Below are 72,089 nucleotides of genomic sequence, written 5' to 3'. Positions count from 1 at the left end.
TCTACTTAAAACTGTAATTATTGAATAGATTAATGTCTTTGAAATGCTTCATTAACTGGGCAGTTTCCATGTTTGGAAATGTTTTTATTTTGATTGCTGATTGCTAGATACTGTATGTTTAATAGGCATGCTGTTAATATTTTCTACAAGAGCCAAATAAGACAGTTATGCTGTAGTAAGTTCTATATAAGTTATATAACATAAGTTATATTTTGTTCTGAGGTCAATTTGAATCTCATACTAGATAACTGGTGTCCTTTTATCTGAGAAACACTACCTGATTGATCACCTGATGCCTAGAAATTAGCATGCACAGTAGCCCAGCGTTTAGCATTGCTAGCTCACAGTGCTGAGGCCCTGGGTACACTTCTGGACCTGGGGTGCTATCTGTATGGAGCTTGTATGTTCTCCCCATGTTTGCATGAGTTTGCTTTGGGTGCTCCGGCTTCCTCCCACAGTTCAAAGAACTACTGGTAGGTTAATTGGCTTCTGGGATAATTGGTGAGTGTCTGTGTCTTCCCTGCATTGGACTACCATCCAGTCCCAGGTATCTCCTGCTTATTACTTTCTGAGGCTCTGGCTCCCCCGTGCCCCGCGACCCCCTGACCCCCTGACCCTGAATTGGATGAAGCGGTTAGAAAATGGGTGGTTTCTGTTATGCTCTGGTCATGCTCTGCCATAGCAACAACTTGTAAAAAATGCAGATGCTAGGATTTAACTCAAAGAAGGAGCTCAGAGCACTGTGTTGGCATCACTGTACAGGTGTCCGGTTTGTTTTAGAACATGTGCTAAAATCTTATTTACTAACTTCTAGACTTTTTACCCCCCATATCAGTCTGCAGGTGCACAGTGGTCTGTGGACACCCTCCTTGCTCTGTCGTAAAACAGGAAATAAAAAGCAACTGGTTTTGACTTTAATGCACTGAGACTGTGGAACTCACAGAACTCTCTTGTCAGAAAGGCAGCTTCTAACAGCTTTTAAGTGAAGACTAAGAACACTTTTCTATTTTATTAAAATAGATTATATATGTTTTGTTTAAATATATGTTATAAATGTTAAAACGACAGCTCGTATAAGCTTGTATTTTTACCTTTCGATCATTTTTAGAATTGCTTTGAGTTGCTTTTACCATGATAAACAGTACAAAATATGAGGTGTTGAACTTGTCAAAAGTTTTAAAGCGCTTTATGACGTAAAGTGTGATGACAGTCCTTGGCGGTCTATGTAACAATTCTTCTTGAAGTAGGTCATCGGGCCAACAGTATATAAACATTACAGCTCAAGTGCTTTTGTATCTGAACGCTTTTAGGTAAGTAATTTAGCAGCTGCGGTATTAATCGTGATTTTAATGGCAAATTCAATTGCAGGTAAAATAAAAATGGCGGATAACTTTCTTTCTAGCTTCGTGAAGCGGTCGCGCCACATTATACATATATACCATAATAAGAAACATAATATGTACAGTAGAATTTTTCACTTTAAGCTGGCATTATCCAGAACCGGGTCAGGGCCCGGACCCGGACCGTGCAGTGTGGTCCGTCGGCCTTCTAAAGATGTTTAGGAGATCGGGGCGCCCTTGGATTTGATTAGAAACTTGCATAATTTCTTAACTTGACCCCATTATCTTAAAAAAAACGGCCAGGCCAAGACCAAAGCATGAAGGCTGCGAGGATCGGGGGACTCTCATTTTTGGTCACAGCGTACAGTAGTAGATCAGTAACCTCTGTTTATCGTGATAACCTTTAATTATTTTCCAGTACTTTTTTAAATGATAAAACACATTGTCTCGCCAGTTTTGCTAAAGATACGGTTTTAGTGTTTACGCATAAATTTGTAAGCCGTAGGTTTAAATCTCGTGGTCTTATTTTCTGCATTTTCATCGTAAGGGAAGGCGCTCGTTTGCGATTTACGCGCTGAATATTGTAAGCAGAGGAGCCTTAAGGCACAGCCTCGCCTTAACACCATCGTTTGCATTGTCATTGTCATCCAGAAAAGCAGTCGTAAAAAAATGAATCTGTGGCGGCTCCGAACATTAAAAAAACTATATCTAGACTGCAAATACATCCCAATCTTACTATCAACACGTTTTAAGACCCCTCTCCTTTCCACCGGTATACAAGCTAAGAGAGAAATATTGGAAATCCCATCTGAAGTAGCCCTCGTCTCACCTTCGGAGCTGTGAGCGATGGGGATCATAATTAAAAGGGGTCCAGTTACTTTGAAAATGTGTATGTGATACTTAAATTTAAATAAAATAAAAAGATAAATTATATAACACAGACTGCTATCTATGTCCATGTGTTTAAGACGTATGAATCGGTTTTAAAACAGGCACACCCCTTCTCACAAATCCAAATGGAGTCTCAGTCCGTCGTCGCGATGAATTAGGAGCTCAGATGTAGGCTAAGTGATTGCAATTTACTTATTTAAAAGAACCACTTCAAATCAAAAGGGAGACATTTTGTAATGGTAGTTATCGTATTATAGTATACGATAACTGTATACGTAGTATACGTAATTGTAGATATACAGTACATAAAGGGTATGAATAGGTGTGAGCTTTTACTGTATATTTAATATTTTATCTGACCCACTTGTAGAAACCGCCTACTCAGATTTATTTAAGTGGTCTGCCACCATAAAGACAGAAAAATATAATGACACCCTGTTACATTAACTGTCAAATAAACGCCGTAACTGCGGCCATATGAAAATTTGGATAAAGATTATACAAACATCCTAAGGAGCTCTATGACATATGAGCGTCGTAATAATGGTTGGTGACCTGACGTAACAGTGCTCCCTGAATTACGTGATCTGTATATACCCAAATACAGATATATCACATAGGGAGATGCAGTCAAACATTGCATTGCTATCGTCGTGGTGAACTATTTCTCCGCTGTTTAAAACTTGTTTGGTAAGTGTCATCAAATATGCTTGTCAATTTGTAGCGAAATCGATATACTGTATCATAATCCTTCAGCTATCTATAATGTAGTGAAACGGCTAATTAATATTGATCAATTCCCTTATTCACAGTGACTTTTGCTCAAATCCCTGTTGCATAATGGGTTAATTTTATATAAAAAAACATTTATATCATAGATATAATACAAGCTTTGAAATGAAATAGCACATTTCCAGGTTTCAGTTAAACATTTTTAAAAAAGCTCATGACTTTAAGCATTCTGAACATTGAGAATGTTATTTGGGAAACAAATGTTTATTATAATGTTTATGTTTAGGATCTGTCTCCTACTGAGTCAGCATGCAGCATTCAACACCATGAGGTTTAATATTAAAAAGTTGTGTATTTCCTGAATTGTTTTTTTTTATTCTTTTCTATTAGACCATACTAGACTGTGCAGGATATCATTTATTTGCCATTTTTGCCTTTTCCAGATACCTGGGAAACAAAGCTCATATCTCATTTGCCAATGGAGCCCAGTCCTAAGCCTGGTGCTCTGTCCCCCTCCCCGAAGGACACAGACTCGAATCGACCCGCGCCCTTAAGGCAACAGGATCTGATCTCCACGTACTGCCCGCCTCCCAAGATACAGCTTCTGAAGGACACCTTCCAAGAGAAACTGATGCAGGAAAAGGAGAAAAAAATGATCGCCATGTACAATCGGCGGCAGGAGGCAGCTCTACAGAAGATGAGAAAATGTTTCCAATATGTCAAATACGCTGCGGAGAAGAAGATGGGGAACAGCTATCGCTTCCAAGCCCAACAGGGCCCCGAGAAGAACATTGTGGGGTATGATCGGTCTTACCCCCTGAAGCCTATGGGTAACAGGAAAGTCTCCGGCCCTGGTGAGGTTCGGGCTGTGGACCGACCGGACGCACAGAGTGATTCCTTGTTTGCCCCCACCCCGCCTCAGGATGGTCATGAGAGGCCCTGCGAGAGGCCGGGCAGGAGGGGCTCAAGAGTACGCAAACCTAAGGACAGGACTGTCCTCCCCATGGTGGCGACCCCTCCAGGGCAATGCCCTTCTCATGCCAATGGGAAGGAGCACTTTCAGTTGCAAGAGGAGCTACGAAAAGTGGCCGAGGCAGAGGCCGCGCTGAAGGAGGAGCATCGCCGGAGGGAGACCAGCCTGCAGGATGAGATGCGCCGGAAGGAGGCCATGATGAAGGACGAGATTCGCCAGAAGGAGGCCATGATGCAGGCGAAGCTCTTCAGAGCTCAGGAGGAGCTGAGGATGGTTCCGAGAGAGATGGAAGACTCCAGAGAGGTGGCCGGAAGGGAAAATAGAGGCGAGGACCATGGGCCAACCACCGCTCTAAGGCCGTGCCTCTTCTGACCTGCAGAATGGAGAAGCAAAAAGCCTTCACTCCAAGGAAAGCCCTTCCTATCAGAGGAGACAACCTTGATTATGGTTCTCCAATGGAAGATGGCGGATGCGCAGAATCGCACTTTCCCTCTGCGCTTTCCCATCAGGAGAGACGTCAAGTGAGCCCTTGCAGCCGTGGGCTAGAAGACGTCCCCTGTGGAAGGAGAAAGTATCTCAAGAAAGCAAGGCTCCCTGAAAGCGACGTGTCAGCGGCACAGGCCGCGCAGGGCCACTTCAGAAATAACACCACATGTCTGGATGAACAAACTCTGTCAGTGGAAAACAGATATTTGTCCCCTACAAGTCTGATGTGCCCTACCGCTGAGCAATTTCCATATGAGAATAGCCAGAGTATAAACCCTCAGCTGGTGCCCTGTGAACTGTGTCACGGGAAGTTTGCTGTAGAGAGGCTGGAGAAACACAGCAAGATCTGCAAGAAGCTTCAGAATTCAAAGAGGAAGGTTTTTGACTCTTTCAAGCACAGGGCCAAGGGAACAGAAATGGAGACATACATCCATAAGAAGAAGGTTAAACCGCCAATCGTGGTAAGGGCTATCCTTAAACTCTTTCCAAGCTTCCCTTTTTTTCTCCTAGAGTCAGACTCAGCTTATAAATCAATGTAAACAATAAATAAGTGTTTTATGAAGTACTCTTCTGAAATACTGCCGCAAAGGCACATTTGCCAGACAGAATAAATGTGTCTTAGTGACTTCTGAATTCTGTTGTAAAAATCTACATATCAAGCAAATAGCACTCACAGGAAACAAAACCATAACTACGTAAATTGTACTCTCTACCCAGTAACCTGAAAGGTGGCCCCAGAAAGCTACGTTATTACTGTATTGATATTTTCTTGCCTTGTGAATGGTTTGCGACCAGACTGTGTACGCAGTGCTAGTCTGGACTTTTTCTGGAAGCTGTTTTATTGGTTTCATTTCCTGTTCCCAGCTGAGAAAGAACAACTGGAGGCAGAAGCACGAGGATTTCATTCGGAGCATCAAACAGGCCAGGGAGGTGCAGCAGGTGATCACGCAAGGAGGGAAAGTTGTGAACCTGCCCCAGCCCCCCGCGAATCCAAACCCCGACTACGTGCCCTGCCCTCACTGCGGCCGGCGCTTTGCCCCCAGGCCGGCACAGAGGCACATCCCCAAGTGTCAGCACATCAGGAGCCGCCCTCCTCCTCCTCCTCGCAGATGAAAACTGATGTGAAGAAGAGCAAAAGAGTCATGATCTTGGCTCACGACTCACGTCCTGCTTTTTCTTTTTAGAAACACATTTAGCACAGTTCATCAGTATGATGATGAAAAAAAAATGTTACCTTATTTTAATTAAATGATTTTTTTTTTGGTGGAGTGGTGTTTGCGTAGCTGTGGTTATTTCAGTTTTTCTCTTATCATTCATACACCTTGACCTCCTAAAAATAATTTTTCAACCTGGAACGTACAATTGGCAGGCAATAGAACAGGTCACATTGGTCTTGGAACCATCAAAAAGTAGTATTCACACATTCTCGGCATCAATTTTCCTTAAAAACAACTGAAAAAGCAAGGTAAAGAGTGATTGATTTTTTTAATGAAAGTTATTTGATTTAATTTATTTAATTTTCATAATATTTGAAATATGTTGGGATTAATGTGACTCAATATTATCTGCAGCTCTTACACTCCAGGCACCTGATAAAGTGGAACGCAGTGTCTTTGCCTTACATGGCGCTCAGCTCTTCCTCAATCCCAGCAGAAGCACCAGCAGAAGCAGCAGCCTCCGGGTCCTGCCTCATGCACAGCTTAAAATGCAACACCAAGTAATACAACAAACAACAGGGAAAACCATTCACGATCAGACACATCCGTTGATTGCTGGCTCTCAGTAAAGGGACATTGCATCATTACATCACAAAATAGACTACATTTCAAGGTTAAAGAATTACCATGTTCTGTGATTCAGAACGAGGCAGCAAAACTTCCTGTAATCTGATGTGGCCCTGTGTCATTGTAAAGGAGCAGGCTTGTGAATACATCTCGTTTAATCCAATGGAAATATTGCTCTCAACTTTTTTACGTTTTTGCCAATAAATAATATTACATTGTTAACTCTGCATAAAGAACCTTGGAATGGAACGTTTTTTGCAGTGAAATGTTTGCTGCATAACCTATACCTTTTCTCTCCTACATCACATTGCATTAGTCATTACAGTGATTAGTGAGCAGGAAGGGCTGCATCACATCGCAATTTGTGTGGAACTTGAATGCGAATTTGTTACAACATGGCATAACTTACAGTCCTTTCACAAAATTCATGATTTTGTGCTCAATTTTGAGTATGTAAAGTTTTTCTATAATGTCAATTATTTTATTTTGTGACTGAAATTAAATACTTTTGTGTCTGCAAAATTGGGACTGTAGTTCCACCTTAACCTACTAGTACTGTATGTCTTTGGACTGTGGGAAGAAACTGGAGCACCTGGAAGAAATCCACACAAATGAAGGGAGAACATACAATTCCATCCAGACTGCACCCCAGGAATTGAACCCAGGACCCCAGCTCTGTGAACCACAGTGCCACCTCATTGCTATAGTCACTTTAATTAATGTCAAAACTCATTTGCAAATGAGCAGCCTGGGATCCAAAAGGATCAAGACAAGGATCCAAACAAAGCACTATCCCAAAGCTTGGCTTTGTACAGTATATCATACAGGGCTTGATGCAGAAGGCAGATAATCTAAGTCCATGCAATAATTGCTAAGGGAAAGTGACTTTGTGTTTTTGGAGGGAAGTCACTCAACATGGAGCTGTGTTAGTGAAATGATTGTTCTGATGTACGGCTGATGTCCAAACACTGAAAACATGATTGTGTATGCAATCGCACTCCCGAGCTCCATTGGGTATGGTTAAAATAACTTTTTCTAGTTCATCACATTCAAAGTGTGTGTACCTGATGAAAGTGTAACACGCATTTGGAGGAGTTATTCAGGATTTTCTTTCATTCAACTATTTCAAGACCGATTATTTTCAGATGTTGTAGTATACGTGAATAATGAAAGGCCTTCATATTACACAATGAAGGAATGACTTCGCAGGTGTGAAGAATAAAAGATTAATTCAGCTCACTTTGGGGAGTTTCACAATGGCCCTCCTTAAAGAAATGTGGGTTTGATTAAAGGAGTGAAGAAAAAGCACTGAATAATATTTGCTTCTGTAAACGTAATCATCTCAAAATATGGTTAAAGAAATTGAAGAAGGTTAAACATAATAAGGTATAAAACGTATAAGGTCAATTTAAGTACAACCAGAATTCTAGTGTTTATGCAATGCATCTGTGGGTTGATATGAAATACGGCCGTTCTTAAACTAAACGAGGTTATCGAGAGCATATTCCGAGTACGGCTGTGGCCAGTTGTACTGTGAACTGCGAGGACCGTATCTTATCCTGAACTGGCTGTGCGAATACCGTCCTATGCTGGCAGAAGGAATAGATTACAACGGCACTGTATTGGCGATTAGTCCTATTGCTAGAATATTGAAACAACAAGGAGTCCGCGGAGTCAAGCAATGCTGAATGAACAAGTACCTGAAATTCAATAGGATTTTGTGTATTGATTACAAATAGGTGTGAAATTCTCATGTACAGTGGTATTCATGGATTCCTTACACAAGCAGCCGTTGTTATGATACTTTCGTAATCTGAATATAAATCTGTTATCTACTTGAAACTGTAATTATTGAATAGATTAATGTCTTTGAAATGCTTCATTAACTGGGCAGTTTCCATGTTTGGAAATGTTTTTATTTTGATTGCTGATTGCTAGATACTGTATGTTTAATAGGCATGCTGTTAATATTTTCTACAAGAGCCAAATAAGACAGTTATGCTGTAGTAAGTTCTATATAAGTTATATAACATAAGTTATATTTTGTTCTGAGGTCAATTTGAATCTCATACTAAATAACTGGTGTCCTTTTATCTGAGAAACACTACCTGATTGATCACCTGATGCCTAGAAATTAGCATGCACAGTAGCCCAGTGTTTAGCATTGCTAGCTCACAGTGCTGAGGCCCTGGGTACACTTCTGGACCTGGGGTGCTATCTGTATGGTGCTTGTATGTTCTCCCCATGTTTGCATGAGTTTGCTTTGGGTGCTCCGGCTTCCTCCCACACTTCAAAGAACTACTGGTAGGTTAATTGGCTTCTGGGATAATTAATAATAATAATAATAATAATTGCTTACACTTATATAGCGCTTTTCTGGACACTCCACTCAAAGCGCTTTACAGGTAATGGGGACTCCCCTCCACCACCACCAATGTGCAGCATCCACCTGGATGATGCGACGGCAGCCATAGTGCGCCAGAACGCTCACCACACATCAGCTATCAGTGGGGAGGAGAGCAGAGTAATGTAGCCAATTCATAGAGAGCCAATTCATAATTGGTGAGTGTCTGTGTCTTCCCTGCATTGGACTACCATCCAGTCCCAGGTATCTCCTGCTTATTACTTTCTGAGGCTCTGGCTCCCCCGTGACCCCCCGACCCCCTGACCACCTGACCCTGAATTGGATGAAGCGGTTAGAAAATGGGTGGTTTCTGTTATGCTCTGGTCATGCTCTGCCATAGCAACAACTTGTAAAAAATGCAGATGCTAGGATTTAACTCAAAGAAGGAGCTCAGATCACTGTGTTGGCATCACTGTACAGGTGTCCGGTGTGTTTTAGAACATATGTTAAAATCTTATTTACTAACTTCTAGACTTTTAACCCCCCATATCAGTCTGCAGGTGCACAGTGGTCTGTGGACACCCTCCTTGCTCTGTCGTAAAACAGGAAATAAAAAGCAACTGGTTTTGACTTTAATGCACTGAGACTGTGGAACTCACAGAACTCTCTTGTCAGAAAGGCAGCTTCTAACAGCTTTTAAGTGAAGACTAAGAACACTTTTCTATTTTATTAAAATAGATTATATATGTTTTGTTTAAATATATGTTATAAATGTTAAAACGACAGCTCGTATAAGCTTGTATTTTTACCTTTCGATCATTTTTAGAATTGCTTTGAGTTGCTTTTACCATGATAAACAGTACAAAATATGAGGTGTTGAACTTGTCTAAAGTTTTAAAGCGCTTTATGACGTAAAGTGTGATGACAGTCCTTGGCGGTCTATGTAACAATTCTTCTTGAAGTAGGTCATCGGGCCAACAGTATACAAACATTACAGCTCAAGTGCTTTTGTATCTGAACGCTTTTAGGTAAGTTATTTAGCAGCTGCGGTATTAATAATGATTTTAATGGCAAATTCAATTGCAGGTAAAATAAAAATGGCGGATAACTTTCTTTCTAGCTTCGTGAAGCGGTCGCGCTATATTATACATATATACCATAATATGTACAGTAGAATTTTTCACTTTAAGCTGGCATTATCCAGAACCGGGTCAGGGAACGGACCCGGACCGTGCAGTGTGGTCCGTCGGCCTTCTAAAGATGTTTAGGAGATCGGGGCGCCCTTGGATTTGATTAGAAACTTGCATAATTTCTTAACTTGACCCCATTATCTTAAAAAAAAACGGCCAGGCCAAGACCAAAGCATGAAGGCTGCGAGGATCGGGGGACTCTCATTTTTGGTCACAGCGTACAGTAGTAGATCAGTAACCTCTGTTTATCGTGATAACCTTTAATTATTTTCCAGTACTTTTTTAAATGATAAAACACATTGTCTCGCCAGTTTTGCTAAAGATACGGTTTTAGTGTTTACGCATAAATTTGTAAGCCGTAGGTTTAAATCTCGTGGTCTTATTTTCTGCATTTTCATCGTAAGGGAAGGCGCTCGTTTGCGATTTACGCGCTGAATATTGTAAGCAGAGGAGCCTTAAGGCACAGCCTCGCCTTAACACCATCGTTTGCATTGTCATTGTCATCCAGAAAAGCAGTCGTAAGAAAATGAATCTGTGGCGGCTCCGAACATTAAAAAAACTATATCTAGACTGCAAATACATCCCAATCTTACTATCAACACGTTTTAAGACCCCTCTCCTTTCCACCAGTATACAAGCTAAGAGAGAAATATTGGAAATCCCATCTGAAGTAGCCCTCGTCTCACCTTCGGAGCTGTGAGCGATGGGGATCATAATTAAAAAGGGTACAGTTACTTTGAAAATGTGTATGTGATACTTAAATTTAAATAAAATAAAAAGATAAATTATATAACACAGACTGCTATCTATGTCCATGTGTTTAAGACGTATGAATCGGTTTTAAAACAGGCACACCCCTTCTCACAAATCCGACTGGAGTCTCAGTCCGTCGTCGCGATGAATTAGGAGCTCAGATGTAGGCTAAGTGATTGCAATTTACTTATTTAAAAGAACCACTTCAAATCAAAAGGGAGACATTTTGTAATGGTAGTTATCGTATTATAGTATACGATAACTGTATACGTAGTATACGTAATTGTAGATATTGTAACGCAACGGGGGCTCAGGCGGGCGCCCTTGCCGCATTTGGTCGGCCCCTGCACCCTCCGGGGCTCGAACCCGGGACTTCCGCGTCTCTCTGCAGCGACCCAGCCCCGTGAGCTAAAGAGAGATCTCTCCACAGCCCACTAGCTGTGGTCCTGCTATCACAGGGAAGGGCGGTGACGTCACCCGCTCTGGTACGCCGGCTCTTACACGCAGTGCTTGTCGGCCGTAAGCGTTACACTCTCCCCCGCTTAAATCGCCGTCCCCGGCGAAGGGCTATCCCGCCCCGCTTCTGACACCAATGTAACGCAACGGGGGCTCAGGCGGGCGCCCTTGCCGCATCTGGTCGGCCCCATCCCGACTGGAGGCTCGAACCCGGGACTTCCGCGTCTCTCTGCAGCGACCTAGCCCCGTGAGCTAAAGAGAGATCTCTCTTTAGCTCACGGGGCTGGGTCGCTGCAGAGAGACGCGGAAGTCCCGGGTTCGAGCCCCGGAGGGTCCAGGGGCCGACCAAATGCGGCAAGGGCGCCCGCCTGAGCCCCCGTTGCGTTACATTGGTGTCAGAAGCGGGCAGAATGAACAACTTGTGGCAGACACTACCCAATTCCATAAAGCGCCGGCTGACGCTGGAAGACGCAGAACCCATCGGCGGCGCACATAGGGAGCCTGAGCAACTCCTGGGTGCGACAGGTGGCCACAGCCCTTACCAGGGCTACCCAGTAGTGGTCCCGCCAGTAGAATTGGGGCGGCCGCCCCGGAGAGAGGATGCCCTCCCTGCCGGATCCGATCAGCGATTCCCACACCCATCGGCGCGGGTGCGACCAGGTCGCTACGATGGTGAGGCGCCTTGGGAGACCTATGAGGCGCAGTTCCAGCTCGCGGCCCGGACGAATGGCTGGTGCCGGGCGGAGATGGCCGGCCACCTGGCGGCGGCGCTGGAAGGAGCGGCCTGCCAGGTGCTCCTGGACGTCCCGGAGGAGGACAGAGGCGACTACACGGCGCTGGCAGCAGCCCTCCAGCTGCGCTTCGGTGTAGAGGAGGCGCCGGACTTGATGCGGGAGAGGCTGGCCCTGCGGCGGCGCCGACCAGGAGAGCGACTGGGCCCGGTCGCCGCGGATGTCATGTTCCTCGCCCGCCGAGGATACCCAACTTTCCCCCGGGAGGCGCAGCGGGAGATGGCTCTCCAGGCCTTTCTCAAGGCCCTCTCGCCCGAGGAGCTGCGGCGCCACGTGCAGCTGGCCGCGCCAACATCGCTGGAGCAGGCCTTGGCCCTTGCTACACGGGCTGAGGTAGTGTTCGGGGTGACTGGCAGCGCCAGCAGACGCAGTGCGCCCTGCCGGCTGACCGAGGCGGCGACGGAGGAATCCAGCGAGGGGGAAGAGGAGCCAGCCCGTGCAGCGACCGCCGGGGGAACAGCCCCGCACGCTGATTTGCGACCGCTGCGGGAAAAGAGGACACCGAGCCCGGTTCTGCCGGGCACCCGAACCTCGCTCTCCCCGATCGGCGTCGGGAAACGGGAACGGGGCGGCTCAGCGCGGGGAAGGCCGCCCTTGAACACCTCAACCCCCGCTCCGGAGAGCGCTGTAAAAACCGGCGCCCCTCACGCCACCGTGGGGCGAGTCGGCTGTAGCCGGGGCCTGTACCTCCACTGCCGGATTGAGGACCAACCCTGCCTGGCCCTACTCGACACCGGTTCATCAGTGACCCTACTTCGGCTGGGCGTCCTCCCCGACACCGAGGGCACCAACCCCCCAGGATGGGAGGCCTCCAGCCTGCGGCTGAGGACCGTGACGGGACAGCTCGCTGCAGTCCGGGGGAAACGGGTGCTTGCCTTCCGTCTGGGTGCAGCGACGGTGCGCCACCCCTGCTACCTTGCACCCATCCAGGAGGACTGCATTCTGGGGCTGGACCTACTGCATCGAGTGGGGGCCAGGTTGGACTTGGACCGGCAGGAGTTGGTGTGGCAGGGGGAGCGACTGCACCTGGTGGAGGGCAGGTCCGGCGAAGGCCGAGGGACGCGGGCTTGCCGGAGCCGGGGGAACAAGAGGCAGCAGCGGCGGCGGCGGCGTCAGTCGCCGGGGCAGACCAGGCATGCGAGCCGGGGAGCGAGCGTGCCGGATCCTGCCCCTGAGTCGGCTGGGGGGCCAGACAAGGCTGCGGCGGGGGCCGAGCGTTGCGTGGAAGCGAAGCGTGCCGTTGAGGACCTCTTCCAGCGGAGCTGCGAGGGCCTCGATCAGGACCAGCGGCAGCGGCTCCAGGAGCTACTCGCCCAGAACGAAGACCTCTTTGCGGCGAGGGATGAGGACTGCACCCGCACTGCCCTGGTCCAACACGAGATCAACACCGGCGACGCTCGGCCCATCCGCATCCCACCAGGACGCATGGTCCACGCCAAGCGGACCGCCGCCGAGGAAAAGATCCGGGAGATGGCCGCAGCGGGGGTGATTGAGCCCTCCGCGAGCCCGTGGTCGGAGCCAGCCGTACTGGTTAAAAAAAAAGACGGCTCGTGGAGGTTCTGCGTCAACTACCGCAAGCTGAATGAGGTCACCCGGAAAGATTCCTACCCCCTGCCGAGGATAGATGACGCCCTGGACTACATCACCGGGTCGACCTGGTTCAGCTCCCTGGACCTCCGCTGCGGCTACTGGCAGGTACCGCTTGCTCCCGATGCTCGCCCGAAGACGGCCTTTTCCATCGGCCAGGGCCTCTGGCAGTTTACTGTCATGCCTTTTGGCCTGTGCAATGCCCCGGCGACGTTCGAGAGGCTGATGGAGAGGGTGCTGGCATCGGTCCCGCGGAACCAGTGCGTGTTATATCTGGACGATCTGCTGGTTCATGCACGGAGTTTCGACCAGGCCTTGACGAACCTCCAGGCCGTGCTGGCCTGAGGCTCAACCCCCGCAAGTGCGAGCTCCTGCGGCGGGAGGTGACCTTCCTGGGACATGTTGTTGGACCGCGAGGGGTGGCTACGGACCCAGGTAAGGTCGCCGCAGTGAGGGGCTGGCCGACTCCACGCACCGTCGCGGAGCTCCGCAGCTTTCTGGGGTTGGCCTCGTACTATCGGAGGTTCGTCCGGGACTTTGCCAGCATCGCCGCCCCGCTGCACCGCCTCACCGACAAGGGCCGCCGTTTTGACTGGGACTCGGGCTGTGAGACTGCCTTTGGCCGGTTGCGCGAAGCTCTGGTGGGGGCCCCCGTGCTGGCCTACCCCGACCCGCGGTTGCCGTATATTCTCGACACCGACGCGAGTGACTCGGGGGTGGGGGCGGTGTTGGCGCAGGAGGGGCCGGATGGGGAGCGCGTAGTGGCCTACTATAGTCGGGCTCTGACTAGGCCTGAGCGGAACTACTGCGTGACCCGTCGCGAGCTGCTGGCGGTGATGGCGGCGGTCCACCATTTCAGGCCGTACCTGTTCGGGACCCGGTTCCGGTTGAGGACCGACCATGCGTCCCTCACCTGGCTGCTCCACTTTAAGGAGCCAGAGGGACAGATGGCGCGATGGATAGAGATCCTGCAGTACGACTTCACTGTCGTGCACCGTGCGGGGTCTCGCCATCTCAATGCCGACGCTCTCTCGCGGCGCCCCTGCGAGGCCGCGGACTGCCATCACTGCGCCCGGCGGGAGCAGCGTGAGGAGGCTGTCCGCACCGTGGCGGGGGTGAGCGCCGCGGCCACGGCCCGGGAGGGGCCGCTGGGGGTGGGCCTGCCAGACCTGGCGCAGCGTCAGGCAGCTGATCCTGACGTGGGCCCGGTGCTCCGCTGGAGGGCAGCAGGAGTGCGGCCTACACGAGAGGAGCTCGCCCCGCACCCGAAGTCCGTCAAGGCCCTCTGCGCCCTGTGGGAGGCCTTGGAGGTAAAGGACGGGGTGCTGCGCCGGGGGTGGCGGGTACCTTCCAGTGGCGAGGTACGGTGGCAGCTGGTGGTGCCTCGGTCGCTCCGCGGGGCGGTGCTCCGAGCGGTGCACGGCCAACCGGGTGTGGGGCACTTCGGCGGTAAAAAAACCCTGCAGCGTCTCCGAGGCCATTTTTATTGGGGTCTTTGCCACCGGGACGTGGAGCGGTACTGCCGAACGTGTGCGGTGTGCGTGGCGCAGAAGGGTCCCCCCGAGCGCTCTCGGGCCCCCCTCCAACAACACCAGGTGGGGGCTCCTATGGAGCGGGTGGGAGTGGACGTTTTGGGCCCGTTTCCGCGCACCGAGGCCGGGAACCGCTACGTCTTGGTGGCTATGGATTACTTTACGAAGTGGCCGGAGGCCTACGCCCTCCCGGACCAGAGTGCCCCCACGGTGGCCGATGCACTGCTGGAGGGGATGTTTGCCAGGCTGGGGGTGCCGGAGGAGTTACACAGTGACCAGGGGCGTAACTTCGAGTCCCAGGTCTTCGCCAGAGTGTGCCAGCGCCTGGGGATTACTAAGACGCGGACCACCCCGCTGCATCCCCAGAGCGACGGGTTGGTAGAGCGGTTTAATCGGACGCTCGCCACCCAGCTGGCCACCCTGGTGTCCCGGCACCAATGGGACTGGGACCGCCACCTCCCCCTTGCGCTCTGGGCGTATCGGACCGCGGTCCAGGAATCCACCGGGTGCACCCCGGCCTCGCTCATGCTGGGCCGGGAAATGCGAACACCGGTGGACCTGGTCTTCGGCCCGCCGCCCGGAGACGGGTCGGCACCGCCGGCTGGACCGGACTACGAGTGGGACCTGCGGCAGCGGATGCAGCGGGCGCACAGCTTTGCACGGACCCACCTGACACAGGCGGGGGTCCAGCAGAAGCGGTACTACGACCTGCGCTGCAGGGGGCCTGCCTTCCAGCCCGGGGACTCGGTTTGGGTGTACAACCCGCAGCGCCGCAAAGGCCTCAGTCCTAAGCTGGCGCCGTCGTGGGAGGGGCCCGCTGAGGTACTCGGGGTGGTGGGCGAGGTCTGCTACCGTGTCCGGTTGCGAACACGGGGGAGAGTGGTGGTCCTGCACCGAGACCGCCTGGCCCCCTACCGGGCCCGGGAGGAGGAGCCGTGTGGGGAGGCTCCAGAGGAGCAGCCGGGGCCGGAGCCGGCCGATAGTGGGGCGTCCGTGGATCGCCAGCCGTCACCGCGGCGCAGCGGCCGCTCACGCAGGGTTTCGCAGCAGTTAGCCGAGTACGAGTACAGCCTGAGGGGGGTGTTCGACGTCGGCGAGACGCCAGACGCTTCAGGTGGGGGCAGTGTAACGCGGCTTACCCTACCTGTGTAAATAATGTCCTAGTAATTCTAGTGCCCTGTGTAGTCCTGTAAAAGTAGAGTGTGTTGTTAGGTAATTACCACCCTAAATGTGTGTACGTGTTCGTCAGTCTCCTCATGTGTGTGTAGATCCTGTGTTTGGTTTTGGTGTGGTTGTAAAATAAAGCCAGTGCTTGGTTAATCGCGTCTCCACTGTTCTTTAGTTCTGAAAAAGAACCTGCAAAACGCTACAATATACAGTACATAAAGGGTATGAATAGGTGTGAGCTTTTACTGTATATTTAATATTTTATCTGACCCACTTGTAGAAACCGCCTACTCAGATTTATTTAAGTGGTCTGCCACCATAAAGACAGAAAAATATAATGACACCCTGTTACATTAACTGTCAAATAAACGCCGTAACTGCGGCCATATGAAAATTTGGATAAAGATTATACAAACATCCTAAGGAGCTCTATGACATATGAGCGTCGTAATAATGGTTGGTGACCTGACGTAACAGTGCTCCCTGAATTACGTGATCTGTATATACCCAAATACAGATATATCACATAGGGAGATGCAGTCAAACATTGCATTGCTATCGTCGTGGTGAACTATTTCTCCGCTGTTTAAAACTTGTTTGGTAAGTGTCATCAAATATGCTTGTCAATTTGTAGCGAAATCGATATACTGTATCATAATCCTTCAGCTATCTATAATGTAGTGAAACGGCTAATTAATATTGATAAATTCCCTTATTCACAGTGACTTTTGCTCAAACCCCTGTTGCATAATGGGTTAATTTTATATAAAAAAACATTTATATCATAGATATAATACAAGCTTTGAAATGAAATAGCACATTTCCAGATTTCAGTTAAACATTTTTAAAAAAGCTCATGACTTTAAGCATTCTGAACATTGAGAATGTTATTTGGGAAACAAATGTTTATTATAATGTTTATGTTTAGGATCTGTCTCCTACTGAGTCAGCATGCAGCATTCAACACCATTAGGTTTAATATTAAAAAGTTGTGTATTTCCTGAATTGTTTTTTTTTATTCTTTTCTATTAGACCATACTAGACTGTGCAGGATATCATTTATTTGCCATTTTTGCCTTTTCCAGATACCTGGGAAACAAAGCTCATATCTCATTTGCCAATGGAGCCCAGTCCTAAGCCTGGTGCTCTGTCCCCCTCCCCGAAGGACACAGACTCGAATCGACCCGCGCCCTTAAGGCAACAGGATCTGATCTCCACGTACTGCCCGCCTCCCAAGATACAGCTTCTGAAGGACACCTTCCAAGAGAAACTGATGCAGGAAAAGGAGAAAAAAATGATCGCCATGTACAATCGGCGGCAGGAGGCAGCTCTACAGAAGATGAGAAAATGTTTCCAATATGTCAAATATGCTGCGGAGAAGAAGATGGGGAACAGCTATCGCTTCCAAGCCCAACAGGGCCCCCGAGAAGAACATTGTGGGGTATGATCGGTCTTACCCCCTGAAGCCTATGGGTAACAGGAAAGTCTCCGGCCCTGGTGAGGTTCGGGCTGTGGACCGCCCGGACGCACAGAGTGATTCCTTGTTTGCCCCCACCCCGCCTCAGGATGGTCATGAGAGGCCCTGCGAGAGGCCGGGCAGGAGGGGCTCAAGAGTACGCAAACCTAAGGACAGGACTGTCCTCCCCATGGTGGCGACCCCTCCAGGGCAATGCCCTTCTCATGCCAATGGGAAGGAGCACTTTCAGTTGCAAGAGGAGCTACGAAAAGTGGCCGAGGCAGAGGCCGCGCTGAAGGAGGAGCATCGCCGGAGGGAGGCCAGCCTGCAGGATGAGATGCGCCGGAAGGAGGCCATGATGAAGGACGAGATTCGCCAGAAGGAGGCCATGATGCAGGCGAAGCTCTTCAGAGCTCAGGAGGAGCTGAGGATGGTTCCGAGAGAGATGGAAGACTCCAGAGAGGTGGCCGGAAGGGAAAATAGAGGCGAGGCAGAGCGAGCTTTGCCCCAGAGGACCATGGGCCAACCACCGCTCTAAGGCCGTGCCTCTTCTGACCTGCAGAATGGAGAAGCAAAAAGCCTTCACTCCAAGGAAAGCCCTTCCTATCAGAGGAGACAACCTTGATTATGGTTCTCCAATGGAAGATGGCGGATGCGCAGAATCGCACTTTCCCTCTGCGCTTTCCCATCAGGAGAGACGTCAAGTGAGCCCTTGCAGCCGTGGGCTAGAAGACGTCCCCTGTGGAAGGAGAAAGTATCTCAAGAAAGCAAGGCTCCCTGAAAGCGACGTGTCAGCGGCACAGGCCGCGCAGGGCCACTTCAGAAATAACACCACATGTCTGGATGAACAAACTCTGTCAGTGGAAAACAGATATTTGTCCCCTACAAGTCTGATGTGCCCTACCGCTGAGCAATTTCCATATGAGAATAGCCAGAGTGGAAACCCTCAGCTGGTGCCCTGTGAACTGTGTCACGGGAAGTTTGCTGTAGAGAGGCTGGAGAAACACAGCAAGATCTGCAAGAAGCTTCAGAATTCAAAGAGGAAGGTTTTTGACTCTTTCAAGCACAGGGCCAAGGGAACAGAACTGGAGACATACATCCATAAGAAGAAGGTTAAACCGCCAATCGTGGTAAGGGCTATCCTTAAACTCTTTCCAAGCTTCCCTTTTTTTCTCCTAGAGTCAGACTCAGCTTATAAATCAATGTAAACAATAAATAAGTGTTTTATGAAGTACTCTTCTGAAAAACTGCCGCAAAGGCACATTTGCCAGACAGAATAAATGTGTCTTAGTGACTTCTGAATTCTGTTGTAAAAATCTACATATCAAGCAAATAGCACTCACAGGAAACAAAACCATAACTACGTAAATTGTACTCTCTACCCAATGACCTGAAAGGTAGCCCCAGAAAGCTACGTTATTACTGTATTGATATTTTCTTGCCTTGTGAATGGTTTGCGACCAGACTGTGTACGCAGTGCTAGTCTGGACTTTTTCTGGAAGCTGTTTTATTGGTTTCATTTCCTGTTCCCAGCTGAGAAAGAACAACTGGAGGCAGAAGCACGAGGATTTCATTCGGAGCATCAAACAGGCCAGGGAGGTGCAGCAGGTGATCACGCAAGGAGGGAAAGTTGTGAACCTGCCCCAGCCCCCCGCGAATCCAAACCCCGACTACGTGCCCTGCCCTCACTGCGGCCGGCGCTTTGCCCCCAGGCCGGCACAGAGGCACATCCCCAAGTGTCAGCACATCAGGAGCCGCCCTCCTCCTCCTCCTCGCAGATGAAAACTGATGTGAAGAAGAGCAAAAGAGTCATGATCTTGGCTCACGTCTCACGTCCTGCTTTTTCTTTTTAGAAACACATTTAGCACAGTTCATCCGTATGATGATGAAAAAAAAATGTTACCTTATTTTAATTAAATGATTTTTTTTTGGTGGACTGGTGTTTGCGTAGCTGTGGTTATTTCAGTTTTTCTCTTATCATTCATACACCTTGACCTCCTAAAAATAATTTTTCAACCTGGAACGTACAATTAGCAGGCAATAGAACAGGTCACATTGGTCTTGGAACCATCAAAAAGCAGTATTCACACATTCTCGGCATCAATTTTCCTTAAAAACAACTGAAAAAGCAAGGTAAAGAGTGATTGATTTTTTTAATGAAAGTTATTTGATTTAATTTATTTAATTTTCATAATATTTGAAATATGTTGGGATTAATGTGACTCAATATTATCTGCAGCTCTTACACTCCAGGCACCTGATAAAGTGGAACGCAGTGTCTTTGCCTTACATGGCGCTCAGCTCTTCCTCAATCCCAGCAGAAGCACCAGCAGAAGCAGCAGCCTCCGGGTCCTGCCTCATGCACAGCTTAAAATGCAACACCAAGTAATACAACAAACAACAGGGAAAACCATTCACGATCAGACACATCCGTTGATTGCTGGCTCTCAGTAAAGGGACATTGCATCATTACATCACAAAATAGACTACATTTCAAGGTTAAAGAATTACCATGTTCTGCGATTCAGAACGAGGCAGCAAAACTTCCTATAATCTGTTGTGGCCCTATGACATTGTAAAGGAGCAGGCTTGTGAATACATCTCGTTTAATCCAATGGAAATATAACTCTCAACTTTTTTACGTTTTTGCCAATAAATAATACTACATTGTTAACTCTGCATAAAGAACCTTGGAATGGAACGTTTTTTGCAGTGAAATGTTTGCTGCATAACCTATACCCTTTCTCTCCTACATCACATTGCATTAGTCATTACAGTGATTAGTGAGCAGGAAGGGCTGCATCACATTGCAATTTGTGTGGAACTTGAATGCGAATTTGTTACAACATGGCGTAACTTACAGTCCTTTCACAAAATTCATGATTTTGTGCTCAATTTTGAGTTTGTAAAGTTTTTCTATAATGTCAATGATTTTATTTTGTGACTGAAATTAAATACTTTTGTGTCTGCAAAATTGGGACTGTAGTTCCACCTTAACCTACTAGTACTGTATGTCTTTGGACTGTGGGAAGAAACTGGAGCACCTGGAAGAAATCCACACAAATGAAGGGAGAACATACAATTCCATCCAGACTGCACCCCAGGAATTGAACCCAGGACCCCAGCTCTGTGAACCACAGTGCCAGCTCATTGCTATAGTCACTATAATTAATGTCAAAACTCATTTGCAAATGAGCAGCCTGGGATCCAAAAGGATCAAGACAAGGATCCAAACAAAGCACTATCCCAAAGCTTGGCTTTGTACCGTATATAATACAGGGCTTGATGCAGAAGGCAGATAATCAAAGTCCATGCAATAATTGCTAAGGGAAAGTGACTTTGTGTTCTTGGAGGGAAGTCACTCAACACGGAGCTGTGTTAGTGAAATGATTGTTCTGATGTACGGCTGATGTCCAAACACTGAAAACATGATTGTGTATGCAATCGCACTCCTGAGCTCCATTGGGTATGGTTAAAATAACTTTTTATAGTTCATCACATTCAAAGTGTGTGTACCTGATGAAAGTGTAACACGCATTTGGAGGAGTTATTCAGGATTTTCTTTCATTCAACTATTTCAAGACCCATTATTTTCAGATGTTGTAGTATACGTGAATAATGAAAGGCCTTCATATTACACAATGAAGGAATGACTTCGCAGGTGTGAAGAATGAAAGATTAATTCAGCTCACTTTGGGGAGTTTCACAATGGCCCTCCTTATAGAAATGTGGGTTTGATTAAAGGAGTGAAGAAAAAGCACTGAATAATATTTGCTTCTGTAAACGTGATCATCTCAAAATATGGTTGAAGAAATTGAAGAAGGTTAAACATAATCCAAAACGTATAAGGTCAATTTAAGTACAACCAGAATTCTAGTGTTTATGCAATGCATCTGTGGGTTGATATGAAATATGGCCGTACTTAAACTAAACGAGGTTATCGAGAGCATATTCCGAATACGGCTTTGGCCAGTTGTACTGTGAACTGCGAGGACCGTATCTTATCCTGAACTGGCTGTGCGAATACCGTCCTCTGCTGGCAGAAGGAATAGATTACAACGGCACTGTATTGGCGATTAGTCCTATTGCTAGAATATTGAAACAACAAGGAGTCCGCGGAGTCAAGCAATGCTGAATAAACAAGTACCTGAAATTCAATAGGATTTTGTGTATTGATTACAAATAGGTGTGGAATTCTCATGTACAGTGGTATTCATGGATTCCTTACACAAGCAGCAGTTGTTATGATGCTTTCGTAATCTGAATATAAATCTGTTATCTACTTAAAACTGTAATTATTGAATAGATTAATGTCTTTGAAATGCTTCATTAACTGGGCAGTTTCCATGTTTGGAAATGTTTTTATTTTGATTGCTGATTGCTAGATACTGTATGTTTAATAGGCATGCTGTTAATATTTTCTACAAGAGCCAAATAAGACAGTTATGCTGTAGTAAGTTCTATATAAGTTATATAACATAAGTTATATTTTGTTCTGAGGTCAATTTGAATCTCATACTAAATAACTGGTGTCCTTTTATCTGAGAAACACTACCTGATTGATCACCTGATGCCTAGAAATTAGCATGCACAGTAGGCCAGCGTTTAGCATTGCTAGCTCACAGTGCTGAGGCCCTGGGTACACTTCTGGACCTGGGGTGCTATCTGTATGGAGCTTGTATGTTCTCCCCATGTTTGCATGAGTTTGCTTTGGGTGCTCCGGCTTCCTCCCACAGTTCAAAGAACTACTGGTAGGTTAATTGGCTTCTGGGATAATTGGTGAGTGTCTGTGTCTTCCCTGCATTGGACTACCATCCAGTCCCAGGTATCTCCTGCTTATTACTTTCTGAGGCTCTGGCTCCCCCGTGCCCCGCGACCCCCTGACCCCCTGACCCTGAATTGGATGAAGCGGTTAGAAAATGGGTGGTTTCTGTTATGCTCTGGTCATGCTCTGCCATAGCAACAACTTGTAAAAAATGCAGATGCTAGGATTTAACTCAAAGAAGGAGCTCAGATCACTGTGTTGGCATCACTGTACAGGTGTCCGGTGTGTTTTAGAACATGTGTTAAAATCTTATTTACTAACTTCTAGACTTTTTACCCCCCATATCAGTCTGCAGGTGCACAGTGGTCTGTGGACACCCTCCTTGCTCTGTCGTAAAACAGGAAATAAAAAGCAACTGGTTTTGACTTTAATGCACTGAGACTGTGGAACTCACAGAACTCTCTTGTCAGAAAGGCAGCTTCTAACAGCTTTTAAGTGAAGACTAAGAACACTTTTCTATTTTATTAAAATAGATTATATATGTTTTGTTTAAATATATGTTATAAATGTTAAAACGACAGCTCGTATAAGCTTGTATTTTTACCTTTCGATCATTTTTAGAATTGCTTTGAGTTGCTTTTACCATGATAAACAGTACAAAATATGAGGTGTTGAACTTGTCTAAAGTTTTAAAGCGCTTTATGACGTAAAGTGTGATGACAGTCCTTGGCGGTCTATGTAACAATTCTTCTTGAAGTAGGTCATCGGGCCAACAGTATACAAACATTACAGCTCAAGTGCTTTTGTATCTGAACGCTTTTAGGTAAGTTATTTAGCAGCTGCGGTATTAATAATGATTTTAATGGCAAATTCAATTGCAGGTAAAATAAAAATGGCGGATAACTTTCTAGCTTCGTGAAGCGGTCGCGCTATATTATACATATATACCATAATAAGAAACATAATATGTACAGTAGAATTTTTCACTTTAAGCTGGCATTATCCAGAACCGGGTCAGGGAACGGACCCGGACCGTGCAGTGTGGTCCGTCGGCCTTCTAAAGATGTTTAGGAGATCGAGGCGCCCTTGGATTTGATTAGAAACTTGCATAATTTCTTAACTTGACCCCATTATCTGAAAAAAAACGGCCAGGCCAAGACCAAAGCATGAAGGCTGCGAGGATCGGGGGACTCTCATTTTTGGTCACAGCGTACAGTAGTAGATCAGTAACCTCTGTTTATCGTGATAACCTTTAATTATTTTCCAGTACTTTTTTAAATGATAAAACACATTGTCTCGCCAGTTTTGCTAAAGATACGGTTTTAGTGTTTACGCATAAATTTCTAAGCCGTAGGTTTAAATCTCGTGGTCTTATTTTCTGCATTTTCATCGTAAGGGAAGGCGCTCGTTTGCGATTTACGCGCTGAATATTGTAAGCAGAGGAGCCTTAAGGCACAGCCTCGCCTTAACACCATCGTTTGCATTGTCATTGTCATCCAGAAAAGCAGTCGTAAGAAAATGAATCTGTGGCGGCTCCGAACATTAAAAAAACTATATCTAGACTGCATATACATCCCAATCTTACTATCAACACGTTTTAAGACCCCTCTCCTTTCCACCGGTATACAAGCTAAGAGAGAAATATTGGAAATCCCATCTGAAGTAGCCCTCGTCTCACCTTCGGAGCTGTGAGCGATGGGGATCATAATTAAAAGGGGTCCAGTTACTTTGAAAATGTGTATGTGATACTTAAATTTAAATAAAATAAAAAGATAAATTATATAACACAGACTGCTATCTATGTCCATGTGTTTAAGACGTATGAATCGGTTTTAAAACAGGCACACCCCTTCTCACAAATCCGACTGGAGTCTCAGTCCGTCGTCGCGATGAATTAGGAGCTCAGATGTAGGCTAAGTGATTGCAATTTACTTATTTAAAAGAACCACTTCAAATCAAAAGGGAGACATTTTGTAATGGTAGTTATCGTATTATAGTATACGATAACTGTATACGTAGTATACGTAATTGTAGATATACAGTACATAAAGGGTATGAATAGGTGTGAGCTTTTACTGTATATTTAATATTTTATCTGACCCACTTGTAGAAACCGCCTACTCAGATTTATTTAAGTGGTCTGCCACCATAAAGACAGAAAAATATAATGACACCCTGTTACATTAACTGTAAAATAAACGCCGTAACTGCGGCCATATGAAAATTTGGATAAAGATTATACAAACATCCTAAGGAGCTCTATGACATATGAGCGTCGTAATAATGGTTGGTGACCTGACGTAACAGTGCTCCCTGAATTACGTGATCTGTATATACCCAAATACAGATATATCACATAGGGAGATGCAGTCAAACATTGCATTGCTATCGTCGTGGTGAACTATTTCTCCGCTGTTTAAAACTTGTTTGGTAAGTGTCATCAAATATGCTTGTCAATTTGTAGCGAAATCGATATACTGTATCATAATCCTTCAGCTATCTATAATGTAGTGAAACGGCTAATTAATATTGATCAATTCCCTTATTCACAGTGACTTTTGCTCAAACCCCTGTTGCATAATGGGTTAATTTTATATAAAAAAACATTTATATCATAGATATAATACAAGCTTTGAAATGAAATAGCACATTTCCAGGTTTCAGTTAAACATTTTTAAAAAAGCTCATGACTTTAAGCATTCTGAACATTGAGAATGTTATTTGGGAAACAAATATTTATTATAATGTTTATGTTTAGGATCTGTCTCCTACTGAGTCAGCATGCAGCATTCAACACCATTAGGTTTAATATTAAAAAGTTGTGTATTTCCTGAATTGTTTTTTTTTATTCTTTTCTATTAGACCATACTAGACTGTGCAGGATATCATTTATTTGCCATTTTTGCCTTTTCCAGATACCTGGGAAACAAAGCTCATATCTCATTTGCCAATGGAGCCCAGTCCTAAGCCTGGTGCTCTGTCCCCCTCCCCGAAGGACACAGACTCGAATCGACCCGCGCCCTTAAGGCAACAGGATCTGATCTCCACGTACTGCCCGCCTCCCAAGATACAGCTTTTGAAGGACACCTTCCAAGAGAAACTGATGCAGGAAAAGGAGAAAAAAATGATCGCCATGTACAATCGGCGGCAGGAGGCAGCTCTACAGAAGATGAGAAAATGTTTCCAATATGTCAAATACGCTGCGGAGAAGAAGATGGGGAACAGCTATCGCTTCCAAGCCCAACAGGGCCCCGAGAAGAACATTGTGGGGTATGATCGGTCTTACCCCCTGAAGCCTATGGGTAACAGGAAAGTCTCCGGCCCTGGTGAGGTTCGGGCTGTGGACCGCCCGGACGCACAGAGTGATTCCTTGTTTGCCCCCACCCCGCCTCAGGATGGTCATGAGAGGCCCTGCGAGAGGCCGGGCAGGAGGGGCTCAAGAGTACGCAAACCTAAGGACAGGACTGTCCTCCCCATGGTGGCGACCCCTCCAGGGCAATGCCCTTCTCATGCCAATGGGAAGGAGCACTTTCAGTTGCAAGAGGAGCTACGAAAAGTGGCCGAGGCAGAGGCCGCGCTGAAGGAGGAGCATCGCCGGAGGGAGGCCAGCCTGCAGGATGAGATGCGCCGGAAGGAGGCCATGATGAAGGACGAGATTCGCCAGAAGGAGGCCATGATGCAGGCGAAGCTCTTCAGAGCTCAGGAGGAGCTGAGGATGGTTCCGAGAGAGATGGAAGACTCCAGAGAGGTGGCCGGAAGGGAAAATAGAGGTGAGGCAGAGCGAGCTTTGCCCCAGAGGACCATGGGCCAACCACCGCTCTAAGGCCGTGCCTCTTCTGACCTGCAGAATGGAGAAGCAAAAAGCCTTCACTCCAAGGAAAGCCCTTCCTATCAGAGGAGACAACCTTGATTATGGTTCTCCAATGGAAGATGGCGGATGCGCAGAATCGCACTTTCCCTCTGCGCTTTCCCATCAGGAGAGACGTCAAGTGAGCCCTTGCAGCCGTGGGCTAGAAGACGTCCCCTGTGGAAGGAGAAAGTATCTCAAGAAAGCAAGGCTCCCTGAATGCGACGTGTCAGCGGCACAGGCCGCGCAGGGCCACTTCAGAAATAACACCACATGTCTGGATGAACAAACTCTGTCAGTGGAAAACAGATATTTGTCCCCTACAAGTCTGATGTGCCCTACCGCTGAGCAATTTCCATATGAGAATAGCCAGAGTGGAAACCCTCAGCTGGTGCCCTGTGAACTGTGTCACGGGAAGTTTGCTGTAGAGAGGCTGGAGAAACACAGCAAGATCTGCAAGAAGCTTCAGAATTCAAAGAGGAAGGTTTTTGACTCTTTCAAGCACAGGGCCAAGGGAACAGAACTGGAGACATACATCCATAAGAAGATGGTTAAACCGCCAATCGTGGTAAGGGCTATCCTTAAACTCTTTCTAAGCTTCCCTTTTTTTCTCCTAGAGTCAGACTCAGCTTATAAATCAATGTAAACAATAAATAAGTGTTTTATGAAGTACTCTTCTGAAAAACTGCCGCAAAGGCACATTTGCCAGACAGAATAAATGTGTCTTAGTGACTTCTGAATTCTGTTGTAAAAATCTACATATCAAGCAAATAGCACTCACAGGAAACAAAACCATAACTACGTAAATTGTACTCTCTACCCAATGACCTGAAAGGTAGCCCCAGAAAGCTACGTTATTACTGTATTGATATTTTCTTGCCTTGTGAATGGTTTGCGACCAGACTGTGTACGCAGTGCTAGTCTGGACTTTTTCTGGAAGCTGTTTTATTGGTTTCATTTCCTGTTCCCAGCTGAGAAAGAACAACTGGAGGCAGAAGCACGAGGATTTCATTCGGAGCATCAAACAGGCCAGGGAGGTGCAGCAGGTGATCACGCAAGGAGGGAAAGTTGTGAACCTGCCCCAGCCCCCCGCGAATCCAAACCCCGACTACGTGCCCTGCCCTCACTGCAGCCGGCGCTTTGCCCCCAGGCCGGCACAGAGGCACTTCCCCAAGTGTCAGCACATCAGGAGCCGCCCTCCTCCTCCTCCTCGCAGATGAAAACTGATGTGAAGAAGAGCAAAAGAGTCATGATCTTGGCTCACGACTCACGTCCTGCTTTTTCTTTTTAGAAACACATTTAGCACAGTTCATCCGTATGATGATGAAAAAAAAATGTTACCTTATTTTAATTAAATGATTTTTTTTTGGTGGACTGGTGTTTGCGTAGCTGTGGTTATTTCAGTTTTTCTCTTATCATTCATACACCTTGACCTCCTAAAAATAATTTTTCAACCTGGAACGTACAATTAGCAGGCAATAGAACAGGTCACATTGGTCTTGGAACCATCAAAAAGCAGTATTCACACATTCTCGGCATCAATTTTCCTTAAAAACAACTGAAAAAGCAAGGTAAAGAGTGATTGATTTTTTTAATGAAAGTTATTTGATTTAATTTATTTAATTTTCATAATATTTGAAATATGTTGGGATTAATGTGACTCAATATTATCTGCAGCTCTTACACTCCAGGCACCTGATAAAGTGGAACGCAGTGTCTTTGCCTTACATGGCGCTCAGCTCTTCCTCAATCCCAGCAGAAGCACCAGCAGAAGCAGCAGCCTCCGGGTCCTGCCTCATGCACAGCTTAAAATGCAACACCAAGTAATACAACAAACAACAGGGAAAACCATTCACGATCAGACACATCCGTTGATTGCTGGCTCTCAGTAAAGGGACATTGCATCATTACATCACAAAATAGACTACATTTCAAGGTTAAAGAATTACCATGTTCTGCGATTCAGAACGAGGCAGCAAAACTTCCTATAATCTGTTGTGGCCCTGTGACATTGTAAAGGAGCAGGCTTGTGAATACATCTCGTTTAATCCAATGGAAATATAACTCTCAACTTTTTTACGTTTTTGCCAATAAATAATACTACATTGTTAACTCTGCATAAAGAACCTTGGAATGGAACGTTTTTTGCAGTGAAATGTTTGCTGCATAACCTATACCCTTTCTCTCCTACATCACATTGCATTAGTCATTACAGTGATTAGTGAGCAGGAAGGGCTGCATCACATCGCAATTTGTGTGGAACTTGAATGCGAATTTGTTACAACATGGCGTAACTTACAGTCCTTTCACAAAATTCATGATTTTGTGCTCAATTTTGAGTTTGTAAAGTTTTTCTATAATGTCAATGATTTTATTTTGTGACTGAAATTAAATAATTTTGTGTCTGCAAAATTGGGACTGTAGTTCCACCTTAACCTACTAGTACTGTATGTCTTTGGACTGTGGGAAGAAACTGGAGCACCTGGAAGAAATCCACACAAATGAAGGGAGAACATACAATTCCATCCAGACTGCACCCCAGGAATTGAACCCAGGACCCCAGCTCTGTGAACCACAGTGCCACCTCATTGCTATAGTCACTATAATTAATGTCAAAACTCATTTGCAAATGAGCAGCCTGGGATCCAAAAGGATCAAGACAAGGATCCAAACAAAGCACTATCCCAAAGCTTGGCTTTGTACCGTATATCATACAGGGCTTGATGCAGAAGGCAGATAATCTAAGTCCATGCAATAATTGCTAAGGGAAAGTGACTTTGTGTTTTTGGAGGGAAGTCACTCAACATGGAGCTGTGTTAGTGAAATGATTGTTCTGATGTACGGCTGATGTCCAAACACTGAAAACATGATTGTGTATGCAATCGCACTCCCGAGCTCCATAATGAAAGGCCTTCATATTACCCAATGAAGGAATGACTTCGCAGGTGTGAAGAATAAAAGATTAATTCAGCTCACTTTGGGGAGTTTCACAATGGCCCTCCTTAAAGAAATGTGGGTTTGATTAAAGGAGTGAAGAAAAAGCACTGAATAATATTTGCTTCTGTAAACGTAATCATCTCAAAATATGGTTAAAGAAATTGAAGAAGGTTAAACATAATCCAAAACGTATAAGGTCAATTTAAATACAACCAGAATTCTAGTGTTTATGCAATGCATCTGTGGGTTGATATGAAATACGGCCGTTCTTAAACTAAACGAGGTTATCGAGAGCATATTCCGAGTACGGCTGTGGCCAGTTGTACTGTGAACTGCGAGGACCGTATCTTATCCTGAACTGACTGTGCGAATACCGTCCTCTGCTGGCAGAAGGAATAGATTACAACGGCACTGTATTGGCGATTAGTCCTATTGCTAGAATATTGGAACAACAAGGAGTCCGCGGAGTCAAGCAATGCTGAATAAACAAGTACCTGAAATTCAATAGGATTTTGTGTATTGATTACAAATAGGTGTGGAATTCTCATGTACAGTGGTATTCATGGATTCCTTACACAAGCAGCAGTTGTTATGATGCTTTCGTAATCTGAATATAAATCTGTTATCTACTTAAAACTGTAATTATTGAATAGATTAATGTCTTTGAAATGCTTCATTAACTGGGCAGTTTCTATGTTTGGAAATGTTTTTATTTTGATTGCTGATTGCTAGATACTGTATGTTTAATAGGCATGCTGTTAATATTTTCTACAAATAAGACAGTTATGCTGTAGTAAGTTCTATATAAGTTATATAACATAAGTTATATTTTGTTCTGAGGTCAATTTGAATCTCATACTAAATTACTGGTGTCCTTTTATCTGAGAAAAACTACCTGATTGATCACCTGATGCCTAGAAATTAGCATGCACAGTAGCCCAGTGTTTAGCATTGCTAGCTCACAGTGCTGAGGCCCTGGGTACACTTCTGGACCTGGGGTGCTATCTGTATGGTGCTTGAATGTTCTCCCCATGTTTGCATGAGTTTGCTTTGGGTGCTCCGGCTTCCTCCCAAAGTTCAAAGAACTACTGGTAGGTTAATTGGCTTCTGGGATAATTGGTGAGTGTCTGTGTCTTCCCTGCATTGGACTACCATCCAGTCCCAGGTATCTCCTGCTTATTACTTTCTGAGGCTCTGGCTCCCCCGTGACCCCCCGACCCCCTGACCACCTGACCCTGAATTGGATGAAGCGGTTAGAAAATGGATGGTTTCTGTTATGCTCTGGTCATGCTCTGCCATAGCAACAACTTGTAAAAAATGCAGATGCTAGGATTTAACTCAAAGAAGGAGCTCAGATCACTGTGTTGGCATCACTGTACAGGTGTCCGGTGTGTTTTAGAACATGTGCTAAAATCTTATTTACTAACTTCTAGACTTTTTACCCCCCATATCAGTCTGCAGGTGCACAGTGGTCTGTGGACACCCTCCTTGCTCTGTCGTAAAACAGGAAATAAAAAGCAACTGGTTTTGACTTTAATGCACTGAGACTGTGGAACTCACAGAACTCTCTTGTCAGAAAGGCAGCTTCTAACAGCTTTTAAGTGAAGACTAAGAACACTTTTCTATTTTATTAAAATAGATTATATATGTTTTGTTTAAATATATGTTATAAATGTTAAAACGACAGCTCGTATAAGCTTGTATTTTTACCTTTCGATCATTTTTAGAATTGCTTTGAGTTGCTTTTACCATGATAAACAGTACAAAATATGAGGTGTTGAACTTGTCAAAAGTTTTAAAGCGCTTTATGACGTAAAGTGTGATGACAGTCCTTGGCGGTCTATGTAACAATTCTTCTTGAAGTAGGTCATCGGGCCAACAGTATATAAACATTACAGCTCAAGTGCTTTTGTATCTGAACGCTTTTAGGTAAGTAATTTAGCAGCTGCGGTATTAATCGTGATTTTAATGGCAAATTCAATTGCAGGTAAAATAAAAATGGCGGATAACTTTCTTTCTAGCTTCGTGAAGCGGTCGCGCCACATTATACATATATACCATAATAAGAAACATAATATGTACAGTAGAATTTTTCACTTTAAGCTGGCATTATCCAGAACCGGGTCAGGGCCCGGACCCGGACCGTGCAGTGTGGTCCGCCGGCCTTCTAAAGATGTTTAGGAGATCGAGGCGCCCTTGGATTTGATTAGAAACTTGCATAATTTCTTAACTTGACCCCATTATCTTAAAAAAAACGGCCAGGCCAAGACCAAAGCATGAAGGCTGCGAGGATCGGGGGACTCTCATTTTTGGTCACAGCGTACAGTAGTAGATCAGTAACCTCTGTTTATCGTGATAACCTTTAATTATTTTCCAGTACTTTTTTAAATGATAAAACACATTGTCTCGCCAGTTTTGCTAAAGATACGGTTTTAGTGTTTACGCATAAATTTGTAAGCCGTAGGTTTAAATCTCGTGGTCTTATTTTCTGCATTTTCATCGTAAGAGAGGCGCTCGTTTGCGATTTACGCGCTGAACATTGTAAGCAGAAGAGCCTTAAGGCACAGCCTCGCCTTAACACCATCGTTTGCATTGTCATTGTCATCCAGAAAAGCAGTCGTAAGAAAATGAATCTGTGGCGGCTCCGAACATTAAAAAAACTATATCTAGACTGCAAATACATCCCAATCTTACTATCAACACGTTTTAAGACCCCTCTCCTTTCCACCGGTATACAAGCTAAGAGAGAAATATTGGAAATCCCATCTGAAGTAGCCCTCGTCTCACCTTCGGAGCTGTGAGCGATGGGGATCATAATTAAAAGGGGTCCAGTTACTTTGAAAATGTGTATGTGATACTTAAATTTAAATAAAATAAAAAGATAAATTATATAACACAGACTGCTATCTATGTCCATGTGTTTAAGACGTATGAATCGGTTTTAAAACAGGCACACCCCTTTACTTCTCACAAATCCAACTGGAGTCTCAGTCCGTCGTCGCGATGAATTAGGAGCTCAGATGTAGGCTAAGTGATTGCAATTTACTTATTTAAAAGAACCACTTCAAATCAAAAGGGATACATTTTGTAATGGTAGTTATCGTATTATAGTATACGATAACTGTATATGTAGTATACGTAATTGTAGATATTGTAACGCAACGGGGGCTCGGGCGGGCGCCCTTGCCGCATCTGGTCGGCCCCTGCACCGTCCGGGGCTCGAACCCGGGACTTCCGCGTCTCTCTGCAGCGACCTAGCCCCGTGAGCAAAAGAGAGATCTCTCCACAGCCCAGTAGCTGTGGTCGTCCTATCACAGGGAAGGGCGGTGACGTCACCCGCTCTGGTACGCCGGCTCTTACACACTGCTTGTCGGCCGTAAGCGTTACAATATACAGTACATAAAGGGTATGAATAGGTGTGAGCTTTTACTGTATATTTAATATTTTATCTGACCCACTTGTAGAAACTGCCTACTCAGATTTATTTAAGTGGTCTGCCACCATAAAGACAGAAAAATATAATGACACCCTGTTACATTAACTGTAAAATAAACGCCGTAACTGCGGCCATATGAAAATTTGGATAAAGATTATACAAACATCCTAAGGAGCTCTATGACATATGAGCGTCGTAATAATGGTTGGTGACCTGACGTAACAGTGCTCCCTGAATTACGTGATCTGTATATACCCAAATACAGATATATCACATAGGGAGATGCAGTCAAACATTGCATTGCTATCGTCGTGGTGAACTATTTCTCCGCTGTTTAAAACTTGTTTGGTAAGTGTCATCAAATATGCTTGTCAATTTGTAGCGAAATCGATATACTGTATCATAATCCTTCAGCTATCTATAATGTAGTGAAACGGCTAATTAATATTGATCAATTCCCTTATTCACAGTGACTTTTGCTCAAACCCCTGTTGCATAATGGGTTAATTTTATATAAAAAAACATTTATATCATAGATATAATACAAGCTTTGAAATGAAATAGCACAATTCCAGGTTTCAGTTAAACATTTTTAAAAAAGCTCATGACTTTAAGCATTCTGAACATTGAGAATGTTATTTGGGAAACAAATGTTTATTATAATGTTTATGTTTAGGATCTGTCTCCTACTGAGTCAGCATTCAGCATTCAACACCATTAGGTTTAATATTAAAAAGTTGTGTATTTCCTGAATTGTTTTTTTTTATTCTTTTCTATTAGACCATACTAGACTGTGCAGGATATCATTTATTTGCCATTTTTGCCTTTTCCAGATACCTGGGAAACAAAGCTCATATCTCATTTGCCAATGGAGCCCAGTCCTAAGCCTGGTGCTCTGTCCCCCTCCCCGAAGGACACAGACTCGAATCGACCCGCGCCCTTAAGGCAACAGGATCTGATCTCCACGTACTGCCCGCCTCCCAAGATACAGCTTCTGAAGGACACCTTCCAAGAGAAACTGATTCAGGAAAAGGAGAAAAAAATGATCGCCATGTACAATCGGCGGCAGGAGGCAGCTCTACAGAAGATGAGAAAATGTTTCCAATATGTCAAATACGCTGCGGAGAAGAAGATGGGGAACAGCTATCGCTTCCAAGCCCAACAGGGCCCCGAGAAGAACATTGTGGGGTATGATCGGTCTTACCCCCTGAAGCCTATGGGTAACAGGAAAATCTCCGGCCCTGGTGAGGTTCGGGCTGTGGACCGCCCGGACGCACAGAGTGATTCCTTGTTTGCCCCCACCCCGCCTCAGGATGGTCATGAGAGGCCCTGCGAGAGGCCGGGCAGGAGGGGCTCAAGAGTACGCAAACCTAAGGACAGGACTGTCCTCCCCATGGTGGCGACCCCTCCAGGGCAATGCCGTTCTCATGCCAATGGGAAGGAGCACTTTCAGTTGCAAGAGGAGCTACGAAAAGTGGCCGAGGCATAGGCCGCGCTGAAGGAGGAGCATCGCCGGAGGGAGGCCAGCCTGCAGGATGAGATGCGCCGGAAGGAGGCCATGATGAAGGAAGAGATTCGCCAGAAGGAGGCCATGATGCAGGCGAAGCTCTTCAGAGCTCAGGAGGAGCTGAGGATGGTTCCGAGAGAGATGGAAGACTCCAGAGAGGTGGCCGGAAGGGAAAATAGAGGCGAGGCAGAGCGAGCTTTGCCCCAGAGGACCATGGGCCAACCACCGCTCTAAGGCCGTGCCTCTTCTGACCTGCAGAATGGAGAAGCAAAAAGCCTTCACTCCAAGGAAAGCCCTTCCTATCAGAGGAGACAACCTTGATTATGGTTCTCCAATGGAAGATGGCGGATGCGCAGAATCGCACTTTCCCTCTGCGCTTTCCCATCAGGAGAGACGTCAAGTGAGCCCTTGCAGCCGTGGGCTAGAAGACGTCCCCTGTGGAAGGAGAAAGTATCTCAAGAAAGCAAGGCTCCCTGAAAGCGACGTGTCAGCGGCACAGGCCGCGCAGGGCCACTTCAGAAATAACACCACATGTCTGGATGAACAAACTCTGTCAGTGGAAAACAGATATTTGTCCCCTACAAGTCTGATGTGCCCTACCGCTGAGCAATTTCCATATGAGAATAGCCAGAGTGGAAACCCTCAGCTGGTGCCCTGTGAACTGTGTCACGGGAAGTTTGCTGTAGAGAGGCTGGAGAAACACAGCAAGATCTGCAAGAAGCTTCAGAATTCAAAGAGGAAGGTTTTTGACTCTTTCAAGCACAGGGCCAAGGGAACAGAACTGGAGACATACATCCATAAGAAGAAGGTTAAACCGCCAATCGTGGTAAGGGCTATCCTTAAACTCTTTCCAAGCTTCCCTTTTTTTCTCCTAGAGTCAGACTCAGCTTATAAATCAATGTAAACAATAAATAAGTGTTTTATGAAGTACTCTTCTGAAAAACTGCCGCAAAGGCACATTTGCCAGACAGAATAAATGTGTCTTAGTGACTTCTGAATTCTGTTGTAAAAATCTACATATCAAGCAAATAGCACTCACAGGAAACAAAACCATAACTACGTAAATTGTACTCTCTACCCAATGACCTGAAAGGTAGCCCCAGAAAGCTACGTTATTACTGTATTGATATTTTCTTGCCTTGTGAATGGTTTGCGACCAGACTGTGTACGCAGTGCTAGTCTGGACTTTTTCTGGAAGCTGTTTTATTGGTTTCATTTCCTGTTCCCAGCTGAGAAAGAACAACTGGAGGCAGAAGCACGAGGATTTCATTCGGAGCATCAAACAGGCCAGGGAGGTGCAGCAGGTGATCACGCAAGGAGGGAAAGTTGTGAACCTGCCCCAGCCCCCCGCGAATCCAAACCCCGACTACGTGCCCTGCCCTCACTGCGGCCGGCGCTTTGCCCCCAGGCCGGCACAGAGGCACTTCCCCAAGTGTCAGCACATCAGGAGCCGCCCTCCTCCTCCTCCTCGCAGATGAAAACTGATGTGAAGAAGAGCAAAAGAGTCATGATCTTGGCTCACGACTCACGTCCTGCTTTTTCTTTTTAGAAACACATTTAGCACAGTTCATCCGTATGATGATGAAAAAAAAATGTTACCTTATTTTAATTAAATGATTTTTTTTTGGTGGACTGGTGTTTGCGTAGCTGTGGTTATTTCAGTTTTTCTCTTATCATTCATACACCTTGACCTCCTAAAAATAATTTTTCAACCTGGAACGTACAATTAGCAGGCAATAGAACAGGTCACATTGGTCTTGGAACCATCAAAAAGCAGTATTCACACATTCTCGGCATCAATTTTCCTTAAAAACAACTGAAAAAGCAAGGTAAAGAGTGATTGATTTTTTTAATGAAAGTTATTTGATTTAATTTATTTAATTTTCATAATATTTGAAATATGTTGGGATTAATGTGACTCAATATTATCTGCAGCTCTTACACTCCAGGCACCTGATAAAGTGGAACGCAGTGTCTTTGCCTTACATGGCGCTCAGCTCTTCCTCAATCCCAGCAGAAGCACCAGCAGAAGCAGCAGCCTCCGGGTCCTGCCTCATGCACAGCTTAAAATGCAACACCAAGTAATACAACAAACAACACGGAAAACCATTCACGATCAGACACATCCGTTGATTGCTGGCTCTCAGTAAAGGGACATTGCATCATTACATCACAAAATAGACTACATTTCAAGGTTAAAGAATTACCATGTTCTGCGATTCAGAACGAGGCAGCAAAACTTCCTATAATCTGTTGTGGCCCTATGACATTGTAAAGGAGCAGGCTAGTGAATACATCTCGTTTAATCCAATGGAAATATAACTCTCAACTTTTTTACGTTTTTGCCAATAAATAATACTACATTGTTAACTCTGCATAAAGAACCTTGGAATGGAACGTTTTTTGCAGTGAAATGTTTGCTGCATAACCTATACCCTTTCTCTCCTACATCACATTGCATTAGTCATTACAGTGATTAGTGAGCAGGAAGGGCTGCATCACATCGCAATTTGTGTGGAACTTGAATGCGAATTTGTTACAACATGGCGTAACTTATAGTCCTTTCACAAAATTCATGATTTTGTGCTCAATTTTGAGTTTGTAAAGTTTTTCTATAATATCAATGATTTTATTTTGTGACTGAAATTAAATAATTTTGTGTCTGCAAAATTGGGACTGTAGTTCCACCTTAACCTACTAGTACTGTATGTCTTTGGACTGTGGGAAGAAACTGGAGCACCTGGAAGAAATCCACACAAATGAAGGGAGAACATACAATTCCATCCAGACTGCACCCCAGGAATTGAACACAGGACCCCAGCTCTGTGAACCACAGTGCCAGCTCATTGCTATAGTCACTATAATTAATGTCAAAACTCATTTGCAAATGAGCAGCCTGGGATCCAAAAGGATCAAGACAAGGATCCAAACAAAGCACTATCCCAAAGCTTGGCTTTGTACCGTATATAATACAGGGCTTGATGCAGAAGGCAGATAATCAAAGTCCATGCAATAATTGCTAAGGGAAAGTGACTTTGTGTTCTTGGAGGGAAGTCACTCAACATGGAGCTGTGTTAGTGAAATGATTGTTCTGATGTACGGCTGATGTCCAAACACTGAAAACATGATTGTGTATGCAATCGCACTCCTGAGCTCCATTGGGTATGGTTAAAATAACTTTTTATAGTTCATCACATTCAAAGTGTGTGTACTTGATGAAAGTGTAACACGCATTTGGAGGAGTTATTCAGGATTTTCTTTCATTCAACTATTTCAAGACCCATTATTTTCAGATGTTGTAGTATACGTGAATAATGAAAGGCCTTCATATTACACAATGTAGGAATGACTTCGCAGGTGTGAAGAATAAAAGATTAATTCAGCTCACTTTGGGGAGTTTCACAATGGCCCTCCTTATAGAAATGTGGGTTTGATTAAAGGAGTGAAGAAAAAGCACTGAATAATATTTGCTTCTGTAAACGTAATCATCTCAAAATATGGTTGAAGAAATTGAAGAAGGTTAAACATAATCCAAAACGTATAAGGTCAATTTAAGTACAACCAGAATTCTAGTGTTTATGCAATGCATCTGTGGGTTGATATGAAATATGGCCGTACTTAAACTAAACGAGGTTATCGAGAGCATATTCCGAATACGGCTTTGGCCAGTTGTACTGTGAACTGCGAGGACCGTATCTTATCCTGAACTGGCTGTGCGAATACCGTCCTCTGCTGGCAGAAGGAATAGATTACAACGGCACTGTATTGGCGATTAGTCCTATTGCTAGAATATTGAAACAACAAGGAGTCCGCGGAGTCAAGCAATGCTGAATAAACAAGTACCTGAAATTCAATAGGATTTTGTGTATTGATTACAAATAGGTGTGGAATTCTCATGTACAGTGGTATTCATGGATTCCTTACACAAGCAGCAGTTGTTATGATGCTTTCGTAATCTGAATATAAATCTGTTATCTACTTAAAACTGTAATTATTGAATAGATTAATGTCTTTGAAATGCTTCATTAACTGGGCAGTTTCCATGTTTGGAAATGTTTTTATTTTGATTGCTGATTGCTAGATACTGTATGTTTAATAGGCATGCTGTTAATATTTTCTACAAGAGCCAAATAAGACAGTTATGCTGTAGTAAGTTCTATATAAGTTATATAACATAAGTTATATTTTGTTCTGAGGTCAATTTGAATCTCATACTAAATTACTGGTGTCCTTTTATCTGAGAAACACTACCTGATTGATCACCTGATGCTTAGAAATTAGCATGCACAGTAGCCCAGCGTTTAGCATTGCTAGCTCACCGTGCTGAGGCCCTGGGTACACTTCTGGACCTGGGGTGCTATCTGTATGGAGCTTGTATGTTCTCCCCATGTTTGCATGAGTTTGCTTTGGGTGCTCCGGCTTCCTCCCACAGTTCAAAGAACTACTGGTAGGTTAATTGGCTTCTGGGATAATTGGTGAGTGTCTGTGTCTTCCCTGCATTGGACTACCATCCAGTCGCAGGTATCTCCTGCTTATTACTTTCTGAGGCTCTGGCTCCCCCGTGACCCCCCGACCCCCTGACCCCCTGACCCTGAATTGGATGAAGCGGTTAGAAAATGGGTGGTTTCTGTTATGCTCTGGTCATGCTCTGCCATAGCAACAACTTGTAAAAAATGCAGATGCTAGGATTTAACTCAAAGAAGGAGCTCAGATCACTGTGTTGTCATCACTGTACAGGTGTCCGGTTTGTTTTAGAACATGTGCTAAAATCTTATTTACTAACTTCTAGACTTTTTACCCCCCATATCAGCCTGCAGGTGCACAGTGGTCTGTGGACACCCTCCTTGCTCTGTCGTAAAACAGGAAATAAAAAGCAACTGGTTTTGACTTTAATGCACTGAGACTGTGGAACTCACAGAACTCTCTTGTCAGAAAGGCCGCTTCTAACAGCTTTTAAGTGAAGACTAAGAACACTTTTCTATTTTATTAAAATAGATTATATATGTTTTGTTTAAATATATGTTATAAATGTTAAAACGACAGCTCGTATAAGCTTGTATTTTTACCTTTCGATCATTTTTATAATTGCTTTGAGTTGCTTTTACCATGATAAACAGTACAAAATATGAGGTGTTGAACTTGTCTAAAGTTTTAGAGCGCTTTATGACGTAAAGTGTGATGACAGTCCTTGGCGGTCTATGTAACAATTCTTCTTGAAGTAGGTCATCGGGCCAACAGTATACAAACATTACAGCTCAAGTGCTTTTGTATCTGAACGCTTTTAGGTAAGTTATTTAGCAGCTGCGGTATTAATAATGATTTTAATGGCAAATTCAATTGCAGGTAAAATAAAAATGGCGGATAACTTTCTTTCTAGCTTCGTGAAGCGGTCGCGCTATATTATACATATATACCATAATAAGAAACATAATATGTACAGTAGAATTTTTCACTTTAAGCTGGCATTATCCAGAACCGGGTCAGGGCCCGGACCCGGACCGTGCAGTGTGGTCCGCCGGCCTAAAGATGTTTAGGAGATCGAGGCGCCCTTGGATTTGATTAGAAACTTGCATAATTTCTTAACTTGACCCCATTATCTTAAAAAAAAACGGCCAGGCCAAGACCAAAGCATGAAGGCTGCGAGGATCGGGGGACTCTCATTTTTGGTCACAGCGTACAGTAGTAGATCAGTAACCTCTGTTTATCGTGATAACCTTTAATTATTTTCCAGTACTTTTTTAAATGATAAAACACATTGTCTCGCCAGTTTTGCTAAAGATACGGTTTTAGTGTTTACGCATAAATTTGTAAGCCGTAGGTTTAAATCTCGTGGTCTTATTTTCTGCATTTTCATCGTAAGGGAAGGCGCTCGTTTGCGATTTACGCGCTGAATATTGTAAGCAGAGGAGCCTTAAGGCACAGCCTCGCCTTAACACCATCGTTTGCATTGTCATTGTCATCCAGAAAAGCAGTCGTAAGAAAATGAATCTGTGGCGGCTCCGAACATTAAAAAAACTATATCTAGACTGCAAATACATCCCAATCTTACTATAAACACGTTTTAAGACCCCTCTCCTTTCCACCGGTATACAAGCTAAGAGAGAAATATTGGAAATCCCATCTGAAGTAGCCCTCGTCTCACCTTCGGAGCTGTGAGCGATGGGGATCATAATTAAAAGGGGTACAGTTACTTTGAAAATGTGTATGTGATACTTAAATTTAAATAAAATAAAAAGATAAATTATATAACACAGACTGCTATCTATGTCCATGTGTTTAAGACGTATGAATCGGTTTTAAAACAGGCACACCCCTTTACTTCTCACAAATCCAACTGGAGTCTCAGTCCGTCGTCGCGATGAATTAGGAGCTCAGATGTAGGCTAAGTGATTGCAATTTACTTATTTAAAAGAACCACTTCAAAACAAAAGGGAGACATTTTGTAATGGTAGTTATCGTATTATAGTATACGATAACTGTATACGTAGTATACGTAATTGTAGATATACAGTACATAAAGGGTATGAATAGGTGTGAGCTTTTACTGTATATTTAATATTTTATCTGACCCACTTGTAGAAACCGCCTACTCAGATTTATTTAAGTGGTCTGCCACCATAAAGACAGAAAAATATAATGACACCCTGTTACATTAACTGTAAAATAAACGCCGTAACTGCGGCCATATGAAAATTTGGATAAAGATTATACAAACATCCTAAGGAGCTCTATGACATATGAGCATCGTAATAATGGTTGGTGACCTGACGTAACAGTGCTCCCTGAATTACGTGATCTGTATATACCCAAATACAGATATATCACATAGGGAGATGCAGTCAAACATTGCATTGCTATCGTCGTGGTGAACTATTTCTCCGCTGTTTAAAACTTGTTTGGTAAGTGTCATCAAATATGCTTGTCAATTTGTAGCGAAATCGATATACTGTATCATAATCCTTCAGCTATCTATAATGTAGTGAAACGGCTAATTAATATTGATAAATTCCCTTATTCACAGTGACTTTTGCTCAAACCCCTGTTGCATAATGGGTTAATTTTATATAAAAAAACATTTATATCATAGATATAATACAAGCTTTGAAATGAAATAGCACATTTCCAGGTTTCAGTTAAACATTTTTAAAAAAGCTCATGACTTTAAGCATTCTGAACATTGAGAATGTTATTTGGGAAACAAATGTTTATTATAATGTTTATGTTTAGGATCTGTCTCCTACTGAGTCAGCATGCAGCATTCAACACCATTAGGTTTAATATTAAAAAGTTGTGTATTTCCTGAATTGTTTTTTTTTATTCTTTTCTATTAGACCATACTAGACTGTGCAGGATATCATTTATTTGCCATTTTTGCCTTTTCCAGATACCTGGGAAACAAAGCTCATATCTCATTTGCCAATGGAGCCCAGTCCTAAGCCTGGTGCTCTGTCCCCCTCCCCGAAGGACACAGACTCGAATCGACCCGCGCCCTTAAGGCAACAGGATCTGATCTCCACGTACTGCCCGCCTCCCAAGATACAGCTTCTGAAGGACACCTTCCAAGAGAAACTGATGCAGGAAAAGGAGAAAAAAATGATCGCCATGTACAATCGGCGGCAGGAGGCAGCTCTACAGAAGATGAGAAAATGTTTCCAATATGTCAAATACGCTGCGGAGAAGAAGATGGGGAACAGCTATCGCTTCCAAGCCCAACAGGGCCCCGAGAAGAACATTGTGGGGTATGATCGGTCTTACCCCCTGAAGCCTATGGGTAACAGGAAAGTCTCCGGCCCTGGTGAGGTTCGGGCTGTGGACCGCCCGGACGCACAGAGTGATTCCTTGTTTGCCCCCACCCCGCCTCAGGATGGTCATGAGAGGCCCTGCGAGAGGCCGGGCAGGAGGGGCTCAAGAGTACGCAAACCTAAGGACAGGACTGCCCTCCCCATGGTGGCGACCCCTCCAGGGCAATGCCCTTCTCATGCCAATGGGAAGGAGCACTTTCAGTTGCAAGAGGAGCTTCGAAAAGTGGCCGAGGCAGAGGCCGCGCTGAAGGAGGAGCATCGCCGGAGGGAGGCCAGCCTGCAGGATGAGATGCGCCGGAAGGAGGCCATGATGAAGGACGAGATTCGCCAGAAGGAGGCCATGATGCAGGCGAAGCTCTTCAGAGCTCAGGAGGAGCTGAGGATGGTTCCGAGAGAGATGGAAGACTCCAGAGAGGTGGCCGGAAGGGAAAATAGAGGTGAGGCAGAGCGAGCTTTGCCCCAGAGGACCATGGGCCAACCACCGCTCTAAGGCCGTGCCTCTTCTGACCTGCAGAATGGAGAAGCAAAAAGCCTTCACTCCAAGGAAAGCCCTTCCTATCAGAGGAGACAACCTTGATTATGGTTCTCCAATGGAAGATGGCGGATGCGCAGAATCGCACTTTCCCTCTGCGCTTTCCCATCAGGAGAGACGTCAAGTGAGCCCTTGCAGCCGTGGGCTAGAAGACGTCCCCTGTGGAAGGAGAAAGTATCTCAAGAAAGCAAGGCTCCCTGAATGCGACGTGTCAGCGGCACAGGCCGCGCAGGGCCACTTCAGAAATAACACCACATGTCTGGATGAACAAACTCTGTCAGTGGAAAACAGATATTTGTCCCCTACAAGTCTGATGTGCCCTACCGCTGAGCAATTTCCATATGAGAATAGCCAGAGTGGAAACCCTCAGCTGGTGCCCTGTGAACTGTGTCACGGGAAGTTTGCTGTAGAGAGGCTGGAGAAACACAGCAAGATCTGCAAGAAGCTTCAGAATTCAAAGAGGAAGGTTTTTGACTCTTTCAAGCACAGGGCCAAGGGAACAGAACTGGAGACATACATCCATAAGAAGAAGGTTAAACCGCCAATCGTGGTAAGGGCTATCCTTAAACTCTTTCCAAGCTTCCCTTTTTTTCTCCTAGAGTCAGACTCAGCTTATAAATCAATGTAAACAATAAATAAGTGTTTTATGAAGTACTCTTCTGAAAAACTGCCGCAAAGGCACATTTGCCAGACAGAATAAATGTGTCTTAGTGACTTCTGAATTCTGTTGTAAAAATCTACATATCAAGCAAATAGCACTCACAGGAAACAAAACCATAACTACGTAAATTGTACTCTCTACCCAATAACCTGAAAGGTAGCCCCAGAAAGCTACGTTATTACTGTATTGATATTTTCTTGCCTTGTGAATGGTTTGCGACCAGACTGTGTACGCAGTGCTAGTCTGGACTTTTTCTGGAAGCTGTTTTATTGGTTTCATTTCCTGTTCCCAGCTGAGAAAGAACAACTGGAGGCAGAAGCACGAGGATTTCATTCGGAGCATCAAACAGGCCAGGGAGGTGCAGCAGGTGATCACGCAAGGAGGGAAAGTTGTGAACCTGCCCCAGCCCCCCGCGAATCCAAACCCCGACTACGTGCCCTGCCCTCACTGCGGCCGGCGCTTTGCCCCCAGGCCGGCACAGAGGCACTTCCCCAAGTGTCAGCACATCAGGAGCCGCCCTCCTCCTCCTCCTCGCAGATGAAAACTGATGTGAAGAAGAGCAAAAGAGTCATGATCTTGGCTCACGACTCACGTCCTGCTTTTTCTTTTTAGAAACACATTTAGCACAGTTCATCCGTATGATGATGAAAAAAAAATGTTACCTTATTTTAATTAAATGATTTTTTTTTGGTGGACTGGTGTTTGCGTAGCTGTGGTTATTTCAGTTTTTCTCTTATCATTCATACACCTTGACCTCCTAAAAATAATTTTTCAACCTGGAACGTACAATTAGCAGGCAATAGAACAGGTCACATTGGTCTTGGAACCATCAAAAAGCAGTATTCACACATTCTCGGCATCAATTTTCCTTAAAAACAACTGAAAAAGCAAGGTAAAGAGTGATTGATTTTTTTAATGAAAGTTATTTGATTTAATTTATTTAATTTTCATAATATTTGAAATATGTTGGGATTAATGTGACTCAATATTATCTGCAGCTCTTACACTCCAGGCACCTGATAAAGTGGAACGCAGTGTCTTTGCCTTACATGGCGCTCAGCTCTTCCTCAATCCCAGCAGAAGCACCAGCAGAAGCAGCAGCCTCCGGGTCCTGCCTCATGCACAGCTTAAAATGCAACACCAAGTAATACAACAAACAACACGGAAAACCATTCACGATCAGACACATCCGTTGATTGCTGGCTCTCAGTAAAGGGACATTGCATCATTACATCACAAAATAGACTACATTTCAAGGTTAAAGAATTACCATGTTCTGCGATTCAGAACGAGGCAGCAAAACTTCCTATAATCTGTTGTGGCCCTATGACATTGTAAAGGAGCAGGCTTGTGAATACATCTCGTTTAATCCAATGGAAATATAACTCTCAACTTTTTTACGTTTTTGCCAATAAATAATACTACATTGTTAACTCTGCATAAAGAACCTTGGAATGGAACGTTTTTTGCAGTGAAATGTTTGCTGCATAACCTATACCCTTTCTCTCCTACATCACATTGCATTAGTCATTACAGTGATTAGTGAGCAGGAAGGGCTGCATCACATCGCAATTTGTGTGGAACTTGAATGCGAATTTGTTACAACATGGCGTAACTTACAGTCCTTTCACAAAATTCATGATTTTGTGCTCAATTTTGAGTTTGTAAAGTTTTTCTATAATGTCAATGATTTTATTTTGTGACTGAAATTAAATAATTTTGTGTCTGCAAAATTGGGACTGTAGTTCCACCTTAACCTACTAGTACTGTATGTCTTTGGACTGTGGGAAGAAACTGGAGCACCTGGAAGAAATCCACACAAATGAAGGGAGAACATACAATTCCATCCAGACTGCACCCCAGGAATTGAACCCAGGACCCCAGCTCTGTGAACCACAGTGCCAGCTCATTGCTATAGTCACTATAATTAATGTCAAAACTCATTTGCAAATGAGCAGCCTGGGATCCAAAAGGATCAAGACAAGGATCCAAACAAAGCACTATCCCAAAGCTTGGCTTTGTACCGTATATAATACAGGGCTTGATGCAGAAGGCAGATAATCAAAGTCCATGCAATAATTGCTAAGGGAAAGTGACTTTGTGTTCTTGGAGGGAAGTCACTCAACATGGAGCTGTGTTAGTGAAATGATTGTTCTGATGTACGGCTGATGTCCAAACACTGAAAACATGATTGTGTATGCAATCGCACTCCTGAGCTCCATTGGGTATGGTTAAAATAACTTTTTATAGTTCATCACATTCAAAGTGTGTGTACTTGATGAAAGTGTAACACGCATTTGGAGGAGTTATTCAGGATTTTCTTTCATTCAACTATTTCAAGACCCATTATTTTCAGATGTTGTAGTATACGTGAATAATGAAAGGCCTTCATATTACACAATGAAGGAATGACTTCGCAGGTGTGAAGAATAAAAGATTAATTCAGCTCACTTTGGGGAGTTTCACAATGGCCCTCCTTATAGAAATGTGGGTTTGATTAAAGGAGTGAAGAAAAAGCACTGAATAATATTTGCTTCTGTAAACGTAATCATCTCAAAATATGGTTGAAGAAATTGAAGAAGGTTAAACATAATCCAAAACGTATAAGGTCAATTTAAGTACAACCAGAATTCTAGTGTTTATGCAATGCATCTGTGGGTTGATATGAAATATGGCCGTACTTAAACTAAACGAGGTTATCGAGAGCATATTCCGAATACGGCTTTGGCCAGTTGTACTGTGAACTGCGAGGACCGTATCTTATCCTGAACTGGCTGTGCGAATACCGTCCTCTGCTGGCAGAAGGAATAGATTACAACGGCACTGTATTGGCGATTAGTCCTATTGCTAGAATATTGAAACAACAAGGAGTCCGCGGAGTCAAGCAATGCTGAATAAACAAGTACCTGAAATTCAATAGGATTTTGTGTATTGATTACAAATAGGTGTGGAATTCTCATGTACAGTGGTATTCATGGATTCCTTACACAAGCAGCAGTTGTTATGATGCTTTCGTAATCTGAATATAAATCTGTTATCTACTTAAAACTGTAATTATTGAATAGATTAATGTCTTTGAAATGCTTCATTAACTGGGCAGTTTCCATGTTTGGAAATGTTTTTATTTTGATTGCTGATTGCTAGATACTGTATGTTTAATAGGCATGCTGTTAATATTTTCTACAAGAGCCAAATAAGACAGTTATGCTGTAGTAAGTTCTATATAAGTTATATAACATAAGTTATATTTTGTTCTGAGGTCAATTTGAATCTCATACTAAATAACTGGTGTCCTTTTATCTGAGAAACACTACCTGATTGATCACCTGATGCCTAGAAATTAGCATGCACAGTAGCCCAGCGTTTAGCATTGCTAGCTCACAGTGCTGAGGCCCTGGGTACACTTCTGGACCTGGGGTGCTATCTGTATGGAGCTTGTATGTTCTCCCCATGTTTGCATGAGTTTGCTTTGGGTGCTCCGGCTTCCTCCCACAGTTCAAAGAACTACTGGTAGGTTAATTGGCTTCTGGGATAATTGGTGAGTGTCTGTGTCTTCCCTGCATTGGACTACCATCCAGTCCCAGGTATCTCCTGCTTATTACTTTCTGAGGCTCTGGCTCCCCCGTGCCCCGCGACCCCCTGACCCCCTGACCCTGAATTGGATGAAGCGGTTAGAAAATGGGTGGTTTCTGTTATGCTCTGGTCATGCTCTGCCATAGCAACAACTTGTAAAAAATGCAGATGCTAGGATTTAACTCAAAGAAGGAGCTCAGAGCACTGTGTTGGCATCACTGTACAGGTGTCCGGTTTGTTTTAGAACATGTGCTAAAATCTTATTTACTAACTTCTAGACTTTTTACCCCCCATATCAGTCTGCAGGTGCACAGTGGTCTGTGGACACCCTCCTTGCTCTGTCGTAAAAGAGGAAATAAAAAGCAACTGGTTTTGACTTTAATGCACTGAGACTGTTGAACTCACAGAAATCTCTTGTCAGAAAGGCAGCTTCTAACAGCTTTTAAGTGAAGACTAAGAACACTTTTCTATTTTATTAAAATAGATTATATATGTTTTGTTTAAATATATGTTATAAATGTTAAAACGACAGCTCGTATAAGCTTGTATTTTTACCTTTCGATCATTTTTATAATTGCTTTGAGTTGCTTTTACCATGATAAACAGTACAAAATATGAGGTGTTGAACTTGTCTAAAGTTTTAAAGCGCTTTATGACGTAAAGTGTGATGACAGTCCTTGGCGGTCTATGTAACAATTCTTCTTGAAGTAGGTCATCGGGCCAACAGTATACAAACATTACAGCTCAAGTGCTTTTGTATCTGAACGCTTTTAGGTAAGTTATTTAGCAGCTGCGGTATTAATAATGATTTTAATGGCAAATTCAATTGCAGGTTAAATAAAAATGGCGGATAACTTTCTTTCTAGCTTCGTGAAGCGGTCGCGCTATATTATACATATATACCATAATAAGAAACATAATATGTACAGTAGAATTTTTCACTTTAAGCTGGCAATATCCAGAACCGGGTCAGGGCCCGGACCCGGACCGTGCAGTGTGGTCCGCCGGCCTTCTAAAGATGTTTAGGAGATCGAGGCGCCCTTGGATTTGATTAGAAACTTGCATAATTTCTTAACTTGACCCCATTATCTTAAAAAAAACGGCCAGGCCAAGACCAAAGCATGAAGGCTGCGAGGATCGGGGGACTCTCATTTTTGGTCACAGCGTACAGTAGTAGATCAGTAACCTCTGTTTATCGTGATAACCTTTAATTATTTTCCAGTACTTTTTTAAATGATAAAACACATTGTCTCGCCAGTTTTGCTAAAGATACGGTTTTAGTGTTTACGCATAAATTTGTAAGCCGTAGGTTTAAATCTCGTGGTCTTATTTTCTGCATTTTCATCGTAAGGGAAGGCGCTCGTTTGCGATTTACGCGCTGAATATTGTAAGCAGAGGAGCCTTAAGGCACAGCCTCGCCTTAACACCATCGTTTGCATTGTCATTGTCATCCAGAAAAGCAGTCGTAAGAAAACGAATCTGTGGCGGCTCCGAACATTAAAAAAACTATATCTAGACTGCAAATACATCCCAATCTTACTATAAACACGTTTTAAGACCCCTCTCCTTTCCACCGGTATACAAGCTAAGAGAGAAATATTGGAAATCCCATCTGAAGTAGCCCTCGTCTCACCTTCGGAGCTGTGAGCGATGGGGATCATAATTAAAAGGGGTACAGTTACTTTGAAAATGTGTATGTGATACTTAAATTTAAATAAAATAAAAAGATAAATTATATAACACAGACTGCTATCTATGTCCATGTGTTTAAGACGTATGAATCGGTTTTAAAACAGGCACACCCCTTCTCACAAATCCGACTGGAGTCTCAGTCCGTCGTCGCGATGAATTAGGAGCTCAGATGTAGGCTAAGTGATTGCAATTTACTTATTTAAAAGAACCACTTCAAATCAAAAGGGAGACATTTTGTAATGGTAGTTATCGTATTATAGTATACGATAACTGTATACGTAGTATACGTAATTGTAGATATACAGTACATAAAGGGTATGAATAGGTGTGAGCTTTTACTGTATATTTAATATTTTATCTGACCCACTTGTAGAAACCGCCTACTCAGATTTATTTAAGTGGTCTGCCACCATAAAGACAGAAAAATATAATGACACCCTGTTACATTAACTGTAAAATAAACGCCGTAACTGCGGCCATATGAAAATTTGGATAAAGATTATACAAACATCCTAAGGAGCTCTATGACATATGAGCGTCGTAATAATGGTTGGTGACCTGACGTAACAGTGCTCCCTGAATTACGTGATCTGTATATACCCAAATACAGATATATCACATAGGGAGATGCAGTCAAACATTGCATTGCTATCGTCGTGGTGAACTATTTCTCCGCTGTTTAAAACTTGTTTGGTAAGTGTCATCAAATATGCTTGTCAATTTGTAGCGAAATCGATATACTGTATCATAATCCTTCAGCTATCTATAATGTAGTGAAACGGCTAATTAATATTGATAAATTCCCTTATTCACAGTGACTTTTGCTCAAACCCCTGTTGCATAATGGGTTAATTTTATATAAAAAAAACATTTATATCATAGATATAATACAAGCTTTGAAATGAAATAGCACATTTCCAGGTTTCAGTTAAACATTTTTAAAAAAGCTCATGACTTTAAGCATTCTGAACATTGAGAATGTTATTTGGGAAACAAATGTTTATTATAATGTTTATGTTTAGGATCTGTCTCCTACTGAGTCAGCATGCAGCATTCAACACCATTAGGTTTAATATTAAAAAGTTGTGTATTTCCTGAATTGTTTTTTTTTATTCTTTTCTATTAGACCATACTAGACTGTGCAGGATATCATTTATTTGCCATTTTTGCCTTTTCCAGATACCTGGGAAACAAAGCTCATATCTCATTTGCCAATGGAGCCCAGTCCTAAGCCTGGTGCTCTGTCCCCCTCCCCGAAGGACACAGACTCGAATCGACCCGCGCCCTTAAGGCAACAGGATCTGATTTCCACGTACTGCCCGCCTCCCAAGATACAGCTTCTGAAGGCCACCTTCCAAGAGAAACTGATGCAGGAAAAGGAGAAAAAAATGATCGCCATGTACAATCGGCGGCAGGAGGCAGCTCTACAGAAGATGAGAAAATGTTTCCAATATGTCAAATACGCTGCGGAGAAGAAGATGGGGAACAGCTATCGCTTCCAAGCCCAACAGGGCCCCGAGAAGAACATTGTGGGGTATGATCGGTCTTACCCCCTGAAGCCTATGGGTAACAGGAAAGTCTCCGGCCCCGGTGAGGTTCGGGCTGTGGACCGCCCGGACGCACAGAGTGATTCCTTGTTTGCCCCCACCCCGCCTCAGGATGGTCATGAGAGGCCCTGCGAGAGGCCGGGCAGGAGGGGCTCAAGAGTACGCAAACCTAAGGACAGGACTGTCCTCCCCATGGTGGCGACCCCTCCAGGGCAATGCCCTTCTCATGCCAATGGGAAGGAGCACTTTCAGTTGCAAGAGGAGCTACGAAAAGTGGCCGAGGCAGAGGCCGCGCTGAAGGAGGAGCATTGCCGGAGGGAGGCCAGCCTGCAGGATGAGATGCGCCGGAAGGAGGCCATGATGAAGGACGAGATTCGCCAGAAGGAGGCCATGATGCAGGCGAAGCTCTTCAGAGCTCAGGAGGAGCTGAGGATGGTTCCGAGAGAGATGGAAGACTCCAGAGAGGTGGCCGGAAGGGAAAATAGAGGCGAGGCAGAGCGAGCTTTGCCCCAGAGGACCATGGGCCAACCACCGCTCTAAGGCCGTGCCTCTTCTGACCTGCAGAATGGAGAAGCAAAAAGCCTTCACTCCAAGGAAAGCCCTTCCTATCAGAGGAGACAACCTTGATTATGGTTCTCCAATGGAAGATGGCGGATGCGCAGAATCGCACTTTCCCTCTGCGCTTTCCCATCAGGAGAGACGTCAAGTGAGCACTTGCAGCCGTGGGCTAGAAGACGTCCCCTGTGGAAGGAGAAAGTATCTCAAGAAAGCAAGGCTCCCTGAAAGCGACGTGTCAGCGGCACAGGCCGCGCAGGGCCACTTCAGAAATAAGACCACATGTCTGGATGAACAAACTCTGTCAGTGGAAAACAGATATTTGTCCCCTACAAGTCTGATGTGCCCTACCGCTGAGCAATTTCCATATGAGAATAGCCAGAGTGGAAACCCTCAGCTGGTGCCCTGTGAACTGTGTCACGGGAAGTTTGCTGTAGAGAGGCTGGAGAAACACAGCAAGATCTGCAAGAAGCTTCAGAATTCAAAGAGGAAGGTTTTTGACTCTTTCAAGCACAGGGCCAAGGGAACAGAACTGGAGACATACATCCATAAGAAGAAGGTTAAACCGCCAATCGTGGTAAGGGCTATCCTTAAACTCTTTCCAAGCTTCCCTTTTTTTCTCCTAGAGTCAGACTCAGCTTATAAATCAATGTAAACAATAAATAAGTGTTTTATGAAGTACTCTTCTGAAAAACTGCCGCAAAGGCACATTTGCCAGACAGAATAAATGTGTCTTAGTGACTTCTGAATTCTGTTGTAAAAATCTACATATCAAGCAAATAGCACTCACAGGAAACAAAACCATAACTACGTAAATTGTACTCTCTACCCAATGACCTGAAAGGTAGCCCCAGAAAGCTACGTTATTACTGTATTGATATTTTCTTGCCTTGTGAATGGTTTGCGACCAGACTGTGTACGCAGTGCTAGTCTGGACTTTTTCTGGAAGCTGTTTTATTGGTTTCATTTCCTGTTCCCAGCTGAGAAAGAACAACTGGAGGCAGAAGCACGAGGATTTCATTCGGAGCATCAAACAGGCCAGGGAGGTGCAGCAGGTGATCACGCAAGGAGGGAAAGTTGTGAACCTGCCCCAGCCCCCCGCGAATCCAAACCCCGACTACGTGCCCTGCCCTCACTGTGGCCGGCGCTTTGCCCCCAGGCCGGCACAGAGGCACTTCCCCAAGTGTCAGCACATCAGGAGCCGCCCTCCTCCTCCTCCTCGCAGATGAAAACTGATGTGAAGAAGAGCAAAAGAGTCATGATCTTGGCTCACGACTCACGTCCTGCTTTTTCTTTTTAGAAACACATTTAGCACAGTTCATCCGTATGATGATGAAAAAAAAATGTTACCTTATTTTAATTAAATGATTTTTTTTTGGTGGACTGGTGTTTGCGTAGCTGTGGTTATTTCAGTTTTTCTCTTATCATTCATACACCTTGACCTCCTAAAAATAATTTTTCAACCTGGAACGTACAATTAGCAGGCAATAGAACAGGTCACATTGGTCTTGGAACCATCAAAAAGCAGTATTCACACATTCTCGGCATCAATTTTCCTTAAAAACAACTGAAAAAGCAAGGTAAAGAGTGATTGATTTTTTTAATGAAAGTTATTTGATTTAATTTATTTAATTTTCATAATATTTGAAATATGTTGGGATTAATGTGACTCAATATTATCTGCAGCTCTTACACTCCAGGCACCTGATAAAGTGGAACGCAGTGTCTTTGCCTTACATGGCGCTCAGCTCTTCCTCAATCCCAGCAGAAGCACCAGCAGAAGCAGCAGCCTCCGGGTCCTGCCTCATGCACAGCTTAAAATGCAACACCAAGTAATACAACAAACAACAGGGAAAACCATTCACGATCAGACACATCCGTTGATTGCTGGCTCTCAGTAAAGGGACATTGCATCATTACATCACAAAATAGACTACATTTCAAGGTTAAAGAATTACCATGTTCTGCGATTCAGAACGAGGCAGCAAAACTTCCTAGAATCTGTTGTGGCCCTATGACATTGTAAAGGAGCAGGCTTGTGAATACATCTCATTTAATCCAATGGAAATATAACTCTCAACTTTTTTACGTTTTTGCCAATAAATAATACTACATTGTTAACTCTGCATAAAGAACCTTGGAATGGAACGTTTTTTGCAGTGAAATGTTTGCTGCATAACCTATACCCTTTCTCTCCTACATCACATTGCATTAGTCATTACAGTGATTAGTGAGCAGGAAGGGCTGCATCACATCGCAATTTGTGTGGAACTTGAATGCGAATTTGTTACAACATGGCGTAACTTACAGTCCTTTCACAAAATTCATGATTTTGTGCTCAATTTTGAGTTTGTAAAGTTTTTCTATAATGTCAATGATTTTATTTTGTGACTGAAATTAAATAATTTTGTGTCTGCAAAATTGGGACTGTAGTTCCACCTTAACCTACTAGTACTGTATGTCTTTGGACTGTGGGAAGAAACTGGAGCACCTGGAAGAAATCCACACAAATGAAGGGAGAACATACAATTCCATCCAGACTGCACCCCAGGAATTGAACCCAGGACCCCAGATCTGTGAACCACAGTGCCACCTCATTGCTATAGTCACTATAATTAATGTCAAAACTCATTTGCAAATGAGCAGCCTGGGATCCAAAAGGATCAAGACAAGGATCCAAACAAAGCACTATCCCAAAGCTTGGCTTTGTAACGAATATAATACAGGGCTTGATGCAGAAGGCAGATAATCAAAGTCCATGCAATAATTGCTAAGGGAAAGTGACTTTGTGTTCTTGGAGGGAAGTCACTCAACACGGAGCTGTGTTAGTGAAATGATTGTTCTGATGTACGGCTGATGTCCAAACACTGAAAACATGATTGTGTATGCAATCGCACTCCTGAGCTCCATTGGGTATGGTTAAAATAACTTTTTATAGTTCATCACATTCAAAGTGTGTGTACTTGATGAAAGTGTAACACGCATTTGGAGGAGTTATTCAGGATTTTCTTTCATTCAACTATTTCAAGACCCATTATTTTCAGATGTTGTAGTATACGTGAATAATGAAAGGCCTTCATATTACACAATGAAGGAATGACTTCGCAGGTGTGAAGAATAAAAGATTAATTCAGCTCTCTTTGGGGAGTTTCACAATGGCCCTCCTTATAGAAATGTGGGTTTGATTAAAGGAGTGAAGAAAAAGCACTGAATAATATTTGCTTCTGTAAACGTAATCATCTCAAAATATGGTTGAAGAAATTGAAGAAGGTTAAACATAATCCAAAACGTATAAGGTCAATTTAAGTACAACCAGAATTCTAGTGTTTATGCAATGCATCTGTGGGTTGATATGAAATATGGCCGTACTTAAACTAAACGAGGTTATCGAGAGCATATTCCGAATACGGCTTTGGCCAGTTGTACTGTGAACTGCGAGGACCGTATCTTATCCTGAACTGGCTGTGCGAATACCGTCCTCTGCTGGCAGAAGGAATAGATTACAACGGCACTGTATTGGCGATTAGTCCTATTGCTAGAATATTGAAACAACAAGGAGTCCGCGGAGTCAAGCAATGCTGAATAAACAAGTACCTGAAATTCAATAGGATTTTGTGTATTGATTACAAATAGGTGTGGAATTCTCATGTACAGTGGTATTCATGGATTCCTTACACAAGCAGCAGTTGTTATGATGCTTTCATAATCTGAATATAAATCTGTTATCTACTTAAAACTGTAATTATTGAATAGATTAATGTCTTTGAAATGCTTCATTAACTGGGCAGTTTCCATGTTTGGAAATGTTTTTATTTTGATTGCTGATTGCTAGATACTGTATGTTTAATAGGCATGCTGTTAATATTTTCTACAAGAGCCAAATAAGACAGTTATGCTGTAGTAAGTTCTATATAAGTTATATAACATAAGTTATATTTTGTTCTGAGGTCAATTTGAATCTCATACTAAATAACTGGTGTCCTTTTATCTGAGAAACACTACCTGATTGATCACCTGATGCCTAGAAATTAGCATGCACAGTAGCCCAGCGTTTAGCATTGCTAGCTCACAGTGCTGAGGCCCTGGGTACACTTCTGGACCTGGGGTGCTATCTGTATGGAGCTTGTATGTTCTCCCCATGTTTGCATGAGTTTGCTTTGGGTGCTCCGGCTTCCTCCCACAGTTCAAAGAACTACTGGTAGGTTAATTGGCTTCTGGGATAATTGGTGAGTGTCTGTGTCTTCCCTGCATTGGACTACCATCCAGTCCCAGGTATCTCCTGCTTATTACTTTCTGAGGCTCTGGCTCCCCCGTGCCCCGCGACCCCCTGACCCCCTGACCCTGAATTGGATGAAGCGGTTAGAAAATGGGTGGTTTCTGTTATGCTCTGGTCATGCTCTGCCATAGCAACAACTTGTAAAAAATGCAGATGCTAGGATTTAACTCAAAGAAGGAGCTCAGATCACTGTGTTGGCATCACTGTACAGGTGTCCGGTGTGTTTTAGAACATATGTTAAAATCTTATTTACTAACTTCTAGACTTTTTACCCCCCATATCAGTCTGCAGGTGCACAGTGGTCTGTGGACACCCTCCTTGCTCTGTCGTAAAACAGGAAATAAAAAGCAACTGGTTTTGACTTTAATGCACTGAGACTGTGGAACTCACAGAACTCTCTTGTCAGAAAGGCAGCTTCTAACAGCTTTTAAGTGAAGACTAAGAACACTTTTCTATTTTATTAAAATAGATGATATATGTTTTGTTTAAATATATGTTATAAATGTTAAAACGACAGCTCGTATAAGCTTGTATTTTTACCTTTCGATCATTTTTAGAATTGCTTTGAGTTGCTTTTACCATGATAAACAGTACAAAATATGAGGTGTTGAACTTGTCTAAAGTTTTAAAGCGCTTTATGACGTAAAGTGTGATGACAGTCCTTGGCGGTCTATGTAACAATTCTTCTTGAAGTAGGTCATCGGGCCAACAGTATACAAACATTACAGCTCAAGTGCTTTTGTATCTGAACGCTTTTAGGTAAGTTATTTAGCAGCTGCGGTATTAATAATGATTTTAATGGCAAATTCAATTGCAGGTAAAATAAAAATGGCGGATAACTTTCTTTCTAGCTTCGTGAAGCGGTCGCGCTATATTATACATATATACCATAATAAGAAACATAATATGTACAGTAGAATTTTTCACTTTAAGCTGGCATTATCCAGAACCGGGTCAGGGAACGGACCCGGACCGTGCAGTGTGGTCCGTCGGCCTTCTAAAGATGTTTAGGAGATCGAGGCGCCCTTGGATTTGATTAGAAACTTGCATAATTTCTTAACTTGACCCCATTATCTTAAAAAAAACGGCCAGGCCAAGACCAAAGCATGAAGGCTGCGAGGATCGGGGGACTCTCATTTTTGGTCACAGCGTACAGTAGTAGATCAGTAACCTCTGTTTATCGTGATAACCTTTAATTATTTTCCAGTACTTTTTTAAATGATAAAACACATTGTCTCGCCAGTTTTGCTAAAGATACGGTTTTAGTGTTTACGCATAAATTTGTAAGCCGTAGGTTTAAATCTCGTGGTCTTATTTTCTGCATTTTCATCGTAAGGGAAGGCGCTCGTTTGCGATTTACGCGCTGAATATTGTAAGCAGAGGAGCCTTAAGGCACAGCCTCGCCTTAACACCATCGTTTGCATTGTCATTGTCATCCAGAAAAGCAGTCGTAAGAAAATGAATCTGTGGCGGCTCCGAACATTAAAAAAACTATATCTAGACTGCAAATACATCCCAATCTTACTATCAACACGTTTTAAGACCCCTCTCCTTTCCACCGGTATACAAGCTAAGAGAGAAATATTGGAAATCCCATCTGAAGTAGCCCTCGTCTCACCTTCGGAGCTGTGAGCGATGGGGATCATAATTAAAAGGGGTACAGTTACTTTGAAAATGTGTATGTGATAAATTTAAATAAAATAAAAAGATAAATTATATAACACAGACTGCTATCTATGTCCATGTGTTTAAGACGTATGAATCGGTTTTAAAACAGGCACACCCCTTTACTTCTCACAAATCCAACTGGAGTCTCAGTCCGTCGTCGCGATGAATTAGGAGCTCAGATGTAGGCTAAGTGATTGCAATTTACTTATTTAAAAGAACCACTTCAAATCAAAAGGGAGACATTTTGTAATGGTAGTTATCGTATTATAGTATACGATAACTGTATACGTAGTATACGTAATTGTAGATATACAGTACATAAAGGGTATGAATAGGTGTGAGCTTTTACTGTATATTTAATATTTTATCTGACTCACTTGTAGAAACCGCCTACTCAGATTTATTTAAGTGGTCTGCCACCATAAAGACAGAAAAATATAATGACACCCTGTTACATTAACTGTAAAATAAACGCCGTAACTGCGGACATATGAAAATTTGGATAAAGATTATACAAACATCCTAAGGAGCTCTATGACATATGAGCGTCGTAATAATGGTTGGTGACCTGACGTAACAGTGCTCCCTGAATTACGTGATCTGTATATACCCAAATACAGATATATCACATAGGGAGATGCAGTCAAACATTGCATTGCTATCGTCGTGGTGAACTATTTCTCCGCTGTTTAAAACTTGTTTGGTAAGTGTCATCAAATATGCTTGTCAATTTGTAGCGAAATCGATGTACTGTATCATAATCCTTCAGCTATCTATAATGTAGTGAAACGGCTAATTAATATTGATAAATTCCCTTATTCACAGTGACTTTTGCTCAAACCCCTGTTGCATAATGGGTTAATTTTATATAAAAAAACATTTATATCATAGATATAATACAAGCTTTGAAATGAAATAGCACATTTCCAGGTTTCAGTTAAACATTTTTAAAAAAGCTCATGACTTTAAGCATTCTGAACATTGAGAATGTTATTTGGGAAACAAATGTTTATTATAATGTTTGTGTTTAGGATCTGTCTCCTACTGAGTCAGCATGCAGCATTCAACACCATTAGGTTTAATATTCAAAAGTTGTGTATTTCCTGAATTGTTTTTTTTTATTCTTTTCTATTAGACCATACTAGACTGTGCAGGATATCATTTATTTGCCATTTTTGCCTTTTCCAGATACCTGGGAAACAAAGCTCATATCTCATTTGCCAATGGAGCCCAGTCCTAAGCCTGGTGCTCTGTCCCCCTCCCCGAAGGACACAGACTCGAATCGACCCGCGCCCTTAAGGCAACAGGATCTGATTTCCACGTACTGCCCGCCTCCCAAGATACAGCTTCTGAAGGACACCTTCCAAGAGAAACTGATGCAGGAAAAGGAGAAAAAAATGATCGCCATGTACAATCGGCGGCAGGAGGCAGCTCTACAGAAGATGAGAAAATGTTTCCAATATGTCAAATACGCTGCGGAGAAGAAGATGGGGAACAGCTATCGCTTCCAAGCCCAACAGGGCCCCGAGAAGAACATTGTGGGGTATGATCGGTCTTACCCCCTGAAGCCTATGGGTAACAGGAAAGTCTCCGGCCCTGGTGAGGTTCGGGCTGTGGACCGCCCGGACGCACAGAGTGATTCCTTGTTTGCCCCCACCCCGCCTCAGGATGGTCATGAGAGGCCCTGCGAGAGGCCGGGCAGGAGGGGCTCAAGAGTACGCAAACCTAAGGACAGGACTGTCCTCCCCATGGTGGCGACCCCTCCAGGGCAATGCCCTTCTCATGCCAATGGGAAGGAGCACTTTCAGTTGCAAGAGGAGCTACGAAAAGTGGCCGAGGCAGAGGCCGCGCTGAAGGAGGAGCATCGCCGGAGGGAGGCCAGCCTGCAGGATGAGATGCGCCGGAAGGAGGCCATGATGAAGGACGAGATTCGCCAGAAGGAGGCCATGATGCAGGCGAAGCTCTTCAGAGCTCAGGAGGAGCTGAGGATGGTTCCGAGAGAGATGGAAGACTCCAGAGAGGTGGCCGGAAGGGAAAATAGAGGCGAGGCAGAGCGAGCTTTGCCCCAGAGGACCATGGGCCAACCACCGCTCTAAGGCCGTGCCTCTTCTGACCTGCAGAATGGAGAAGCAAAAAGCCTTCACTCCAAGGAAAGCCCTTCCTATCAGAGGAGACAACCTTGATTATGGTTCTCCAATGGAAGATGGCGGATGCGCAGAATCGCACTTTCCCTCTGCGCTTTCCCATCAGGAGAGACGTCAAGTGAGCCCTTGCAGCCGTGGGCTAGAAGACGTCCCCTGTGGAAGGAGAAAGTATCTCAAGAAAGCAAGGCTCCCTGAAAGCGACGTGTCAGCGGCACAGGCCGCGCAGGGCCACTTCAGAAATAAGACCACATGTCTGGATGAACAAACTCTGTCAGTGGAAAACAGATATTTGTCCCCTACAAGTCTGATGTGCCCTACCGCTGAGCAATTTCCATATGAGAATAGCCAGAGTGGAAACCCTCAGCTGGTGCCCTGTGAACTGTGTCACGGGAAGTTTGCTGTAGAGAGGCTGGAGAAACACAGCAAGATCTGCAAGAAGCTTCAGAATTCAAAGAGGAAGGTTTTTGACTCTTTCAAGCACAGGGCCAAGGGAACAGAACTGGAGACATACATCCATAAGAAGAAGGTTAAACCGCCAATCGTGGTAAGGGCTATCCTTAAACTCTTTCCAAGCTTCCCTTTTTTTCTCCTAGAGTCAGACTCAGCTTATAAATCAATGTAAACAATAAATAAGTGTTTTATGAAGTACTCTTCTGAAAAACTGCCGCAAAGGCACATTTGCCAGACAGAATAAATGTGTCTTAGTGACTTCTGAATTCTGTTGTAAAAATCTACATATCAAGCAAATAGCACTCACAGGAAACAAAACCATAACTACGTAAATTGTACTCTCTACCCAATGACCTGAAAGGTAGCCCCAGAAAGCTACGTTATTACTGTATTGATATTTTCTTGCCTTGTGAATGGTTTGCGACCAGACTGTGTACGCAGTGCTAGTCTGGACTTTTTCTGGAAGCTGTTTTATTGGTTTCATTTCCTGTTCCCAGCTGAGAAAGAACAACTGGAGGCAGAAGCACGAGGATTTCATTCGGAGCATCAAACAGGCCAGGGAGGTGCAGCAGGTGATCACGCAAGGAGGGAAAGTTGTGAACCTGCCCCAGCCCCCCGCGAATCCAAACCCCGACTACGTGCCCTGCCCTCACTGCGGCCGGCGCTTTGCCCCCAGGCCGGCACAGAGGCACTTCCCCAAGTGTCAGCACATCAGGAGCCGCCCTCCTCCTCCTCCTCGCAGATGAAAACTGATGTGAAGAAGAGCAAAAGAGTCATGATCTTGGCTCACGACTCACGTCCTGCTTTTTCTTTTTAGAAACACATTTAGCACAGTTCATCCGTATGATGATGAAAAAAAAATGTTACCTTATTTTAATTAAATGATTTTTTTTTGGTGGACTGGTGTTTGCGTAGCTGTGGTTATTTCAGTTTTTCTCTTATCATTCATACACCTTGACCTCCTAAAAATAATTTTTCAACCTGGAACGTACAATTAGCAGGCAATAGAACAGGTCACATTGGTCTTGGAACCATCAAAAAGCAGTATTCACACATTCTCGGCATCAATTTTCCTTAAAAACAACTGAAAAAGCAAGGTAAAGAGTGATTGATTTTTTTAATGAAAGTTATTTGATTTAATTTATTTAATTTTCATAATATTTGAAATATGTTGGGATTAATGTGACTCAATATTATCTGCAGCTCTTACACTCCAGGCACCTGATAAAGTGGAACGCAGTGTCTTTGCCTTACATGGCGCTCAGCTCTTCCTCAATCCCAGCAGAAGCACCAGCAGAAGCAGCAGCCTCCGGGTCCTGCCTCATGCACAGCTTAAAATGCAACACCAAGTAATACAACAAACAACAGGGAAAACCATTCACGATCAGACACATCCGTTGATTGCTGGCTCTCAGTAAAGGGACATTGCATCATTACATCACAAAATAGACTACATTTCAAGGTTAAAGAATTACCATGTTCTGCGATTCAGAACGAGGCAGCAAAACTTCCTATAATCTGTTGTGGCCCTGTGACATTGTAAAGGAGCAGGCTTGTGAATACATCTCGTTTAATCCAATGGAAATATTGCTCTCAACTTTTTTACGTTTTTGCCAATAAATAATACTACATTGTTAACTCTGCATAAAGAACCTTAGAATGGAACGTTTTTTGCAGTGAAATGTTTGCTGCATAACCTATACCCTTTCTCTCCTACATCACATTGCGTTAGTCATTACAGTGATTAGTGAGCAGGAAGGGCTGCATCACATCGCAATTTGTGTGGAACTTGAATGCGAATTTGTTACAACATGGCGTAACTTACAGTCCTTTCACAAAATTCATGATTTTGTGCTCAATTTTGAGTTTGTAAAGTTTTTCTATAATGTCAATGATTTTATTTTGTGACTGAAATTAAATAATTTTGTGTCTGCAAAATTGGGACTGTAGTTCCACCTTAACCTACTAGTACTGTATGTCTTTGGACTGTGGGAAGAAACTGGAGCACCTGGAAGAAATCCACACAAATGAAGGGAGAACATACAATTCCATCCAGACTGCACCCCAGGAATTGAACCCAGGACCCCAGCTCTGTGAACCACAGTGCCAGCTCATTGCTATAGTCACTATAATTAATGTCAAAACTCATTTGCAAATGAGCAGCCTGGGATCCAAAAGGATCAAGACAAGGATCCAAACAAAGCACTATCCCAAAGCTTGGCTTTGTACCGTATATAATACAGGGCTTGATGCAGAAGGCAGATAATCAAAGTCCATGCAATAATTGCTAAGGGAAAGTGACTTTGTGTTCTTGGAGGGAAGTCACTCAACATGGAGCTGTGTTAGTGAAATGATTGTTCTGATGTACGGCTGATGTCCAAACACTGAAAACATGATTGTGTATGCAATCGCACTCCTGAGCTCCATTGGGTATGGTTAAAATAACTTTTTATAGTTCATCACATTCAAAGTGTGTGTACTTGATGAAAGTGTAACACGCATTTGGAGGAGTTATTCAGGATTTTCTTTCATTCAACTATTTCAAGACCCATTATTTTCAGATGTTGTAGTATACGTGAATAATGAAAGGCCTTCATATTACACAATGTAGGAATGACTTCGCAGGTGTGAAGAATAAAAGATTAATTCAGCTCACTTTGGGGAGTTTCACAATGGCCCTCCTTATAGAAATGTGGGTTTGATTAAAGGAGTGAAGAAAAAGCACTGAATAATATTTGCTTCTGTAAACGTAATCATCTCAAAATATGGTTGAAGAAATTGAAGAAGGTTAAACATAATCCAAAACGTATAAGGTCAATTTAAGTACAACCAGAATTCTAGTGTTTATGCAATGCATCTGTGGGTTGATATGAAATATGGCCGTACTTAAACTAAACGAGGTTATCGAGAGCATATTCCGAATACGGCTTTGGCCAGTTGTACTGTGAACTGCGAGGACCGTATCTTATCCTGAACTGGCTGTGCGAATACCGTCCTCTGCTGGCAGAAGGAATAGATTACAACGGCACTGTATTGGCGATTAGTCCTATTGCTAGAATATTGAAACAACAAGGAGTCCGCGGAGTCAAGCAATGCTGAATAAACAAGTACCTGAAATTCAATAGGATTTTGTGTATTGATTACAAATAGGTGTGGAATTCTCATGTACAGTGGTATTCATGGATTCCTTACACAAGCAGCAGTTGTTATGATGCTTTCGTAATCTGAATATAAATCTGTTATCTACTTAAAACTGTAATTATTGAATAGATTAATGTCTTTGAAATGCTTCATTAACTGGGCAGTTTCCATGTTTGGAAATGTTTTTATTTTGATTGCTGATTGCTAGATACTGTATGTTTAATAGGCATGCTGTTAATATTTTCTACAAGAGCCAAATAAGACAGTTATGCTGTAGTAAGTTCTATATAAGTTATATAACATAAGTTATATTTTGTTCTGAGGTCAATTTGAATCTCATACTAAATAACTGGTGTCCTTTTATCTGAGAAACACTACCTGATTGATCACCTGATGCCTAGAAATTAGCATGCACAGTAACCCAGCGTTTAGCATTGCTAGCTAACAGTGCTGAGGCCCTGGGTACACTTCTGGACCTGGGGTGCTATCTGTATGGAGCTTGTATGTTCTCCCCATGTTTGCATGAGTTTGCTTTGGGTGCTCCGGCTTCCTCCCACAGTTCAAAGAACTACTGGTAGGTTAATTGGCTTCTGGGATAATTGGTGAGTGTCTGTGTCTTCCCTGCATTGGACTACCATCCAGTCCCAGGTATCTCCTGCTTATTACTTTCTGAGGCTCTGGCTCCCCCGTGCCCCGCGACCCCCTGACCCCCTGACCCTGAATTGGATGAAGCGGTTAGAAAATGGGTGGTTTCTGTTATGCTCTGGTCATGCTCTGCCATAGCAACAACTTGTAAAAAATGCAGATGCTAGGATTTAACTCAAAGAAGGAGCTCAGAGCACTGTGTTGGCATCACTGTACAGGTGTCCGGTTTGTTTTAGAACATGTGCTAAAATCTTATTTACTAACTTCTAGACTTTTTACCCCCCATATCAGTCTGCAGGTGCACGGTGGTCTGTGGACACCCTCCTTGCTCTGTCGTAAAAGAGGAAATAAAAAGCAACTGGTTTTGACTTTAATGCACTGAGACTGTGGAACTCACAGAACTCTCTTGTCAGAAAGGCAGCTTCTAACAGCTTTTAAGTGAAGACTAAGAACACTTTTCTATTTTATTAAAATAGATGATATATGTTTTGTTTAAATATATGTTATAAATGTTAAAACGACAGCTCGTATAAGCTTGTATTTTTACCTTTCGATCATTTTTAGAATTGCTTTGAGTTGCTTTTACCATGATAAACAGTACAAAATATGAGGTGTTGAACTTGTCTAAAGTTTTAAAGCGCTTTATGACGTAAAGTGTGATGACAGTCCTTGGCGGTCTATGTAACAATTCTTCTTGAAGTAGGTCATCGGGCCAACAGTATACAAACATTACAGCGCAAGTGCTTTTGTATCTGAACGCTTTTAGGTAAGTTATTTAGCAGCTGCGGTATTAATAATGATTTTAATGGCAAATTCAATTGCAGGTAAAATAAAAAAGGCGGATAACTTTCTTTCTAGCTTCGTGAAGCGGTCGCGCTGTATTATACATATATACCATAATAAGAAACATAATATGTACAGTAGAATTTTTCACTTTAAGCTGGCATTATCCAGAACCGGGTCAGGGCCCGGACCCGGACCGTGCAGTGTGGTCCGTCGGCCTTCTAAAGATGTTTAGGAGATCGGGGCGCCCTTGGATTTGATTAGAAACTTGCATAATTTCTTAACTTGACCCCATTATCCTAAAAAAAAAACGGCCAGGCCCAGACCAAAGCATGAAGGCTGCGAGGATCGGGGGACTCTCATTTTTGGTCACAGCGTACAGTAGTAGATCAGTAACCTCTGTTTATCGTGATAACCTTTAATTATTTTCCAGTACTTTTTTAAATGATAAAACACATTGTCTCGCCAGTTTTGCTAAAGATACGGCTTTAGTGTTTACGCATAAATTTGTAAGCCGTAGGTTTAAATCTCGTGGTCTTATTTTCTGCATTTTCAAAGTAAGAGAGGCGCTCGTTTGCGATTTACGCGCTGAACATTGTAAGCAGAGGAGCCTTAAGGCACAGCCTCGCCTTAACACCATCGTTTGCATTGTCATTGTCATCCAGAAAAGCAGTCGTAAGAAAATGAATCTGTGGCGGCTCCGAACATTAAAAAAACTATATCTAGACTGCAAATACATCCCAATCTTACTATCAACACGTTTTAAGACCCCTCTCCTTTCCACCGGTATACAAGCTAAGAGAGAAATATTGGAAATCCCATCTGAAGTAGCCCTCGTCTCACCTTCGGAGCTGTGAGCGATGGGGATCATAATTAAAAGGGGTACAGTTACTTTGAAAATGTGTATGTGATACTTAAATTTAAATAAAATAAAAAGATAAATTATATAACACAGACTGCTATCTATGTCCATGTGTTTAAGACGTATGAATCGGTTTTAAAACAGGCACACCCCTTTACTTCTCACAAATCCGACTGGAGTCTCAGTCCGTCGTCGCGATGAATTAGGAGCTCAGATGTAGGCTAAGTGATTGCAATTTACTTATTTAAAAGAACCACTTCAAATCAAAAGGGAGACATTTTGTAATGGTAGTTATCGTATTATAGTATACGATAACTGTATACGTAGTATACGTAATTGTAGATATACAGTACATAAAGGGTATGAATAGGTGTGAGCTTTTACTGTATATTTAATATTTTATCTGACCCACTTGTAGAAACCGCCTACTCAGATTTATTTAAGTGGTCTGCCACCATAAAGACAGAAAAATATAATGACACCCTGTTACATTAACTGTAAAATAAACGCCGTAACTGCGGCCATATGAAAATTTGGATAAAGATTATACAAACATCCTAAGGAGCTCTATGACATATGAGCGTCGTAATAATGGTTGGTGACCTGACGTAACAGTGCTCCCTGAATTACGTGATCTGTATATACCCAAATACAGATATATCACATAGGGAGATGCAGTCAAACATTGCATTGCTATCGTCGTGGTGAACTATTTCTCCGCTGTTTAAAACTTGTTTGGTAAGTGTCATCAAATATGCTTGTCAATTTGTAGCGAAATCGATATACTGTATCATAATCCTTCAGCTATCTATAATGTAGTGAAACGGCTAATTAATATTGATAAATTCCCTTATTCACAGTGACTTTTGCTCAAACCCCTGTTGCATAATGGGTTAATTTTATATAAAAAAACATTTATATCATAGATATAATACAAGCTTTGAAATGAAATAGCACATTTCCAGGTTTCAGTTAAACATTTTTAAAAAAGCTCATGACTTTAAGCATTCTGAACATTGAGAATGTTATTTGGGAAACAAATGTTTATTATAATGTTTATGTTTAGGATCTGTCTCCTACTGAGTCAGCATGCAGCATTCAACACCATTAGGTTTAATATTAAAAAGTTGTGTATTTCCTGAATTGTTTTTTTTTATTCTTTTCTATTAGACCATACTAGACTGTGCAGGATATCATTTATTTGCCATTTTTGCCTTTTCCAGATACCTGGGAAACAAAGCTCATATCTCATTTGCCAATGGAGCCCAGTCCTAAACCTGGTGCTCTGTCCCCCTCCCCGAAGGACACAGACTCGAATCGACCCGCGCCCTTAAGGCAACAGGATCTGATCTCCACGTACTGCCCGCCTCCCAAGATACAGCTTCTGAAGGACACCTTCCAAGAGAAACTGATGCAGGAAAAGGAGAAAAAAATGATCGCCATGTACAATCGGCGGCAGGAGGCAGCTCTACAGAAGATGAGAAAATGTTTCCAATATGTCAAATACGCTGCGGAGAAGAAGATGGGGAACAGCTATCGCTTCCAAGCCCAACAGGGCCCCGAGAAGAACATTGTGGGGTATGATCGGTCTTACCCCCTGAAGCCTATGGGTAACAGGAAAGTCTCCGGCCCTGGTGAGGTTCGGGCTGTGGACCGCCCGGACGCACAGAGTGATTCCTTGTTTGCCCCCACCCCGCCTCAGGATGGTCATGAGAGGCCCTGCGAGAGGCCGGGCAGGAGGGGCTCAAGAGTACGCAAACCTAAGGACAGGACTGTCCTCCCCATGGTGGCGACCCCTCCAGGGCAATGCCCTTCTCATGCCAATGGGAAGGAGCACTTTCAGTTGCAAGAGGAGCTACGAAAAGTGGCCGAGGCAGAGGCCGCGCTGAAGGAGGAGCATCGCCGGAGGGAGGCCAGCCTGCAGGATGAGATGCGCCGGAAGGAGGCCATGATGAAGGACGAGATTCGCCAGAAGGAGGCCATGATGCAGGCGAAGCTCTTCAGAGCTCAGGAGGAGCTGAGGATGGTTCCGAGAGAGATGGAAGACTCCAGAGAGGTGGCCGGAAGGGAAAATAGAGGCGAGGCAGAGCGAGCTTTGCCCCAGAGGACCATGGGCCAACCACCGCTCTAAGGCCGTGCCTCTTCTGACCTGCAGAATGGAGAAGCAAAAAGCCTTCACTCCAAGGAAAGCCCTTCCTATCAGAGGAGACAACCTTGATTATGGTTCTCCAATGGAAGATGGCGGATGCGCAGAATCGCACTTTCCCTCTGCGCTTTCCCATCAGGAGAGACGTCAAGTGAGCCCTTGCAGCCGTGGGCTAGAAGACGTCCCCTGTGGAAGGAGAAAGTATCTCAAGAAAGCAAGGCTCCCTGAAAGCGACGTGTCAGCGGCACAGGCCGCGCAGGGCCACTTCAGAAATAAGACCACATGTCTGGATGAACAAACTCTGTCAGTGGAAAACAGATATTTGTCCCCTACAAGTCTGATGTGCCCTACCGCTGAGCAATTTCCATATGAGAATAGCCAGAGTGGAAACCCTCAGCTGGTGCCCTGTGAACTGTGTCACGGGAAGTTTGCTGTAGAGAGGCTGGAGAAACACAGCAAGATCTGCAAGAAGCTTCAGAATTCAAAGAGGAAGGTTTTTGACTCTTTCAAGCACAGGGCCAAGGGAACAGAACTGGAGACATACATCCATAAGAAGAAGGTTAAACCCCCAATCGTGGTAAGGGCTATCCTTAAACTCTTTCCAAGCTTCCCTTTTTTTCTCCTAGAGTCAGACTCAGCTTATAAATCAATGTAGACAATAAATAAGTGTTTTATGAAGTACTCTTCTGAAAAACTGCCGCAAAGGCACATTTGCCAGACAGAATAAATGTGTCTTAGTGGCTTCCCAATTCTGTTGTAAAAATCTACATATCAAGCAAATAGCACTCACAGGAAACAAAACCATAACTACGTAAATTGTACTCTCTACCCAATGACCTGAAAGGTGGCCCCAGAAAGCTACGTTATTACTGTATTGATATTTTCTTGCCTTGTGAATGGTTTGCGACCAGACTGTGTACGCAGTGCTAGTCTGGACTTTTTCTGGAAGCTGTTTTATTGGTTTCATTTCCTGTTCCCAGCTGAGAAAGAACAACTGGAGGCAGAAGCACGAGGATTTCATTCGGAGCATCAAACAGGCCAGGGAGGTGCAGCAGGTGATCACGCAAGGAGGGAAAGTTGTGAACCTGCCCCAGCCCCCCGCGAATCCAAACCCCGACTACGTGCCCTGCCCTCACTGCGGCCGGCGCTTTGCCCCCAGGCCGGCACAGAGGCACATCCCCAAGTGTCAGCACATCAGGAGCCGCCCTCCTCCTCCTCCTCGCAGATGAAAATTGATGTGAAGAAGAGCAAAAGAGTCATGATCTTGGCTCACGACTCACGTCCTGCTTTTTCTTTTTAGAAACACATTTAGCACAGTTCATCCGTATGATGATGAAAAAAAAATGTTACCTTATTTTAATTAAATGATTTTTTTTTGGTGGACTGGTGTTTGCGTAGCTGTGGTTATTTCAGTTTTTCTCTTATCATTCATACACATTGACCTCCTAAAAATAATTTTTCAACCTGGAACGTACAATTAGCAGGCAATAGAACAGGTCACATTGGTCTTGGAACCATCAAAAAGCAGTATTCACACATTCTCGGCATCAATTTTCCTTAAAAACAACTGAAAAAGCAAGGTAAAGAGTGATTGATTTTTTTAATGAAAGTTATTTGATTTAATTTATTTAATTTTCATAATATTTGAAATATGTTGGGATTAATGTGACTCAATATTATCTGCAGCTCTTACACTCCAGGCACCTGATAAAGTGGAACGCAGTGTCTTTGCCTTACATGGCGCTCAGCTCTTCCTCAATCCCAGCAGAAGCACCAGCAGAAGCAGCAGCCTCCGGGTCCTGCCTCATGCACAGCTTAAAATGCAACACCAAGTAATACAACAAACAACAGGGAAAACCATTCACGATCAGACACATCCGTTGATTGCTGGCTCTCAGTAAAGGGACATTGCATCATTACATCACAAAATAGACTACATTTCAAGGTTAAAGAATTACCATGTTCTGCGATTCAGAACGAGGCAGCAAAACTTCCTATAATCTGTTGTGGCCCTATGACATTGTAAAGGAGCAGGCTTGTGAATACATCTCGTTTAATCCAATGGAAATATAACTCTCAACTTTTTTATGTTTTTGCCAATAAATAATACTACATTGTTAACTCTGCATAAAGAACCTTGGAATGGAACGTTTTTTGCAGTGAAATGTTTGCTGCATAACCTATACCCTTTCTCTCCTACATCACATTGCATTAGTCATTACAGTGATTAGTGAGCAGGAAGGGCTGCATCACATCGCAATTTGTGTGGAACTTGAATGCGAATTTGTTACAACATGGCGTAACTTACAGTCCTTTCACAAAATTCATGATTTTGTGCTCAATTTTGAGTTTGTAAAGTTTTTCTATAATGTCAATGATTTTATTTTGTGACTGAAATTAAATAATTTTGTGTCTGCAAAATTGGGACTGTAGTTCCACCTTAACCTACTAGTACTGTATGTCTTTGGACTGTGGGAAGAAACTGGAGCACCTGGAAGAAATCCACACAAATGAAGGGAGAACATACAATTCCATCCAGACTGCACCCCAGGAATTGAACCCAGGACCCCAGCTCTGTGAACCACAGTGCCAGCTCATTGCTATAGTCACTATAATTAATGTCAAAACTCATTTGCAAATGAGCAGCCTGGGATCCAAAAGGATCAAGACAAGGATCCAAACAAAGCACTATCCCAAAGCTTGGCTTTGTACCGTATATAATACAGGTCTTGATGCAGAAGGCAGATAATCAAAGTTCATGCAATAATTGCTAAGGGAAAGTGACTTTGTGTTCTTGGAGGGAAGTCACTCAACATGGAGCTGTGTTAGTGAAATGATTGTTCTGATGTACGGCTGATGTCCAAACACTGAAAACATGATTGTGTATGCAATCGCACTCCTGAGCTCCATTGGGTATAATAATAATAATAATAATAAACTTTATTTTATATAGCGCCTTTAAAGGTGGCTTCTCAAAGCGCTTTACAGGATGACAATAACAATAAATAAGAAGACTACAACAATAAATAAGAAAATTTCACAAGACAGGACACAATTATAATTACAACAATACAACAATAACAATAGAGGAGACCGTGGAAGATGGTATTAAGAAGAGCAGAGGGGTGAAGAATGGAACCAGTTAAGTAAAGGCTTTTCTGAAAAGGAGGGTTTTGAGTCTGGATTTGAAGGAGTTTAGAGAAGGTGACTCTCTAATATCCTTGGGCAAGGAGTTCCAGAGCTTGGGGGCATAGCAGGAGAAGGCCCTGTCGCCCATACAATGTAGACGGGCTTGGGGGACAGTAAGGAGGGCAGAATTTGAAGAGCGGAGGTTGCGAGGTGGGGAGTAGGGCGATAAAAGTTCAGACAGGTATTGAGGTGCCAAGCCATGTAAAGCCTTGTAGGTGAGCATGAGGATTTTAAAGTCTACGCGGAATTTGACCGGAAGCCAGTGCAAGGACTCCAGGATAGAAGTAATGTGAACACTTGCACTAGATCTGGTCAGGATTCTGGCTGCTGAATTTTGGACATACTGCAGCTTGTTCAGAGTAGATTTAGATACCCCAGGGAGCAGAGCATTGCAGTAGTCAATTCGAGAGAATACAAGTATGTTGATCAGCTTTTCAGCCACAGTTAATGATGGTTAAAATAACTTTTTATAGTTCATCACATTCAAAGTGTGTGTACTTGATGAAAGTTTAACACGCATTTGGAGGAGTTATTCAGGATTTTCTTTCATTCAACTATTTCAAGACCCATTATTTCCAGATGTTGTAGTATACGTGAATAATGAAAGGCCTTCATATTACACAATGTAGGAATGACTTCGCAGGTGTGAAGAATAAAAGATTAATTCAGCTCACTTTGGGGAGTTTCACAATGGCCCTCCTTATAGAAATGTGGGTTTGATTAAAGGAGTGAAGAAAAAGCACTGAATAATATTTGCTTCTGTAAACGTAATCATCTCAAAATATGGTTGAAGAAATTGAAGAAGGTTAAACATAATCCAAAACGTATAAGGTCAATTTAAGTACAACCAGAATTCTAGTGTTTATGCAATGCATCTGTGGGTTGATATGAAATATGGCCGTACTTAAACTAAACGAGGTTATCGAGAGCATATTCCGAATACGGCTTTGGCCAGTTGTACTGTGAACTGCGAGGACCGTATCTTATCCTGAACTGGCTGTGCGAATACCGTCCTCTGCTGGCAGAAGGAATAGATTACAACGGCACTGTATTGGCGATTAGTCCTATTGCTAGAATATTGAAACAACAAGGAGTCCGCAGAGTCAAGCAATGCTGAATAAACAAGTACCTGAAATTCAATAGGATTTTGTGTATTGATTACAAATAGGTGTGGAATTCTCATGTACAGTGGTATTCATGGATTCCTTACACAAGCAGCAGTTGTTATGATGCTTTCGTAATCTGAATATAAATCTGTTATCTACTTAAAACTGTAATTATTGAATAGATTAATGTCTTTGAAATGCTTCATTAACTGGGCAGTTTCCATGTTTGGAAATGTTTTTATTTTGATTGCTGATTGCTAGATACTGTATGTTTAATAGGCATGCTGTTAATATTTTCTGCAAATAAGACAGTTATGCTGTAGTAAGTTCTATATAAGTTATATAACATAAGTTATATTTTGTTCTGAGGTCAATTTGAATCTCATACTAAATAACTGGTGTCCTTTTATCTGAGAAACACTACCTGATTGATCACCTGATGCCTAGAAATTAGCATGCACAGTAGCCCAGCGTTTAGCATTGCTAGCTCACAGTGCTGAGGCCCTGGGTACACTTCTGGACCTGGGGTGCTATCTGTATGGAGCTTGTATGTTCTCCCCATGTTTGCATGAGTTTGCTTTGGGTGCTCCGGCTTCCTCCCACAGTTCAAAGAACTACTGGTAGGTTAATTGGCTTCTGGGATAATTGGTGAGTGTCTGTGTCTTCCCTGCATTGGACTACCATCCAGTCCCAGGTATCTCCTGCTTATTACTTTCTGAGGCTCTGGCTCCCCCGTGCCCCGCGACCCCCTGACCACCTGACCCTGAATTGGATGAAGCGGTTAGAAAATGGGTGGTTTCTGTTATGCTCTGGTCATGCTCTGCCATAGCAACAACTTGTAAAAAATGCAGATGCTAGGATTTAACTCAAAGAAGGAGCTCAGAGCACTGTGTTGGCATCACTGTACAGGTGTCCGGTTTGTTTTAGAACATGTGCTAAAATCTTATTTACTAACTTCTAGACTTTTTACCCCCCATATCAGCCTGCAGGTGCACAGTGGTCTGTGGACACCCTCCTTGCTCTGTCGTAAAAGAGGAAATAAAAAGCAACTGGTTTTGACTTTAATGCACTGAGACTGTGGAACTCACAGAACTCTCTTGTCAGAAAGGCAGCTTCTAACAGCTTTTAAGTGAAGACTAAGAACACTTTTCTATTTTATTAAAATAGATGATATATGTTTTGTTTAAATATATGTTATAAATGTTAAAACGACAGCTCGTATAAGCTTGTATTTTTACCTTTCGATCATTTTTAGAATTGCTTTGAGTTGCTTTTACCATGATAAACAGTACAAAATATGAGGTGTTGAACTTGTCTAAAGTTTTAAAGCGCTTTATGACGTA

Source organism: Lepisosteus oculatus, unplaced genomic scaffold, assembly GCF_040954835.1.
Source record: "Lepisosteus oculatus isolate fLepOcu1 unplaced genomic scaffold, fLepOcu1.hap2 HAP2_SCAFFOLD_37, whole genome shotgun sequence".
Lineage (NCBI taxonomy): Eukaryota > Metazoa > Chordata > Actinopteri > Semionotiformes > Lepisosteidae > Lepisosteus > Lepisosteus oculatus.
Note: the sequence above shows the minus strand (reverse complement) of the source record.